Genomic DNA, 72,089 nt, shown 5'->3' with positions numbered 1-72,089 from the left:
CTGATTCATGTTATATAATCATTAGTCAAGTTTAACTCATAACCCAACCATGACAGCAACAAGCATATCTACCCTTTATAACCACTTCCTCATCAACGACGACAAGGACAATCATACAAATGCTAGTAAACCCTATCATAGGTTTCCAATTTAGACAAGCATGCAAGAAGGATAAACAACTAACATGTAAAGTCTAAAATAGGACCAAGATATTCAAGGACACTTGTCTTCAGCTGAGGGTTGCTTGAAGTCTTCAAACACTTATTCTTGCAAATTCCCGAACTGAACACCTCCTAATCGACAAACCAGAAAAAGCACACAAGGGAAACCTCTAAGAACAATACATTAAATAGTACTAAATCTAGGTAAAAAAAAAACCCCTATAAAAAGATTCTACACATCACTACGAATGTTTGAGCGCGAAAATCCCCTAAAACGGAGCTACGAGCAAAAAGTTATAAGCTTTTGAAGTTTTAGGGGCTAATCTGCAAATTTTACTTGATTTTCATATAATAAACCGAATAAGTTTTATACTGGAAATTCTTTTTATTGCGCAAGATGACGTCAAAAAGAAAAATATAAATTATTTTTGAATAGGAAAAAGGGTGGTGGACTGGGTCCACGGCTTGTGAACCAAAGGGGGGGCTTCGGTCCACCGGTCCACCGTGGATCGAGGGAGCCAGCGGCTTGAGCACGGTGGCAGGGTGGCCGAAGAGCAGTCGGAATCAGAGCACCAGCGATCGGGAGCTCCGACGAGTGGCGGAGAGGGGGCGACGACGAACTCACCCCAAGCGAAAATGGTGATGGAGAGGGGTCGAGGAGGCCAGGCGATGGAGTGGATGGCAGTGGTAACCGGTGCGGCGTCAGGGACAGACTCCGGCGGCCGAACGACAATGATGCGCCCCGTGTTTGACTCCAGAGGGCCCTGCGGTGCTGAAGATGGGGTTAGTTCGGACGGAGACAACGCATACGCAAAGAAGGGCGGCGGCGACGCAACCTCGCCAGAGTTGAAGAAGATGAGGGCGCCGACGGCAAATTCGTGAGAGAGAGAGAGGGAGTGAGAAGGTGCAAGGTAGCTTAAATAGGAGCGAGGTGAAGCGGAGCAGTTGGGGCTCGAGTTGAAATGGGCAGCGGCCATGGCCATTAAGGCTGGCGGTTTCCCACTTTGATTGAGCGATAGAGAGGGGTAAAGGAGGGGGAAATGGGTGGGGGCACTTGATTGTGCATTAATGCATTGAATCCTACCATTTCAGAAGGGAGAGATGGCGCGGGGAGGCACGGGATTTCCAGTGGTCGACGGAGCGGAATGAGTCAGGCAGAGGAGGAAGAAGATGAGCCGGCTCATGCGGAGTGGCTCAGGCAGCTCTAACCGAGTCCGCTAGCAGAGAGAGAGGTGGGAGGGAGTGGCTCAGGGGCGAGCGGAAGAGGCTGGCTCGGCAAACGGGCCAGGCCCAGGTGGGAGCACGGAAATGAGCGAGCTTCAGCCCAACGGGGAGATGGAGGGAGAGGCGGTCCAGGCCAGGCCAAAAGGAGAGAAGGGAGGGGGAAAGGAGATGTTTGGGACGGACTTGCGAGAGGACAAAGGCTCGAAATGCTTTAGGAATTTAGGAACTTGCTCTTCTTTTTATTTTTTGAACCATTTTCAAAAGAGATTTAAACGAGTACCTTCTAACAAACTTTTGTAAATATTTTCCACTCAGAAAAACCTATTGCAACTACGACAACATGAATGCATCAAACATTAATATTACCTATGGCAATTTAAATTTAGAAAGAAATTTCCATCTAAATTGAACAAAACCTACAACTCCTATTTAATTCTAGCAAAATTTTAAACTATTGCGAAAATTGAAAATTTAAAGTGTTACAAACCTACCCCCATTAGGCTGAATCTCGCCCTCGAGATTCGGAAGGATTGAAGAAGAGATGAGGAAACTCTGCCTTCAAATCATCTTCTCTTTCCCAAGTTGCTTCCTCTTCTTAATGATGCTTCCACTGCACTTCGCACATACGGACTTGCCTATTTCTAGTAACCCTTGCTGACATCTCAAGAATCTTGATCAGATACTATGGGTAAGAGAGATCTTCTAGCACCTCCAATTCCTATACCAATAGCTGCTCTTCGGGAATTCTTAGACACTTTTTTTCAACTGTGACACATGGAAGACATCATGCGCTCCTGAGAGTTGAGGTGGTAACTCAAACTGGTAAGCTACTTTAACCCATAATTCCAGTATCTTGTATGGACCAATTAACCGAGGTGCAAGCTTGCCCTTGACCTTGAACCTGCGTAAACCTCTTATAGATGACCCCTTGAGATACACGAAGTCTCCTACTGCAAAGGTCAATTCTCAGCGTCGATTATCTGCATAGCTCTTTTGTCTTGACTGAGCAGTTTTCAGATTATCCCTAATCTATTGTACTTGTCTTTCTTCTTCTCTCAGAACTTCTGGGACAAAAACTTGGCTTTCTCCGGTTTGATTCTAGAACAACAGAGTTCTAAACTTTGTTACGTATAAGGCTTCAAAAGGAGACATCTTGAGGCTAGCTTGATAACTGTTATTGTTTGAGAACTCCGCATACGGTAAATTCTTGTCCCAATTGTTACCATTCTTTAAAGCATATGCTCTCAATATGTCTTCAAGAAATTGATTTACCCTTTTCGTCTCTCCATCAGTTTGCGGATGATATGCTGAGCTAAAATTCAACCTTATATCCATAGACTCATGCAAGCATTGCTAGAACTGTGAAGTAAATTGGCTACCACGGTCGGATACAATTATCTTGGGTACTCCATGCAGGCACACAATCCTGGACATATACAACTCAGCTAGTTTCAAACTTTGATAGGATTCTTTGACTGGAATGAAGTGAACTACTTTTGTCAACCGATCGACTATAACCCATATGGAATCATATCCTAACCGTGTTCGAGGTAGACCCACTATAAAATTCATGCTAATTTCTTCTCACTTCCATTCAGGTAATTTCAATGGCTGTAGCAGGCCTGCTGGTCTCTGATGCTCGGCTTTGACTTGCTGACAGATATCACACAAAGCCACGAATTCTACTACTGCACGGTTCATTCTGTACCACCAATACTAATCTTTAAGATCTTGGTACATCTTGGTACTCCCTAGTTAATGGAATATGCTGAATCATGAGCTTCCTTTAGAATTGTACCCCGAATAGCCTTCACGTCCGAAACACATATTCTGTGCTTGTACCACACTGTACCTTATTCATCTTCAGTGAAATCTGGGGCTTTGCCATCTTTGATAAGCTGCTTGATTTCCAAGATCTTTTCATCCTCAAGCTTACCCTTCCTTATATCTTGTTTAAGCGTTGAGTCTATTTCCATTAAATATATCTTGGTGTTACACACTATTCCCATATTCAACTTCTCAAATGCCTTGCATAGCCCGGGACTCATCTCTTGGAGAGTCATAGCATTGACCTGCGATTTCCCACTTAAAGCGTCAGCTACTACATTTGTTTTTCCTGAGTGATAGTTGATTCCCAAATTATAATCCTTGATAAGTTCTAACCATCTACGTTGTTTTTGTCTGAGATTAAGATCTGGTTGAGTAAAAATATACTTCAAGTTCTCATGGTCTGAATAGATCTCACACCTTTGACCTACCAGGTAGTGTCTCCAGATCTTGAGCACATGAACTACTGCAGATAGCTTCCTTTTTCTAGCAGTTCTGTCATTGGTTTTACTATTTTGGAGAAACCTTCTATGAACCGACGATAGTAACTTGCTAGATCCAAGAAACTACGGATCTTTGAAACATTCTATGGTGGTTTCCAGTTCAGAACATCTCTTACTTTGGATAGGTCCCTAGATACACGTCCTGCTGATATACTGAGACATAGGAAGGGAACTTCCTTCTACCAGAACTCACACTTGCTCCACTTAGCATACAGCTGGTCCTCCCTAAGTTTCTGCAATACCATCCTTAGGTGTTCCTTGTGCTCTTCCTTGTTTTTGGAGAAAACCATAATGTCATCGATAAATACCACAGCGAACTTGTCCAAAGACTACATGAAGATCTTATTCATCAAATACATGAAGTAGGCATGGGTGTTGGTCAATCCAAAAGACATGACCGTTTACACATATAGTCCATAACGGGTGATGAAAGCTGTCTTATGGATATCTGATGCTCGAATCTTCAACTGATGATATCCTGAGCAAAGATCGATCTTGGAGAACACACCTGCATCTCTAAGCTGATCAAATAAGTCATCGATCCTGGGAAGGGGGTACTTATTCTGGATAGTCACTTCTGGGATCGAAGTGTAGCCTCTGAGTATTGTCTTGGCACATCGTATTACTCCATTACTATTGCTGACTAGCCGCTTCCAAGAACAACATATGGGTTTTTAGATTCCAGAACCAATAGATTGGCTAGAAAGTCTACCCCCCCACCCCCTAAAAACAAAAAGGTTTGAACTAAAACATACACATCATACTCTTGTTTCTTTTTGAAAACTTTATCGTTGACATTGATAAGGTGAAACTTAGAATAGAACTTGATTCTATGAAGGAAAACATAATCTATTCTAGAAACTTTATTACAGAGTTGATCAATGAATACATCACAAGGGATGTTCTTATGCATGCTAAGCTTCTTTAGTCTTGTTTTTGTTGAGCTGATACTCATCACAATTTGGTTGAATTGGTCAAAGTTTGAGATTTCCTGTGGCTAGGTTGAGAACTTCCTCCGAGTATTGAGGTCAAGTTGATCCACAGTAGGATACATTGTTGGACACCTGTAGATTCGATGTAGGGGTCTTCCACAATGAAAACATGCTTTCTCATTGGGAGGAGAACAATACCTTTTAGAGAACTCATTGACAAAGTGTCCTTCATTTCCACAGTATAAGCACACTTTCTTCGCGTCAGGCACAAGAATCCTCAGGGGAGATCGGTTAGCATAATGTCTTTCTTCTCCACAACAAAAACACACATTCCTTGTAGGGGTACTCTGGGGTTTGCTCTCGACCTGGGGGACTTCCTGAGTAACAAAACCAAGTGCTTGTTCTGGCGTGGAATGTAGCCAAGAATTGTTGTTTGCCTGTTAGTCTTCCAAGGCTCTTTTCCTCTTCTTGTTGCTCTGCTTTCTTCTGCACCCAAAGCTTCTTTGGGCTTGACGGGACCCTGTCAATCATGACTATCTTGAGTTGTAGCTTGGAAGTCACGACGTTCTAAATGCTGAATTAAGATCTCCATATGGGGCTGATGGTTGATCGGGGTCCGATTAGGGTACATCTTAGGACAATATCTCAGAATGTGTCCTTCTTCTCTGCAATGGTAACATCCTTTGCCGGAGGCGGAAGTAGCTACGCTTTTCTTGGCTTGAGGAGCGGCAAACAGAGTAGAACAGGGTGTCTGATAATCGGAGTGTTGAACAGGTGCTTGAGGCATGTACTGATTGTTGGGATGGAGTATAGGCCCTTACTGAGGAGCTTGAGTTGACACAAGGAGACGTGCATTGCTTCCCTGTCCTTGGAATGACATCTTCTTCTTCCAGTGGCTTTAGCACGGCGGCAGGGTGGCTGAAGAGCAGCCAAAATCAGAGCTCCGGTGATCGGGGAGCTCCAACGAGTGGCGGAACATGGAGAAGGGGCGACGACAAACTCACACCAAGCGAGAACGGTGCTGGAGAGGGGTCGAGGTGTTTGGGTGACGTAGTGGACGGCGGCGGTAGCCGGTGTGGCGTCAGGTATGGGCTCCAGCAGTCAAATGACGACTACGCGCCCCGGGTTTGACTCTAGACGGCCCTACGATGCCGAAGAGGAGCTTAGTTTGGCCGGAGATGGTGCATATGCAAAGAAGGGTGGCGATGGTGCAACCTCACCGGAGTTGAAGAAGATGAGGGCTCCAACGACAAATTCAAGCAAGAGAGTGGGCATGAGAGGATGGTGGAGGTGTGGAACTTTGTCGAGAAGGTGCAAGGCGGCTTAAATAGGCGTAGGTGAACTGGAGCGGCCGGGGCTCAGGTTGAAACGAGCAGCGGCCATGGCCATTAAGGCCAGCGGTTTCCCGCTTTGATTGAGCGATAGAGAGAGGTAAAGGAGGGGGAAACGGGTGGGGGCGCTTGATTGTGCGTTAATGCATTGGATCCTGCCATTTCGGGAGGGAGAGATGGCGCAGGGAGGCGTGGGATTTCCGGCGGTCGACGGAGGAGAACGAGCCGGGCAGAGGAGGAAGAAAATGAGTCAGCTCGGGCGACTCTAGCTGGGCCCGCTGGCAGAGAGAGAGAGAGAGGTGGGATGGAGCAGCTCAGGTGCGAGAGAAAGAGGTTGGCTTGGCAAACGGGCCAGGCCCAGTCGGGAGTGTGGAAACAATCGGGCTTCGGCCCAACAGGGAGATGGAGGGAGAGGCGGTCCGGGCCAGGCCAAAAGGAGAGAAGGAGAGGGGGAAAGGAGATGTTTGGGCTGGACTTGAGAGAGGACAAAGGCCCGGAATGCATTAGGAATTTAGGAAGTTGCTTTTCTTTTTATTTTTTTGAACCATTTTTCAAGAAGAGGTTTAAACGAGTGCCTTCTAACGAACTTTTGCAAACATTTTCCACTCATAAAAACTTATTGCAAACAACATGAATGCATCAAACATGAATATTACCTATGGCAATTTAAATTTAGAAATTAATTTTCCATCTAAATTGAACAAAACATACAACTCCTATTTAATTCTAGAAAAATTTTAAACTATTGAAAAAATTGAAAATTTAGGGTGTTACATCGATATTGTAGATTTCATTCTCTGTGAGATTGAGGACGTGATTGCAGACGGGATGACCATGGCATGAAAACAATCATACGCTCATTTCATATCACATATGATGGCTCATGCAATCAGGTATGCCGAGTTTCTTCAATCATACGAGCAGTCACCTTCTAGCTTCAAGGTGTACTCTCGTGTTGCTCCTACTGACAGGCGTCGAGGTTAGCGGGCTATGGTTCATGCTCAGGAGCAGATTTCTGCTGGTGAGCAGGAGAGAGCAACAGCTGAGGACCAAGCCCTAGCAGAGGCCGAGGCAGAGATCCCTATGGCCTTCTTTGATCTTGACAATAATAGTTACTCGGATTTTGACGACATCAAGTACTTCCCGCCAGTTACTAGGCCACACGACGCTAAGGCAGGTTGTTCTTCTTAGGCTGCTCCATAGTCTTCAGTGCCTACTCCTTCAACACCTGAGTTGACACCTCCTTTACCACCTCCTGCATAGCCTTATGAGTTTTTACTCCATCTTCAGCAGATGCAACAACAATAGACAATTCAGCAGCATATGCAGCAGCAATTGGCAACACAGGCTGAGTTATAGGCAAAGCTTTAAGCAGACATGTTGCACCAGCAGGAGAAGCAGATGGCGTTTATGCATTCTCTTCAGTAGCAACAGTAGGCCATGTTCTCAATGCTTCAGTCAGACAGGGAGAATAACTCTCAGATGTTCTCTTTCTTGTTCCAGTAGTTAGGTCTGCAGTTGCCACTCGCTCTTTCCGCCCCTTCTCCAGCCCTACTTCAGAGGTTAGTATCTACTGAGGTTTCTTCACCTATGACCATTGGACCTCTCAGCTCCGAGGTGCCTCCATAGCCAACAATTCCTGAGTAGCGTTCTTCAATGGTATTTCCTATAGTCACAGAGCTTGTGCTTGACATGCCAGATCCTACGCTCCAGTTAGTGCAGAGCCAAATTGCTCGAGAGATGATAGCTCATGGTGTTGTTTCTTCTAGCTTTGACCCTCGTCCTGTTGCAGCTTCTTCTAAGGATCCTAGCACGACCTCTTCTGTCGATCCTTCAGCAGATCCTCTTTCAGTTCTCGTCGTCACTGCAACCACCGAGCACATCTCTTCTGCATCTGACTCTGAGGACTCCGGTTCTCAGTTCATGGTGCAACCTTCTTCGGCAGCGTCACCTCCTTTGTTTCCTCCAGCTCTAGATGTTTAGTGGTGTTCTCTTTTTGGTGCTTAGATGCCAAAGGGGGAGACAGTCTAGTGTTAGAGGGAGTTGAGGGAGAGAGATAGAGAGATAGTTTGTTTGAGTGACTCGAGAGCTTTTGTGTTAGGGGGAGTTTAGGTGTTTGGGTATCTAGGTTCAGTTTGTTGGATCTTATGGATTTTGATGTAATAACAAGCTATTTGGTTCTCTCCTTTGATGTATTTCGCTTGTCATCGCATTGTGTTTAATTTCATGCATTCTTAATTCTATTTCTTCTAGCATGATATGTTGTTCGAGTGCTAGGCTTTCTCTTGCTGTATTGTTATATGATGTCAATTGCCTAGTATGATAAGGTGTACTTCAATTCAAATCTTATCATTCTCATATGAGTTGTCATCAATCACCAAAAAAGAGAAAATTATAGCATCTAGGCCGCTAGGTAAGTGGTAAGTGTTTTCAGTGATTAATGACTACCGTATTATTGTGACTAACATATGTGTTTTGAAGGGTATCAAAATTTTAGTTCACAATGATGAGTAGGTTTCTTGGTTCCTAAGGTGATTAAATGGTCGATCAAAGGACATATGCATCAAGATTAAGGATATTTTAGTTTTAAGTGTCATAAGGAGATGAAGGACACGTATAGCAGTTTAGGTCTCTTTTATTAGTCTTTTGACCATGCTATAAAGAGGGGCAAAGAGTAGTAGCTTGATCTAGTGAGTCTAGATTTGGTTTGATGCAAACTTGTGAAATTCTAGCACTAGGTAGCTCACTGAAGCCCTTGGTTGAGATATTGAGAAGTTAGAGCTCAAAAAAATTTGAATTGGACAAGCTCAGAAAAAATAGTCTCACTGAAAGGTCTGGAGATTGAATAGTGCTACCCACTGGAGTTTTCTTCCTGTGCTATAAGTATCTGTCAACAGCTACTGGTCGATCAGTTAACAGTCACTTGCATGCACATGGGAGCTCTGGCCATCATGAGAGCTAAAGGTAGTAAGCCTACCCGTGCAAGTGGCTCGTGGAATTGAGGGTCCAACTCTTTAATTGTGTGGACACTCCGGGCTCGCAACAGAAGCAATTGTAAAAGGTATCCAATACATGTACTGTGTTAGTAGCAAATTATGTTAGCAATTAAAAAACACGTATATTTGTGGTACCTATTGCCCTATGAAAATCATCCACCCTCTATGGTTCTCGTCATACTACTATTGAAGAAGCTCGGGAAGACCAGCATGAGTCATGACAATGATTTCAAGCTACATGGTTTAATAAGTAGGTGAACAACAAATATGAATATATTACAAGCTTCATGGTTCAATAAATAGGTGAATAGCAAAAAACAATATACTACACTCTTCATGGTTCAATAAGTATGTGAATAACAAATTAGAATATGTTAAAAGCTTCATGGTTTAATAAATAGGTGAAAATCAAGTTTCATGGTTCAATAAAATGCAACAACTCTAAAACACTACAATTTGATAGTGCATGACAGTTTATTGTCGGGTCGGGCGTGTCCTCCTGTCATGGTCAGGTTGTTTGCAAAGTTTACACCTGCGTAGGTCGTCAATAGCATCTGCTTCATCCATGTCACCTTGCAGCCTCGTGGATCTAGGCCTTCCAGGATCCGTGCGTCGTGCTCGGGGATAAGGTACCCACGTAGGCCCCTCGATCGCTTTGTAGCGGCTTCCGATGTTGAAGGACCGCATCTTTGGAAATCATGTGCTCCTCAATGCATCTATCATGAAGTACGGTGCTATGTACTGGATCCATCGTTACCTCCCATGTCCCTGCAAACGGCTAAGACATGTAAGCATGGGATATGGTGCAGTTTTGGCTTATTGCATGTGCACTTCGCCTCGTGAGGCCCAAGTTGACATTGCTGCATGGTGTTCCCTATGCTATACCTTGAAGCATACCTACGGTGGCACATGACCTCAAATTCATTGTTGGCCATGTCGTAGATCCTCATCCGATGAAATTGTGCCATGTTCCTCCTTTTGGATAAGATTGCCTCCACCTTAGGTGCGAACCGCATGCTGCAATTCATAGCAACATTACCACGGTCTCAAAAATAGTATGTTGTTCTATAGAATGTGAGCTCAATGATGGCACACAACGGAAGGTCTCGTACTCCCTTTAGGATATTGTTGAACGCCTCTGCTATGTTTGTTGTCATGATGGTGTACCTAACATGGGATACAAAAATTTTAGAAGGCATATTTGCATAAGACAGGGTTCAATATGTAATTTAAATTCTAAGTGCTAACTGGCACCGTGAGTTTCATGGATTAGGGCCCAACGCTCCGCCGGCTTCCCCGCTATCCACTAGCTAAACGTAGCACGTAAATAGCTAACGATAGTTTGTCCCCCAACCATTTGCGTTCGCAGATGGTCCTCCTGTTCTTGTTGATTTGCCATCATCTTGCTAGTGGTCTCACTTAACTCTCTCTATATCTCGTTGAACTTCGCATGTTGGTTCTGCAGACACAAACATTTGAATCTCTTTACAAGAGACTTGTTACGGTACCTTGTGTACAGGTTCGCTCCTAAGTGGCACATGCACCACATTCTCTCCACATCAGACCATGCAATGGTATAGTTTGTGCTATCATGCAGCACGTCCAATGCATACAGAAGGCCCTTGTTGCGGTCAGAGATGATACAAACTCATTCCCTGTTGCCCACTACACATGTCCTCAACAAAGTGAGGAACTATAGCCAGCTATCGTTGTTCTCACTCTCAATCATTGCAAAGGTAAGAGGAATGATCTTATTATTTGCATCCGCCGCCATCGCTGTCATAAGGGTATCATGGTACTTACCGCTCAGAAATGTGGCATCCACGCATAAAACCAGCCTGCAATGTCTGAAAGCTTTGATGCATTGTCCAAAGGACCAGAATAATCTAATGAGGTATCAGTCAATGGTGTTGTATGACCCATCCTCTAGCTTGATCGGCTCATCTACCATCGCCCATTGAGTACCTAGATTTGTCATGGCAATCTTTTGTAGTAGTCTTGAAGCATAGTTGTAAGACTCCTCAAAGCTTCCAAATAGTATCTTCCACACCTTCTACTTCGCTCGCCGCGCAATGTGGTAATTGATCAGTATAACGGTCTTAGTCTGCACCTCCTCCATAATGGATTTCGGCGATAAACAAATGTTCATGCCAACAAGGGTGATGAGGAGTTGGGCTATAAATCTCGCATCAACGGCGTGGCTCACATTCCTAATAGCCTCTTTGCTGCATGTATGTGGGATGTGTCTATTGATCACAAAATAGTTCTCATATTTAGGCTTATATGCTCGTACGAAGTAAGGACAAATAGGGTGTTTGAAACACCTAACCTCATACTTCGTAGGGTTAGACTGGGCGCACTTATAGTCCCTTCTTATCATTACAGCATAGTTGCTAATAAAGTGGACGACATTCTCCCTGTTACGAAATTGTTGCCCGATCGGGATATCCCTATTCTGATATTCCCAGTTAGATAAGGTGTTATACTCAACGACAGCACAATCCAGCAAACCAGCACCACGAAAGTACTGGATCACCGGCACCAGGTCATCATTGTCAGCATTTTCTTCATCCCCGCTACCACCGACTTCATCATCCATGCATTCTGCATCTACATCAGAATGGTCCACTCTAGATCCATCTATACCGAAACTCTCCTCCCTAATATGTCCTCCATCCTCTTCATGCATCACCTGCTGGCCTGATCCTTCCACGGTACTCACTGCATCACCATGCATCAGTCATGGCACTATGTTTATGTACACCCCCATATCAAACTTCTCCTCCAATGCCTTACGTGAGTACAAAGCTCATGCATTGTTTCTTCTCATATCGAACAACGTATGGACAACGACTTAGCTGTTTGGAACAACCCGTAGCCGCACACCTTCCAAGACAATAGTATGAGATTGCTAGTTTACACGCAAAAAACTCATAGCATGTGATTTCAGGTCATCTAGATCATTAGGTACCTCAACCGAACTCTCTATGTGCTGGTGGTTCTGAATTGTTACGAGCCTCTCATGCAAAACTGCAGGATGTTCTCCATAATAAATATGAAAAGTCATATCGTATGTGGTAAATAAAGATACATCTAATAAAGTTACTACTTATATGTTTGCACGATACATATGCTAAATACGTAAGTAATTAACAATGCTAATTAAATTATCATTATTAAATAAAAATAAAATAATTAATATTCAATATTGAATTAAAATATTATTTAAATTAACATGAAAGTTACATTGAGCAAATATTCAATCTCCTTATAAATTGATACTGCACTATTAACCTATTCATAGATTTATTTGTGCTGAGTGAGTTGAGCTGAGATGCCTCTAGTTTTTTTGACTAATCAATTTCGCACTAATTACTATTATACAATCTACTAACCTAAGCAAATAATTACTATTACACAACAACATGCTAATTACTATATACAAATTCACGCTAATTACTATTACACTACCTAAGCAAATAATCAAATTTATATAATCAAACTAAGCAAATAATTGAGCAAATGTAATTACTAGGTTAAACACTCTAATTACTACTATTGCTGCAAGTACTAATTTAAAACATAATTTAAGTACTTATTGTATCTCGCGCTGCTACTCCTCCTTGCCTTGGGTTGATTCCCCTCTCCTCTCCACGTGCTGCGCTGCTACTTCTCCTCTCCTCTCCTCCTTTGCGCTTCTACTCTCCTCTCGCGCTACAGCTACCCTCATTTTATAGTTCAGAATGGAGAGACAAAAAGTGACCGATTTGTGGGACGCTGAAAGCACAGACAACATCATGTGCACATAGCGCCGAAAGCAACCCGGCCGTATTCGACACTGTTGCCTATATTCGGCAGGTGTCGAATACGGCCGGCTAGTCTTTTTTCGGTGTTTTAATCTCGAAATTGGATTTTGGATTTTGAGTGTTGAATATATATGTTAAATTTATAAATACGTCAGTTTATTGTCTATTTTAACAAATACACCGACGTATGTTATCTATTTTTTGCATTTTTTAAGAAACTCCATGCCGAATCCATCCAAATTGATGCGTGGATATTCTGAACTTCTTGTACGGAAGGATGAAAGTCTAAGCCAGATATATGCTGTGTATACGGAACTTTGAGGAAACAATTAGGTGCAAATACCCGAAGATCGGGAAAATCAACAACCGAAAATGCGATCGAGTCTGAAACACCGAGTATATAATACAAGTTCTAATTCGTAAAAGGCACTCGGCAGCGCATTCTTGCAAGCTAACTATAGCCTGAATTTTCCTGTCGCCACGGCGGTCGACCTTGCGTCTAGCCCCTGCTCGAGCTTCGTCCAGAGCTGTGCGATGGTCGCCCCGCACGCCTCGTCGTCCAGATCCCTGTCGAAGTATGTGTCAATGATCTTCTTGACCTCCGCCATGCGGTCATCGAACCCGCACGCCCGGAGGAACATCTCCGTCTACTCATCGAAGTCGTCTTCACGCTCTGCCGCGCCTTCCGTTCCACCTCGCGCATCCGTCGCATCGCCTTGTGCTGCAGGTCGGGGTCCAGGGTGGGGTCGAAGTACGTGTTGATGAACTCCTTGGTGTCGAACTTGAGGTCCACGATGCGGCACGCCACTTGGAACTGGTCGATGCTATCGCGGTACCAGTTTTCGTCTTCATCTCCATCGCTGCTGCTGCCCCCGTCTTCTTCTTCATCATCATTTTCTTCTCCGGCATCCTCTGCTTCCTTGCTGCGACTCTCACTATCCTGCTCACGCTCTCGCTCGTGGACAGCGGTCCGAGCCCGGTCAGCAGTGGCGACGTCCTCGGCAGCGCGCTACCGATGGCAACGGATAAGGTCGATGTAAGTTCAGTCAAAACCCATCCACTACAAAACCTGAAATTTAAAACCCAACCCACACCTAAATTACTATTCGAGTTAAAATATGCTCCGCACACGAACACGACCGGACCGTCGGGTCTTACAACAGAATAATAAGTTAGCAACAGTAGCAATAGCTAGCAGCTCAAAATGCACAGTACTACGAAAACAAACACAAATTCTTTTTTTTTTTTTTGAGAAACACAAATTCTAGTTCATGAGGTGTGTGAGATGTAAAGCTTCCATCTCCCCTCTCTTTACAGCTCTGTCACACACATGCACGAGGGAGAAGCTAGCATCGGGAGAAAGGAGAGAGTATAAATGCAACAAGGAAAGAGCAGGACCACCAAGCCAAAGAAGCTCTCTCACACGCATGGAAGGCTGAGGAGTTGCATCATTGTATGGAGCAATCAGCAAGGCACCGAACGAATCCAATCCAGTCGGTCTTTGAGACTTTGAATGAAAGAACCAGTAGTACTGAACCACACCATACGACTAACGACTCAACTGCAAGAAGCAAGGAGGGATCCGCGCGCGCCTACATCCTCCTATCGACGACCACCGCGGGGCGGGCCAGCGGAGCCGCGTTCCCCGGAGCGGCGGTAGGGACGGAGCCGCGGCGGCCGGCTGCTGCCAGGCGCAGGCTTCCCTTATGGAGGCGCGCCGAGGTGGTGGCCTCTGGGAAGGGCGCAGCACGGTGGTAACAAGAGGAGGATGCGCCCAGGAGGACCATGGCGACGCCTCTCCGCGTGCATGGCGTTGGAGCTGGGCCAGGAGGATGCGTGGCGTCGGGGGAGGCGGAGGCGGCGAGGAGGAAGACTCAGATCTCAGAAGGTGTGCGTGGCGTAGGTTTGGGCCGAGTGCGGAGTGCCTGATAGTTGGGCTGGGCTGAGATGCGTCGCATGTTATTCGGGTGACCCGGGCACCCATGGGCCAAAGTACAAACCTGCGATCGACTATCAGACCTGTCAACAAGACTTAGCACTAAAACCGTACCCAGAACTGTTGATGCGAGCTCATAGATCTAGCTGCCATCCTTACTGCTTGATGATGGATCCATTAGGGATGCCAACGTAATTAATCATGTCAATGAACTAGGAACCGTTTTCCTCCGGTTGAGCTTTTGTCCCACTAAATTGTACTCTTTTTTTCTTTTGACTTTTTTTAAAAAAATTAGATATTTGAAATTTAGGAGATGCGATCAGGCGACGCGTACCTCCAACCAGAGTTAGGGAGAGGGATTTTTGGGGTTCGGGTTTGGGAGGATTTCAGGATTAGAAAAAACTCCGGGATGGCAGACTGGTCAGTTAGAGGAGTCAGATTGTGGGTAGGGCGGTGAGACAATAAGGACGCCACTAGCTATGGGTAGCGAAGGACAGTCGGAAGGCAGTGCCGACGGCGGAGAAGGCTACGACTCGGCAGAACCGGGTTAGCATGGCAATGGACATTGAGCGCAGATCTTGGCAGAAGGAGAGCCATTGGAGATGGTCGAAGGTGGGCAAGGTGGAAGAGTGCGGTGAGGCGAGGCTCAACACACAAAGGAAGAAGATGACCAGAGATAGAAGACGAAGTTCTAGACGTTGGATCGTTATCAGATGGTTGCAGTTTGTCACTGAAGGAATCCCTATTTTCAGACATCTGAAAAATAGATGCACATGCACTCTTCTTTTCTAGTCAATTAGTCAGTTGCTAGATTGTGTGACCACACCCTTGATTTCACAACCGTCTCGGAAGAAAAAAAAAAGGGTGTTCACGTTATTTACAGAGACACTGTGTTCGTGAACCTCCTTTGGGACGTGAGGCGGATCGTCGAGGTGTTCCTTGACCCCAACCTCGACAAGGGGACACGTAGGGCCATGATGAACTTGCATTGTGTCATGTACAAGAATTTCTGTTAAATTTTCACTGCCAAGAGATTCACACAGCGGTTCAACTCCAGCATGCTTGTCACAATAAATGTTGTCAATTGCAAACAGCTCGCAAAGTTGTGATTTGTTTTTGTGTTATTCAACAAACTATTAACGCACCAAACCGGTCTGATGGTAGATTCAAGACATTTACATGCTTCTCGCAACTATGCAACCGGGTAGTGTGCAATACTCTGCTGTGTTACCCCTGGCCTGAATCAAAGATTTTCTATACAACCATCATATATGATGTTACAGAAAAATGGAATAAAAGTTGATATACAATGTTCTTACAAACACCCCCCAGCCCCAAAATTCTTTAAATAATCGCGATGGGCAGCGCCACGTGATCTCCATACATCAGTTTGGGAAGGGCAACCTTACAAAAACTGCAAGGCGCTTCAGTTTCCTCCTACCTAGGTCCAGAGCCATTTGCAGCCTCAACTGCTAGGATTTGGTTTTCAGCTGAAAGCTAAAGATCCTCAAAATCATTTTGATTTTGCCACTGGGCTTGAATGTTCGGGTCCATTCTCTGTGGCGGTTACGCTGGATGACCCTGCCGATGTCACATTGTTGTATGAAGAACCATTCGTTGGTTGGAGTTCCATCTCTCTTTGCCTCTCCGGGGCTGCAGGTCTTTGCCCCTCGTCTGCTAATCTCTTCAAAATGTTCATTATTGTGGGAACAAATTTGGTGGACAGTGAGACGATGGCTGGAAGCTGTATAAAATTGTAAGCATAACGATATCAGTATACATGACCTTTAGGATGCTTCAAAATAGCACAACAGAACTATGAATTGAACACTCACAAATCCATTTTGAAATTCGTTGGCAATGTCTAATTGTACCCAAAAGGCCTTCCCAACAAGGAAAACAACAAATATGACAGCCAGGTACAATGGATTCCTGTCATTCAAGTCAAAAGTAAGTCAGGTCAAAACTGTAGATAACTTAACCAACGTTCATGTATGATTCTGCAAACATAATTGAATACCTCAGCAATGTCATAAACTCGTTGAATCCAAGGATAGCCATAGCAGCAAGTGCCCATGGAGGTGGCAGCCAGTTGTTGTTCCTCTTATTTGCTTCCTGATGAAGGTAAAGGTAAATGTTTAACATCTAAATGTTTTTTCTATACAATTATACATAAGCTGATCAATCAAACTTTCGAATTTTTTCCAAGGATGGTAAACAACGTAAAGGACTTTTAGATGACAGCCACCACACATTGTTTTAGCACATGACGAGCAACTGTAGAAATGGATCTTGTGAGATACCTGAGCAGCTATGGCCTGAGTGACTGTATATTCTGTTTCAGCTTTAAATTGCCTCCACAAAGATTTGCACTGGACAGGAGTAATTAAAGTTTTCTCCTCAGGAACCTGCTCATGAAGGGCATCTCATTAGCAACACCCAAAACATATGCTTTGTGCTTTAAAGAAGATGCTAAGAAGAACTGAGTTCAGCAGAAGAGCATAAATGTGACATATTCCTTACCCTTTCCCATGAGCTGGAGGCGAGGGAATCAAAAGATTGGATGCTTCTATCTGTAGTCCCAGGTCTCACAGTGTCAACAAGAGCAAGGGAGAGAGTGTTTTCTATGCTGTCACTGTCCTCCTCCAACCGAATTGCAGCCAGTTGAGAAAGCAACTTCATGGACTGTAGAAAAATGGGAGAATAATTTTCAGTTACTGAAACAATTAGTCTATGCTGCAACTATAGTAGTAACATTTGACATACAGCTGAACGGGCAGTTTTAGTAATTGCTTTTATGTCCTCCTTTCCTGTCCACACCCTTGGCATTGAGTCAGCATCACGACTGAATAATGTCGAGAACCTGCATATTTTTTCCCATTTAGTCTTTTCACAGAAGATATCTTTCAGTTGTAGATATGAAGCAGAGCTCACCTGTCCTTCATGCGAATCAAGACCCTTCCTGCCTCTTCTTGTGACTTTGATTCAACAACACTCCTCCCATGGTTCTCCAGTTTCGCAATCAGTTGTTTCTCAGTTGCTTCATCGAGTTCAAAAGCTGAAAGAGCAGATTCAAGACCTAAAACTGCAGCTTTTGTCTCACGTTGAAGAAGCTTTCTAATAGCTGGCCAGGTATCTTCACTTGCTGAATCTAGCAGAGCTTCGACAGGTTCTGCCAGAGCTTTGGTAAGTTGTGCCTGAAACAACATGTCTAAGATTAAACAAGGGTTCCATGTTTTGTGCCATGACATAAACAAATGAATTCAAAAAAGGAAGCAACCTCATATTTGGCACAAAGTTCTGATAACTTTGCAGCACAAACTGAAGCCACATGTGCCTCAATGTCACGCTTAAGCTTATCCTTAACTTTTGAGGGGTCCCATTTCGCTAGTTGAATAGCAGCGTCTGTCAAAGAATATGCACATACGTAAAAAGACATGTGTTTAGGTAGAGAAGGAGCGGGTGCAAAACTGAGAAATAACATTATTTACAATAAGAGTTTACTCAAAAGTTTATGTCCTGCAGTAGCTAATAAATATTACAATTGGTATGTCATTAATTTTAAGTAGTACCTCAGGCAATCAATAGTGTCTCATATAATTTGAAAAGCTGAAACACCAACAGACCTGCATTGTTTCATTGTAAGTCTATTTACGGTTTCTTTCATGCCTCAGCTGGCTAGTACATTCACCAGCAGAACCAGAAATGTACCTGGCCATTTGCCAAAAAAATCATACTAAAATGGAGAACAGGAAAAATATGCAGTAACTATTAACTACTGCTGAATGGTTAGTCTCCATGGATGTCTGCATTGGAATACATATCAATGCAGGGAATTAGCTTGTGCGCTTCTAGCCTAAAAAGTGACCCAAAGGATTATACATTTAAACCTAACCGGTTTCCACTCCAAGCCTACATTGACATACCCACCAGATCCCAGAGTTAGCTGAGCGGTGATCAACATAAGTATATTTCGAAAAAAAAAAGATGAGAAAGTAATAGCTAGCATTCCTGAAAACATACCTTCAGATCCTTTATCAAACTTCTCTAAGAAAGTCTGAGTACAATCACGAGCAGCAATAGCAAATCCCTCCTTTGTTAGGGCCCTGTCAAAGGACTCCTTAAATGCTTCAAAAGTTCTAGTCCGTAAATGAGCCAGGACCGATTGGTAGGCAGGATTAACAAGCTACAGGATATGAGAATGCATTGGTGTGAGAATGAAGTCAATCAAAATAATGTGTAGAACAACAAAACAATAAGCACATGAGACTAAATCAGCAATCAGAATTCAGTTGATTGAGATCATCTAAGAAAATCTATAAGAAATAAAAGCTTTCACTTTTCCACTAATTAGTTACAGAAAAATATGGTAATCAGAACTCATGAAGTGAGAATCAATATTTATTCTCACATTAAACTCCAGATTACTAGTGTGGTGCACAAATTGGACTGATTCATGCCCTACATAAATACCTATGTCAACTGTTGATTAATCCCTCGGTATATAAATGTCTGTCATTTTGGCCAAGAATCAGTTGAACCTTTTAAACCTTGACTGCAAGTAATACCAACTATATCACCTAATGAAAGCAACACTAATATGTTCATCATCAAAAAACACTTCCATCATACTATATCTCAATAGTTTTTACCAATAGATTGTGACAGAAAGTAGTAGCCAAAGTTGCTTTTTGGAGACTGTGCCATGTCCAAAACACCATACATTTATATGCAGAGGGAATAAAGGTTAGGAAGCAAGGACATTTGTATACAGGGGAGGAAATAATAGGAAGTGAGAGGTGGGCACAACTATTGTTTGATACAATGGATTAAGTGTGTCTAAGATAAAAACTCAAAAGGGTCAACCTGCAAGAGTTTAGACTCAAGTTGTTGTCTTTTCGAGGCTCTGACACCTTCATCAAAATAAATAGCCTCCATGTCATACCTGTAATTAAAGAAGGAAATCATCACAGGCAAGGAATTTTTTCCAGATACTTCTCGCAATGTATGCCCAGAAATAGACATGATTTGCATCTCCTTTGGATGATAAATAGGTAATACATCTATAACAAAAAGATATGCTCTACAGACTCTTTTTCCCTTTTCCAAAACCAAACTTGATTACCATGAGAAGCTCATTATTTCTAGCAGGAAAAGGAATAGACAGGGTCCCAAACCAGGACGTGCCCATGGACTCTGCTGTTTTGCGAGCCCGGCTCAGTGGCTCCTAGAGTTCTATTGAAAACCTATGAGACATGCTTCTCTTGGATAGACTTGTTAGAAGTGACCTAACTCAACTAGAACAAACTGACCATATTCAGGATCCCACCAACAGCCAGTTCGACTGGTAAATGGCAGTAACCAGCCAGACTTGAGGAATACCATGAAAAGAATAAGAGAAAAGATTACTCATAAATGACCAAAGAACTCACTCTGATAAACATCTATCAAGAAGGCTGCTGAGCTTCTTCCCAAACCCGGGTACATAGTCATGCTGAACGGCCTCCTCAAATTGTTGCCATTCCTTTACATATAAAAGCATTTAGCATCACTCCATTCATGGTTGTACGTAACATATATTAAGCATAATATGTATTATAATCACCTCATCAGCTGTAAAATTGGCAACTTTCTCATTACCAATTTCCTCGCAACGCACCGTAGCCACCATAACCTGAATTTTGATGCATAGGAGATATATCAATACACATGTTGCTGATAGCTCAAATCGATAAATAGTGGAGGGTACTCACTTTATGAGCAGGTAAATCAAGGTCTTTGTTCTCCTTAATGACCTTCCAAAACTGCTGTGAACTAAAAGAAAAACCTGAAGCTGGGACAACACCACGACGGTCCCCAGCAAGTCCACCAGGAGCAATAGAATGCTGAAACCTATCTCTTAAATGGGAAACCTTCAGAAAAATTAATTTACTATTAGACATGATCCTCGGAAGATCAGCAGTAAGTACAAATTTAGTAATTAACATTGTATTTACACCAACCTGCTCTTTGAATAACTCTTCTTTTTCCTCATAACTGGATAGTGCCACAACTTCTACCTGGGTGTGGAATTGATAGTGAGTAAATCCATCATAATACATCAACAAGAAGATAAAGCTATGAATTATGAATTTTACATTGAAAAATTCACTAAGTGGAGTTTCTTTATGCGCATGGGGTTTAGGAACAGCATCCCATATCTGCAGCAAAATGAAAACAGCTCAACGCACTTAAAACACAATGAAACATCAGGCAAAACACAAAATAGACAATCAAGTAAACAAATACCTTCTGAATATCTTCCCTTAGAATAGGTTCAAGATTTTCCAGGGGTGTCTGTTTGAATCCAAAAAGGGAACATTAACAGTTGATCTGCAAAGTATCATAGTTCAAAGTAGCCTAAAGTGCAATAGCAAGCCCTCACCTTTGATTTGTCACGAATAACAAATAACAACTTTGTTTTTCGAGGACTGAACAACCTCATCATGACCTACACAGATGGACGATTCTTGAGGATATATAATCCCTCCCATGCCAGTAAGGTCAAAATATAAATAAAATATGTAAATTAACATTTGAGAATTAATAAAATAACCTGGAAGACGGTCTTCAAAAGAGGCTTGTTTGCAGCCTGTTCTCTGCCAATGTCATGACACCACCTATGGAAGGAAAAAAAAAACAATCGCTCAATTGGACAAGGAAATAATAGGTCCCACATCCATCACTTGGCAAAACAAACTTACATATTGATCAGCACAATGTCCGAAACAGCCAAAGCAAACAATGCACTTTGCTTCTCAAAGGCCGTGTCATCCTGAAATATCATATAGATGAAGGAAAAGCTATACAGGCACAATGTGATAAAAGCTCTACAACACAAAACCTAACAAAAATCATTAACCCTGACGTCCATGAGCAATCAGAAGGTCAGTATAAGCAAATTTCAGCTTCAGCTTGTGAGCTTATAAGCTGAAGCAAGTATGCAACAGGCACCACATTTAGGCTTATTCAATAAGCTAGAGTCCTCCAGGGCATCCATGGCCTAGCTTGGGCATCTCCAACAAGCCAGCATATATTTACCTTCAGGTCCTTTTTGTTGATTTGAGTTCATCGTATTACACACTTTCGGTGGAAGACTCAGAACTACAGAATGCACACACACTCTCTATAAAAAAGTTAACCGAAACAAAGTGACTTTAAGCATGTACTTTCTGTAATACTGCTAACACAAGTTCAAATCAATGCTCTAAAAACAGGGCTGGTAGCCCAGATAAATCGTTACGAGTATTGGAAAAACCAGGTAGTTAACAGGTTTACCCAGCTTATTTTGTCAATTATTCAGGTAGCCATGCCAATTGCTGTTTACAAGGCAGATTATATGTGTCATCGAAACAATAATACAGTTCAGCCGCTCAGCCCATTAGAGCTTAGTAAATGTATTATGACATCTCTTTTGACCATTCCAGCATCCATTGTTGACAATTGTTAGTTTTTAAGGCTATATACATCAAAAGATATGAATATCCATTTTAGATGCTTTTTAAGCTATATGAACAATCCATATATCAATCTGAATCGTAAACCAAATTCAAGGCGATTCTCGCATACTCGCTACACGTGACCAAGCGAGTCCGGCTACCAAGTTTTAGACATTGGTTCAAATCACATCCAAATCTGAATTCAAGGTATCTTCATTTTCATTACCTCTCCTCTCTCTCTTCCATCAGTTCCTTCCAAATCCATTATAAGGGTGCATGGCTCAATGTTTTGGGCCTTCGCCAACCATATACCTTTGGTAGTCTGCGATCTGAAAATTTCAAGAAACGCTAGCGAATTTACGGACAGGAATAGGCTCACCAAAGCCAGGGAAGTTTCTGCTAAGAAAAGGCATGGAAATATAAAAGAATAAGAGCATGCCTTCCTTTAAAAGCATCCATCTCCCTAAAATTGGTGCCAAAAAGATTATTCAAAAGTGTACTCTTCCCTGAAAAAAATATGGAACCAATGGTGCAATCAGATAAAAAAGTGTTTGTAAACAGTATCAGAAATACGCAGAAAGGAGAAACTACATACCACTACTTTGCGGGCCCAATATTGACACAACACCATATGAGAGCCCACATTCACCCAATTTAACTTCCTTCATGAAATTATCCAATCCAGAAACATTGAAGGCCCCATCTCCGTCAATGAGCTGCGTTGAAAAACATACATCCCCCATTTCTGCTTTGCAGGACAGGAATGTATGAAGTATAAAATATCAAATTTTAATCTCAGAAAGGAAAGGCCTAAAACCCAAAGCAAAGTTAAATATGGTTGCAGCACATCGGCTGCCTCTAAGATTTCTTCAAAAACAAAATGTGATAAAAACAAACAAACAAAACTTACAGCAACAAGATTTAGGGTTTTGTCCCAAAAAAAAAACGATATTTCGTGTACTATGTCTTTTAGTGTACTTGCCACACTGCAGCAGAATGCAACTTCTTCAGCTTCCTATTTAAATCCCCCACAATAGATTAAACAAAGGAAGTAATCAGACGATTATTAGTGTAGTATTTTTTAACGGGATTATTAGTGTACTATGTCTGGGAGTTTTTATCAAACCAGGAGGATTAAATGTGGGGGGGGGGGGGGGAGCCAATGTAAATGTTAATGTACCAAGGGGGCAAATTGATGGATGTGTGCTCTAACTCTCCTCGCTTTGGGTCTACATACGGTTCAATACTACAATTAGTCTATTATTACCGTAGTACAGTACAAGCTCACATCCAACCCCCGTGGAGAATGGAGATGATTATGGTAAGCTCAGTGGCGGACTGAAAGCACCAATACTAGCAGGACATACTCCATCACACAGCAAATGAAATTCGCAACAAACTGGACTGGATTGGAGAGGTAAAATAGTTTCGATTTCAGAGCTCACAGACTGCAAAGAGATGATCCAGCAGAGCAAAACGAGCAATTCGTCCAAGCAAGCTAGCTAGGGCATCCTAACCAACAGAAGAAAGGACCAACTCCCCAAGTCCCGACGGATCGGATCTCAGTGGCGTCTAGGGGCGCGCTGACGGTAGAAGGAAGAGAGGCGCAGCTGCGGTGGAAGGAAGGGTACCTGGATCTGGATCGATCGAGGCGTGCTCAGCCGGCGGGGAGAGGCTCTAGCGGATCTCGGAATCCGCCGGCTCGGAGAACAGCGGCGACGAGGCGGCCGCAGCGGCGGTGAACAACGGGAAGGGGATTCGGGAGAGGGGTGTGGGGAGGGGCAAGGGAGATCAGGCAAGAGGACGACGCACCAAACTCATGATTTTTTTAAAAAACATAATGATTATTATTAATTAAAAATTAATTGTTGACAATACCTCTGGGATTTATGAAAATAATAATTACTCGAAGTCCTAATTCAGCGTAAATTCGCTGTTATCATGCTACTATATAAACTTCACTAGTACCAATGAGATTTCGCCCTAAGAGGCAGATCTAGTTAGTTACGAGAACATTTACTAGCTTTAATGTTTTTTTTAATCATTTAGGCTCTAAAATATGATTCTAACCATTGTGAAGTGCTTTTGAAAGATCATCATAATGATAATGGAGCCTTTAGACTATGGTGCCGGCTTAGTAATGATCAACTTGTAAGAAGTGTCGTCGATTGAAAGACGATAATTAAAGTTGGATAATTTAGTCTCTTATTGATATGTGGTACCACCTAAGTCACCGAATATGGAACAGAGTAGCAAATTTGTTGCCACTCACACCGTAAAAGTAGCAAAAAGTTAAATATCCTATTAAAATCAGATTAGCGTCTCATCAAAACTAAGAGGGAAATAACTACCTCCTATATTACTTGAGTACTTGAAAATTCGTCTCCTTATCACCAACTAAATGGATGTTGGCTCTTCCAAGTTTGCTATCGTTGTTTAAAGTGGCAGTAGGTTGTGACGACATAAAGTCCTGTCATGGAAGAGAGCAAGCATTTGAGCCAAGGCATTAGAGAAATTGGGGAGAGATTGAGAAAGGAGAAACATAGAGAGAGGGAGATTGGGGAGGCAAGGGGTAAAAGAGAAAGATTGATATATGCAAGGTAAATTTCTTTCTCTTTATTTCAAGATATTTTTTCTCTCTTTTTTTAATTTTGTATCATCAAATGATAGATCATGTAGTAGTCAAGTAGTGTATTGTAAATATAGATCTCTAATTATGTAGTGGCTAATAGGCTTAATGAGTGTAGATCTAATAAATTGAAGTAGGTTTAGAACGTTTTAGGGTTTGGATTTGTAGAGCGAAAAAATTTGATCATTCTTTGCATCGCTAGTTTGTATAAATACCACACAAGCCTATGATCGTGGCATCTTTCTTTGCAAGAATATGGGTATTATAACAGAAGATTTATCGAAATAGTTCAATTACCATGTGGATACTATATCTATTGAGTCAATTCATTGCTCATTCAAGTAACTATGCTTGTGCCTAAGAGGAGAGAATTACCTAGCTAGTATCAAGTTTGATACACCCTTTATTCTTTTTATATCAACGAGTAGCAGTATAAAATGTTATAGGGTTAATTAGTACTATTGTAAGTTGAAATTGAAATTATGTTAGCGTGAAAAACGGCGCTAAGTTGAGCTGAGGGTCATAGTTTCACTTTTTTCAGTAAAATTTCATCTTGGTTACTAAATAGAGCATTAAGGTGTAGCTGTTGATATTGATCGAGCATGCAATAAATTGTGGATTTTAATTTAGAATGCCATAGTTATTTAACTTGGAACTTAGCAATGCAAAATCGTAGGTACAATTTTGTAGCAATGTAGGTTGAAATGCGAGATTATTTTGAGCGTGCCCATAGAGATAAATGAAAAGCATGGTAGTTGAGGAGGGTTGTATTCCTACTGCTTTTTATTTCCCTTTGTTCATTAGATCGATAGGAATACATTTTTTATGATAGGGTAAAACATGCTATTTAGTAACCCAATGTATTTGGATGTGTCAAGTTTTAAGTTACTTAAGTATGCAAATCCTTAAACAACCTATTACAATTTTATAAATGATTGAAATTTATTTAAGAAAAAATAAGGCTGATGAGCAAATACTAGAATTATTGATATGGCCAAGCATATAGATAATTTGATTTGCCACATTAGAATACATGATCAAAGCTATCCTCACACCCAATCAGCATGTAAGTCCCTTAATTAAAAAAAAAGGTAAGTCCCCTATCTCGAAAGAATAGGTTGACTCACCTATACTGCACGAACGATTTCTAATTCTAAGGATGGTAAAGGACTCTACTCTCCCTTCCTATCTATTCAAGAGATGGAAGGTGAAGTTCTTTTCTTTTCGTCTTCTCATCAAAGGGTTCGATAAGAAAGATAGATTACAAGTGCCTAACCTATTTTATTCTGCCACTTAGGAACAAGTTTCAAATACTTTGTTCGTTATGATGTCTTATTGTAAACATAATTACACTTCCACTAAATTTTACATGCAATGGAATTTAATTTATAAATGTCGTGTTCAATAAGGGATGTTCAGCCTTGTTTATTTCAAGTTATTTCAAGAATAATTGGCATATATCAACCAAAAACAATGGAGCAAATAGTTGTCGTTAGCAAAATGGTGGAATAACACCACGTATCATACTTCTCTTCATTCCACACCTTGTCAAACCTTATATGTTCTCATCTCCTATGATTAGTGTAATACCCTAGCCCATTAGCAGTCTAGTAGTGGTGTTGGCGCTTATGGTCCAAGTGTGTTGTATGGCGATTTAGTATCATCTTAGTAGTTTAGATGGGTGAGGTCCCACATATAAGCCGTGGCATTCCAAACATACCATTTTCAGGTTAACTTTTACACGAAGCATGGATAAAAGTATAAAAGATGTGTTATGCATACGTGGTCCCACCCCATAGGTGGGTTGGGTAAGAAGCGGATTTTGGATGTGTGGTGTTACTTCTCTTCATTCCACACCTTTCCAAGCTTTACATGTTTTCATCTCCAATAATTAGTGAAGTTTCAATACCTTGCCATGGAGAGAGTGGTTGAGGATGCAGGGTTAGTCTAACATGGTATTGCCCCCCTGCATCATCCACAAGTTTATGAAGAACTAGCACATATCAATAAAACAATGGAGTGAATGGTTATCATTAGCAGAATTGTGGTTTAACACCACTTATCATATTTCTTCTCTTCATGACACACCTTTCTAAGCTTTATACGGATTCTCATCTCCATTGAATTCTTGATACATCACCAACAACTGAGGATGTGGTGTTAGTCTAGCCTGTATTTGCTCCCCAGCACGCAAACAACCAAGTAAGTCCCCTATCTTGAAAGGATATGTTGACTCACATATACTGCGCGAATGATTTCACTGTTTATTCATGTCTATGTTTCTTATGGAAGTTAGTAAATAAAAAATAATGACCTTTCCCATAAGATTCTAATTCTAAGTATGGCAAAGGACTCTACTCTCCCTTCCTATCTATTCAAGAGATAGAAGGCAAAGTTCTTTTCTTTTCATCTTTTCATTAAATAGTTTGATAAGAAAGATTGCAAGTGCCTAACCTACCGAGTAGGAGCAAGGCTTAGATAGTTTGTTCATTAGGATGTCTTATTGTACACATAATTGCATTTCCTATAAATTTTGCATGAAATGGACAATTTAATCTATCAATGTCATGTTCAATCAGGGAATGCATGGCCTTGTTTATTTTGAATTATATAATGGGAAGGAGTCATCTTTTAGGGGTCTATGTGGCAGACTTGACCAATTTCCTTTTGTGGTCAGCATCACAAGAAATCTCAAGACAACTAGATTCACAAACATCATTCAATGGTTAACGTAGGTATTCTAAGTGAATTTGCAAGTACAAGAAATTAAGGTGAATGTCTTCTCCTCATGTCTTGTGAGGGCTCATGGAGGGAGTTGGTGGAGATTGCATCGACAGTGCATTGGAGACAATTTCTTGTGAGTATGGGGATGCCTTTATGTTTTGATATTATGCTATGAGCATGGGGATGCTTGAGGTCTTAATCTTGTACTTCTTGTTTAGTCATATTAGAAGAGTATAGACATGTCAACCAACAAAGAGGACGGTGCGAGTCTATTGTCCTAGCGGATGAGGGAGTGGTTGAGGATGCGACCAACATAAATTAGCTCCACTTGCACAAATCATCTCTGCCATCCACAAGTTATGAAAAAATTGGCATATATCAACCAAAACAATAGAGCAAATGGTTATCATTAGCAAAATGATGCTATAACACCATGTATCATACTTCTCTTCATGCCACACCTTGTCAAGCTTTATACGTTCTAGTCTCCCATGATTAGTGTACACCCAAGCAAATTAGGAGCCTAGTAGTTATGAAGCCGCTTATGGCTCAAATGTGTTGTATGATGGTTTAATACCACCTTAGTAGTTTAGGTGCATGAGAGTCAGCATATAAGCATTGACGTTCCAAACATATCACTTTTGGGTTAACCCTTTTACACGAAGCGAGGACAAAAGTGTAAGAGCGATGCTATGCATACGTGGGCATGTCCCATAGGTGGGCTAGGCTAAAAGCGGATTTTAGACACGAGGTGTTACTTCTCTCCATTCCACACCCTGTCAAGCTTTATATGTTCTCATTTCCCATGATTAGTAAAGTCTCAATACCTTGCCAAGGAGAGAGTGGTTGAGAATGAGGGGTTAGTCCAACATGTATTTGCTCCCCCTGCATCACTCACAAGTTTATGAAAGTACCATCACATATGGTATAACACCACATATCATATTTCTTCTCTTCGTGACACACCTTTCTAAGCTTTACATGGATTTTCTCTCCAGTGAATTCTTGATACATCGCCAACAACTAAGGATGTGATGTTACTCTAGCCTGGATGTGCTCCCCCAGCACACAGACAACCAGGTAAGACCCCTATGTCGAAAGGATAGGTTGACTTGCATACACTACACAAATGATTTCATTGTTTGTTCATGTCTATGTTTCTTATGGAAGTTAGTAAATAAAAAATAATGTCCTTTCCCATAAGATTCTAATTCTAAGTATGGCAAAGGATACTCTATCTCCCTTCCTATCTATTCAAGAGATGGAAGGCGAAGTTCTTTTCATTTTCTCACCAAAGAGTTTGAAGGTGAATGTCTTCGCCTCCCGTCTTGTGAGGGCTCATGAAGGGAGTTGGTGGAGATTGCCTCAGCAGTGCAATGGAGATGATTACGTGAGTATGGGGACGCCTTAAGGTTTTGATCTTGTGCTGTGACCATAGGAATGCTTGAGTCCTTGATCTGGTATCGCTTGTTCAGTTGTATTAGGAGAGTATAAACATGTAAACTATTGGATAGGACGGTGGGAGTCTATTGTCCTAGCGGATGAGAAAGTGGTTGTGAGGAACTAGCTACTTAGCCAATAAATACCTGAATTGAATCAACCAAATTATTTGCTGATACTAATTAAGCAATAAAATATTATGTGGAATAATGTGTAAGCATAGTTATTTAGTTAACTAATTATAGCTTACATTAAGAATGTGATTTTATCTATGGCCCACCTGCCATACACACAAGCTTGAAATGCTCTAGAATAACATTGATAGGGATTAGTGTATTAGTTTTAAATAGTTAGTTTCAGCTTGGCCCACATGTAAGCCAAATGTGTGTCTACCCATAGTTTTATTGTAGATAATTTAGCAATTAACTAGCAACAAAGGGGCATCACACATTTTTTTATTGTAGCTTATCTTCCACGTGATGCTTACTCTAACAACAACCATAGTAATGTCAACCTACTCTAGCTTTACAAACACCGGTTAAATAATGTAAGACACTTTCACGTGGGACCAATTGCTATTGAGCCATACCCAAACCTAAGAAATATCATGTGCTATTACAAGCAGCAACGGTGCTGGTAGTTTTTACTGCCTTCAGGCATTGAATCAGATTTCACCCACATGATCAAATATGTTAGCTTTGGTTGTATGTACCTGAGGCACCAATGAGACCAAGAGTGAGGTCAGTTCCCTATTTTCTACTGGCGCACCCAACATCACTGGCTTGGAGCAAGGAAAAAGTATCTTCATGATAACCATAGCATAATATTTTAGCATTCGAGCTAATGTAAAGACCAAGTTTCTTAGACTATAAATAGGGCCTGCTGTCGACTGCTGCTAACCACAGACAAAACTGTAGCCTTCTACATCACACACATATACACCTATTCGCCTCTGCCATATATTAGTTTTAGTCTAGATCATTAGTGGACTATTAGGGTATTATAGCATGTACAATATATATAGGGGAATGCTATTCTACACCTAGAGTGTAGAATATTAATCTACACCCATCCACCTGACTGCCCAACCTAGCATGCACCATCGCAAAATCAAAGCAGCCAATCAAACCCACTTCCCTTCTACACCTGCTGCCCATGCACAATGCGTTTGACCATACCTACCTCCCAGATCTGGTCCCCTGCCAGCCATGACCCTACATCCCAAATCCGCGCCCTCTCAACTGCTCCTAGCCATGCTCGACCGATCTCGCACAAGACCGCTCCTGAGACCACAACGCGCTCGACGGATCCCCCTCCCCCCGCGACATGACTGCTCCTCCCGGTCGATGCGACGGCTATCCTCGTGTTGTCCTTCATGTGCGCACCGAACAAAGCGACGGTGAACATTAGCATCTCTAACGGTTTGTTGTAGCTTTGGTGCCTGGTACCCCAAAATCGTTGGTAATCGTTGCCAGGACACCATCTGCTCAAAAATCATTGGGAATCCTCCTCAATGACAAGCTTCGCCACCGCCAAAGCTACACATATTTGTCAGGAATCATCGCCAGTTCCTTCTACACCTCCGGCACCCCCAGAAATTCTCTTAAACCAACACTGTCATGCAACTTAGGCTACCAAAATCTACCTCCAACCGGGAGTCTCTGCCACCTGATCCCATTGTGAACACCTCCTCTTTCCCTAGCCGCCACAGCGACATCCATGGCCGCTACCATAGCTGCCAGCTACCATGGAGAAGAAGCTTGCTGAATCTACCGAACTCTGGAAAGCACGAAAGCAGTACTACTAACACACTACTCAACCATCAAATTATTGAAATTTGGTATGGCATGGAATTACTGAAAGGGTGAACTACTAAACCATTAAATGAGAAGTACTCACACAATTTGATATGACTTGGTAATGACTACCGAGTGCTTTTAAGGGTGACTTGGAACTACTGATGATTTGGAACTACATGAATGAACTGCTGATAAAACAAATCGTGGACTACTGAAGAAAATTAACATACCGAGGAAAGCAAAAAAATACTGAAGAATAGCAATAAATATTGAAGGAAAAGAAGTATTTACTAAAGAAAAGGAAATTAAAATACTGAGAACTACTAAAGATTTGTAGGCGTCAAAGTCATAGAATTTTTGGACTACCAAAGAACTACTAAAATATTACTAAAGAATTACCGAATCCAAGTTATAGAAAAATTTTGAACTGCCGAAGAAAATAAAAAAAATACTGAACAAAAAAAGGACTACAAAGGACTACTGAGGATTATTGAATGACTACTGAAAAGGAGAGAAAACACTGAAGCAAGGGAAAAGGAAAATACTGAAGGAAACGAATAAATACTAGAAGAAAGGAAATTACTGCATCTAAATCATAGGAAAATATGTTAGTAGCAACTTGTCCGAAACATATGAAAATCAAAATTGTTATGAGTTGGAATTACTGAAGGAATAATGAAGAAAAGAAATGAGGATTACTGAAGGAGGAGGACAACTAAAGCAGGAAAGGACTACCAAAGAATTTGCTATGACTTAAAACTACTGAACAACTAAGGACAACTACCAAGATCTACTGCATCCAAATCATAGTGAAATCAGTCAGTAGTCGATTGCTTCCAAAGCATAGAAAAATTAGTAGTTGATTGCTTCCAAATGAAAGAAAAATCTATCGGTAGTCGGTATTGATGAACTACTAAAACATGCAAAATATATCTATTGAATCTAATCCATAGCAAATTCCAATATTTGGTATAAATTTGACATGTCCAAATCATAGTAAAATGTGACTGTTGGTAATTCAATGTTATAGCAATATTACATGCCAGTAAACTACATCTCATGATACACTATTTTTTATTAATGGTCATGGTTGATTAAGTAGTATGTTTTAGTTGCTTTAGTAACTAGGGGAATTGTTGGTAACATGTGGGGTTTTGTGAGCAAAAGTGTGTGTTCTTCCCCCTTCTTCCATGTATCCCCCATGATTCGTGACCTCCTGTGAGTCTCAACAAAAATGGTCACTACAAGTGCATCAATAGTACATGCTGAACCAAACTTTCTAGTCAACTACAACATCCATACTTTGTGCTAGTCCAACATCAATGAGCTTCACCGGCACATAGAAAAACTGATGGTAGTGGGCACACCAAAGCAATCACGGCCACTCAGAGCTCACTGAGATTGGCCTCACCAGATATCCAACGCGCAGAGCTCGTAGATACTACCGCTCAGCCATTCCTGACATGCCTCCTCATCGAGGAGCACAACACCCGATGGATACAAGGGGGAGTGCAGGGTTAGATGTGTCATGATGGGTAGGGACGCGCAGGAGGTGGGAGGCAGAACGGAGGGGCGCTGGGAGGTACTATGAGCCGAGATCTCCTTCCGTTGCTGATTGATGGAGCTCGTAGATCCATCGCCACTCGCGTTGAGAGTGCCACTGGAGGCACGGGGAGTTGAAGGGATCGTGGTCGTCATGGAGGGTTTGTGGGTGAGATAATGTGTGTCTCAGTGGGGTGCATTGACTGGTTTGGACAGTCGAGCAAGGGAGGAAAGTTGGTTTGGTTGGGTCGGCCGGTATGGTTGATTGGTTGGTTGGCTGGCTCTCGGTGTAGGATAATATTCTACACCTTAGGTGTAGTATAGCACTTACACACACACTAGTTGAGTGCCCATGCATTGCAACTGGAGCTGAAAATTTACACGAAATAAAGTATTTTCTTCCAACAAACATCTCTTGTTCTAGTAAACCACCTGAAGGAACAGTGGCAACTGGATTTGGGAACTTGGAAGTTGTTGAAGTTTTTTGGATTGAAACCGGCGAGAGGATAGGTGTTTCGTGTTGGTGGTATTTGCTTGTTTGCACTGGAGGAGTGGACAAGCGGTTTTGTTCTGGCATAGTATTTCTTGGATAAGAATTAAGACGAGAGGGTCATCTGATGCTGATGTACATTCAACATACCTACCAAAAGAGTTTTGTATTTTTCAGTTTGTTTTACATGATAACCATACTAAGAACTGAATGAAAGGGTTATTGCAAGTTACGGGTAATCAATCATAATGTTCCCAAAGGTGTCAGTCCCAAATGGCACGCCAATGCCATGCTTGATGGGCTTCGTTGTGAAGGTGTGTGCAGATGTATCATATGCCTTAACTGCGCACTAAGGACTGAAATGAAGTTGCAAACCAAAAAGCAATACTTTTGTTTTGTACTTTCTCTTAAAAAAAATGAAAATGCAACAATGGTAAAACTATTTTGGTCTAGGAAAGTATGAAGCAACATGACAAATTTTAAATAGAATGCAAAGATTTGGCATACGCTATCTTTTGTTTAATATTTGAAGGCTAATTAATCAATAATACATTAATATAGCAAGACTCCTCCTTCAATTAAAGAGGCCAGTTAAGCTAGAGACGACACATAAATAGTCATGCACTGTTGCAATCCCCTTTTTTCTAGAAAATTATGTAACTTGGTTTATTAGTCAACAACAAAATTATCTTTTATTTCCTCATGCCATGTATCCTCTTTTAAAGAACTCTAGTCTCACATATACAGAATATAAGAAAATCTATAGATCCCATTCTAAGAGTATGCTTATCTTTTTTCTTAAGAGGGGAAGCAAGAGTCTACCTATTCTTTACAGTTACAATGCTGCCCAACATTTCTGGGAGCTTTTGAGCAGATTTTTGGCAACCCAGTTTCCTTTGTTCCTAGGAGACCTTGCTGCCAAGGGTCATTGTATGATTTGTAATGTAATACTTGTCATGCATTCTTTTCAGCAAATATCAATGCAACAATATTTTTGTATTTCTCAATAATATATTAGCACAGTTCAGAACAAAACTTGTTATCTTAGTTCACTCAGCAGATAATTCAAAATAATAACAAGTGATCTAGATATGGGCCTCAATTTGAAGATCAGAAATTCAAAGTGACAGCAATCTGGCTATTGCTCGCAATCAAAAAAACATATTAAAGGTCTGAAGTATGAATTATTTCTTTCATACATGATGCATAGCCTAATTTATCTTCACTCCTAGTCCATCTGAATGTATATGCTAGCACATGCGATGCGGTATCAAGAGCATAGAATTCCAATCTGAAGGGTATGTTCAGAACATAAAATTTTCATAGGAATTTTGCACAAATTTCACAGCAATTGGTTTAGCTAGATACAAAATAGGAAAGACGAAGGAGCATCACCAAAATTTCACACTTATTGATCTCCAATAAACGAGAGGAGTGGGTCGCAAGGCAGCCCAGAGACGCTGATGCAGTGGCAGGATCCGCCACTGAGGTTGATGAGTAGCTCGACCATGAGGCTGATCTCCTACTAGAAGTAGGGGCCGGCAACCACCTGCCCCCACGAGTTGTACACCCATGGCAGGATGGTGAGCACCTCTTGCCATGGCATGTCGTAGAAGATGAGGCCCAACAAGCTAACAACAGGGGTGCAGAATCGTGGAGGGCCCAACATTGGCGATCCTCAGTGTGAGCCTATTTCACCATCTCACAGAGATCGTCATCTGCCTAATCGCGATGGGCGTCTGGTCACAAGCTGATAGCGATGGTGCGGGATCGTGGAGGACGAGAGGGAGCAAAAGAGTGGGATCTGGGGAGGAGGAGGGGGACAAACAAGGGTTGCAGGCTTGGGGCAGTTGCGTGATGGATTGGAGCAAAGGAGGAGTGGAGAGGGGGAGGGGTAGATGAGGGTTGTGGTGACGCGTGGAATGTGCGGAGGTGGGACATTTGGGGGAGAGCGGGACGTGCCGAGATGGGAGCAGAGAGACCACCTATTAGCGCAGAATTAAGGGGAGGAGGCAGAACGCGGACAGGGAGTGTGACGGAAGGAAAGTTATGAACATTTTAAGTAGTGGATATATATACACTGTATATCTATTATGTAGGTACGTGCAACATAACTGCAGAAGCACAGGCTACGCGTCCGCCTGACCGAACAGCCAATCATACTCTGACGCGCGCTAGCCCCACCAACCGAGCGCGCTCCCACCCACCTACCACCCATTCATGGTCAAAGGCTGGTTAAAGGAATCCCATCATCCCACCTCCTCTCTCATTCTAATTTTTGAAATAATTTTTCTGCTAAACCGTAACTCTGATTGACGAATCGCTTGAAGCATCTTACTTAAAAAATATGCTTACAAAACTAAATCCATCATGGATATGTTTCGATAAACTTTGGAATAATTTCAACCATATAGTGATTGCAACTACCTGTTGTAACTATAGGCATAGAGCGGTTACAACTATATGTATAGCGAGATTGCAATTTACCTGTCCAAGTTGACTGCTTGTAACTAATTGCGATCATGTTGCAATCAGCGATATTGTAACTATATTGTTCATCATATTGTAACTATAGTGTCTACCATGTTGTAACTAGTCCACACTCGATAATGCATGTCGTAACTAGATTTTTCACCATGTTGTAACAAGAATGTTTATCATGTCATAACTAGATTGTCTACCATGTTGTAACTAGAGTGTTCACCATATTGTAACTAGAGTGTCTACCATATTGTAACTAATACTCACTTAACAATGTTGCGATCATACTGCAATCGGTAATATTGTAACTACATTGTTCAGTATGTTATAACTAGAGAGTGTCTACCATGTTGTAACTAGAGTGTTCACCATATTGTAACTAAAGCGTCTACCATGTTATAATTAGTACTCACTCAACAATGTTGCGACCATATTACAATCGGTAATGTTGTAACTATATTATGCAACACATTGTAACTAGAGTATCTACCATGTTGTATCTAGTCCACAATCGATAATGCATATCGTAACTAGATTGTCTACCATGTTATAATAGAGTGTTCACCATATTGTAACTAGAGTGTCTACCATGTTATAATTAGTATCGACTCAACAATGTTGTGATCATATTGCAATCATCAATATTGTAACTATATTATCAGCGTGTTGTAACTAGAGTCTTTACCATGTTTTAACTATATTGTGATCCTAAAATTTCATCAAAGTATAGCCTTCATGGATCTTATTTTATTAAACACATTTTTCCAACAATATGCTTCAAACAGATCGAAAATTAGATATGCGGTTCTAGAGATATTGCATTTTAACAATTGAAATTAACAAAAGATTCCCTATATACATGCATGCTTTCTCTGGTGGGTGGGTTGGATGTGCATATGGCATCAGTGGATTGGCTCCTACAGTTTGTGTACGACTAGGGTGCGCGGGGGAAGGAAGCCTAGCTCGGTCGGTAGGCTAGTGCGCAGTCCAGGTCTGTTCTATGCATATGCTCAGAATAGACTCACTATATTGCTTGTTAATGAGAGAATTCTGGTTTTCTTAGTAAGAAGCCAGTTGCGTTGACACCTCTGCTCTATTGCTATTATGACTTTATTAGAAACCTGCATTAACACCCTCATTATTATTGTGTTTTATTAGCAAGCCATGTTAACACCCCTATTATTATTGCTTTTATCAACAAGCTGTGTTATATATATTTTTTATTTAAGGGACTGTTTGTTATACTTCAGTGTGTTTAATGCTTTGTTACATATTACTATTCATCAATATTACAGTATGAAGTTATGGTTGTGATACTCATTATTTCTAGAGTAGAAATACATATGGTCTAGTTAAGTTAGCCATAAATATTGTCGATCACAAGTTTGGTAATTTTACTATCAGAGTGGTAGTGACGTTGGCAGTTGATATATTTTGAGATTCACCGGGAATGCCTAGTGAAATATTTAGTCATGAAGCCGGGTGGTTATTGAAAGATATAACATATCTCTTATTCACCTATATGGTATTGCATGTGCATTGAAAGTATCAATTGGGACTATCTGTAGGAAAGCTCTGATCTCATTGTGGTGGGTCGTGATGTGATATTAGTGATTTGACAACCTCTGCAGAGTTAATTAAAGAAATGATAAAAAACTGATGTCAGAACGAGATAAGCGTATTTATGCATCAATGTTACTGAATATATTATTTGCAAATACTTTGTTTCTTGCTGAGTATTTTATACTTATCATTGCCTTCGATGTTAAATGCAGAATCCAAAGATTATGATCAAGACGCCGATAACTAAGTAATATGCATAGGAAACTTTTGGGTTACACCAATAGTATAGTGTTTAATAGTTTGTTTACTTTAGAATAAGTTGTGCATGTAAATCATAATAGTTTGATATAAATAAAGTTTCCACTAGTTACTCTTAAACCACTGATGCTATGTGTGAGTTTTATTTTTTCCTTGACATAATTATAGATTTTTAATGTGTAATTATGTGGCGGCTATCACATAGGCCTGTGTTCGGGGTGTGATAGTGGTTGAGGATGCGGTGGTAGCCCAACCTAAATTAGCTCCACTTGCACACAATCATCTTTACCATCCACGAGTTTATGAAACAATTTGCATATAACAACCAAAACAATAGGGCAAATGGTTCTCATTAGTAAAATGGTGGTATAACACTACGTATCATTTCTCTTCATGTCACACTTGCCAAGCTTTATATCTTCTCGTCTCCCATGATTAGTGTAATACCTCATCACGTTAGCAGTCTAGTAGTAGTGTTGACGCTTATGGCCTAGGTGTGTTGTATAGTGATTCAGTATCACCTTGGTAGTTTAGGAGGGTGAGTGCCCATATGTAAGTCTTGGCATTTCAAACATATCACCTCTAGATTAACCATTTTATATGAAGCAAGAATAAAAGTGTAAAAGATGTGCTATCATACGTGGTATGCTCCACAAATGGGCTAGGCTAGAAATGGATTTTAGAGGCGAGATGTTACTTCTCTTCATTCCACACCTTGTAAAGCTTTATATGTTCTCATCCCCTATAATTAGTGGCCTCAATACCTAGCCAAGAAGAGAGTGGTTGAGGATGCAAGGTTAGTCCAATATGTATTTGCTCCTCCTGCATCATCCACAAGTTTATAAAACCTGCACATATCGATAAAATTAGTGGAGTAAATGGTTATGGTTAGCAGAATTATGATATACAACCACATATCATATTTCTCTTCATGCTACACATTTCTAAGCTTTATATGGATTCCCATCTCCAGTGAAGTCTAGATACATATTGTTAGAATTATTAGGGCCGATCCATGTAATAATTCCTAATAAATCTCAAAGGCCCATATTATGGAGAAATGACCCATGTTGAGGTCCACCCTCTATTAGTACCATATTGCTAATGGAGATGGAGGTTTTCCCTATATATATGCAAGGATCCCCATCTCTTTGGGTACACAAAAACATAGACTGCTAATTGAGAGTAGCCCTAAAATTAGGAACGCTCTCATTATGTGAGTCTATATAAGAATTAGGGTTTTTGCCTCTTTCTCTTTCTGTTGTGCTTCCACTGTAGTCTACTCTATCCCGGCATCGACGTGCACCGGCAACCGGGAGAGCAGATCTCCAAAACCCTCGCTCTTGAGATCTTGCACTGGAAGATGGCGAATAAGGTTTTTTGGAAGCATTCCACACGACTGCTCAAGTTCTTCATCATGGCTCGTCTTCCTGGTCGCTGCCCACTGTCATCGTCAACAATTTCGACGTATCGTCAGCAGGATCGATCATACCATCAACACGATGCAACCAGCATCTTCAGTAACCTCCACAGCGCAGGACGAGTACGTAAAAATCATGTTACTTGTATTTATTTTCTGCGATTTTTAATTTCGAGTATAGTAGCTCTAGTCATTTGTCGTGCTTTCGTACACATGTCTAGATTATACTCCGGTAATATAATCATATTAGTTTATCAATTTCTACTCATAAATTATTTATAAATTAAATTAAATATAAAAGTGCCTTATATTCAACACATATGTCAACAACTGAGGGTGTGGTGTTAGTCCAGCTTGGATTGACTCCCCTGCGCACGGACAACCATCTCTGTCATCCACGAATTTACAAACATCGCGATCCATCTCATCAACTATTACCACGTTATCTTACCAAGCATCAGCCCTTCTCCATCAGATTGACCACCCCATGTCTCGGCTGGACTAACTCCCACGGGAATCCTGCTACTTTTTCGTAGACTTGAGCACTGTGACACTACTGCTCACTGCAAACCTAATGATACTGTGAAGGGCGCTCAGAGAATTTCTCGGCGCCCATCCATCATCAAAGCTTCTGTTACATAAATGAATGGAGTGTACCTGAAACACCACAAAAGAAAGAAAGAAAATGATTCCACTTGGTTTTGACACCTTCAGCGTCAGATCATCACCAGGTTGAAAAGATAGTTTTCCGTCGCAAAATATATTAAAAAAGAGAGAGAGATGGTTTTCATGTAGCTCTATATACTTGTGAACAGTATGAGTTGAAAAGGGTTTTCCTTTGATTCGAAACAATCAAATAACCACTGATTACGCTTACATTGTTTATACTATGATCAAAGAACATGTATGACCATTGCACAGGAAAGTTTATCCTTCTGTTGTACAACAATTGATTCCACTTACAGGGGTGCAATTAGAACGGCTGGGCTATGCACTACGTTTTTTTCATTTGCTATATTGGGTTTCAGGAGTAAAGAATATGTGACTGGATGAGAAGAACAACTAGACTGTTGCCAAAGATGGAATCTAATTTAACATTAGCATCGATGACAATGGAATCTAATTTAACATCAGCATCGATGACAAGTTTGCGAGGTACCGGCATTTCATTACAGGTACAGTCATTTGGTTAGAAATGATTCGGCAACTTATTTTGGGGTCAGCACCTCATTTCGGGCTATCCATCTTCTGGTTAGCTCCTCTATTTCTTCAATGTACTATTCTTCCACTCTTGCTGCTCCAGGCCTTTTGCCTCTAGCAACCTTGCTTGCGGGAAAATGCAGCCTTGCATAAAGTGGTCTCGGTGCCCTCAATGTCCTATCAAAGCCCCTTACACACACAAATCCTGCAGATATTTCAAGAGAAAAGGCAAACTATGTGTAAGCGTGTTGTAGCTCATAAAACAAAATTTTGTAGTCGCCAAACATTAAGCTTGCAAAATTGCCGTAAGACCTGTTAATTTTGCAGAAATAATATGGCAATAATATACTATATACATGAATGCAATTGTACATTGTATTGTTTCTCAAACTAAGCATGCAGGTCAGCATTAATTCAACTGAAACTGTGACTTGCAGACAAAGAGTTCGCGGAAAAAAGTAAAAGAACCAAAAAAATATCATTTCTTTTTTTTCCAGATTCTTTGTCGTATACAAATTAAAAAAATGAAGGGTTCAAGAGAAAACACAAATATGCAAAAACATTTTGAGTACTTTATATCAAGAAAGTGAAAACAGCACTAAAAATGGAAAACTAATTTATATCCCGGATTTATTTTGGAGTGCACCAAAATTAATGTAATCTGACTCTTTTTACGAGGGAATAGTTTGGCTGATCAGTTAACATTCACTAATTCAGTTATTACCTTGACAATCAAAAATAAATTCAGGACAGTTGCATTCTCAAGTTTGGAATGGATAACTTTATCTTTCACCCGCTAGCTATTGAGGCACCATACAATTCATGCTAGTTGTGGCCATTAATGTCCCAATGAACTAATATGGCAATGACTGATCAAGTATGTAATCCACAAATTTCAACCGATATGTACAAATAAATTTTGTATTGGATTATCTTTCTCATGTTTATTTTATTTTGTAATATTGAGTTAATGATGGTAATTTGTTCATACTTAGTAATATGGTGCTTATTGCTTAGTATGTGAACCTGTTACCCAAACAGCACGTTACACAACACTATTCTTGACCTCTAGAATAAACACACCTCATGAGAACATGGTATATATTGTTGTTAAGAGCAGGGGCTTAGGGGTGGACTGCTTCGCCTCCCCCCCCCCCCCAACCTGGTCCTTGGCCTTCCCAGCGCCCCTGCCGGTTCCCTTTCCTTGCCTTTCTAGTGCCACTTTCCTTTCTTCCTCCTCGCCGGCGATTCATTCTGCCCAAGTTCGGACTGCGCTCCTCCACGGTTTCTCCCGTCTCTTCGCTGCCCTTATGTCCACTCCGTTGTCACCGTTGGCTCGCCCTTTGCTCCCGACGGGTAGGTCCAAAACCCTTCGTTGGCAAGACTCCAATCCTTCTCTCACCTAGGGCAGCTCACCTTTGTTCGTTGCTGCTTTTCCTTCCTTTCGTGATGTTGTGGCCTCTTTGTCGCCTTGCTCTCCTCTTGTTCCGCCTACCTTGGCTCTGTCCGGTGTCATTGTCCCTTCCTAGCTGGTGCATTCTGAGTTATTCCAACCTTCCTCGTTGAGGCTTCGTCCAGACGCTGACGGCTGGCAAGTGGTGGAGGGTCGGCAGGCTCGATGGCGGCGTCTCCGGCCTTCACGCCGGTTGCGTGGCTCCGTCCCCGCTAATCTACATGGGAAATGCTTCAACTACTTCTCGACATCCCATTGCACTGCTCGATGTCGGTTTAGCTCCCGCTGCTTTCGTTGCCGGGCGTTAGGGCATCGATCCTATGATTGTCCTGATCGGCACCCTAACACGAGGTCTTGGTGTCAACCTTCTCGAAGGGTCCTCGTCGGGTGGTTTTGGTGCATCGCTCGGTGTGGCGTCAGCTGTCTCCACCGATCCTTCCGGTCTCGGCTGCTATGGTTCAATCCTCGGGCAGCGGTGTTTCTGCTGCTGCCCAGGGTTCCTCGGATCACGTTCTTCGGGTGGTGGGAGCTTGCGTCGTCGTAAGCGGCACTCCTCTTTTGGTGCTGGTGCATCAGTACTACCTCGACGCCCTGCCGTAGAGGATCGTCTCTCCCGTGATCCTTCCCCAGTGCCTCCTTCGTCTACTACTCCTGGTTCTTCTTCCGAGGACGTTTATTCTAGAAGGATTTGTGTCGTCGACAGATCGGAGGCTATTGCTTGTGCTGAGGAGGACCTCTGGCGTGCTGTGTTCGTTTCGGTGGTCGGTAATGGGGCCAGCAGTGCCATCTCAAGATGTGGTGGCTGAGATTGCGAATAAGTTCAATTTCGAGGTGGATGCTTTGTCCATTGATCATTCTCAGCTAGAAGATTACTTGCTCTTCCTCCTTGATGAATTATCAGTTGAGAGGGTCCTGAAAGGTGGGCTGCCTGTTCGTACCCCGTTCTTTAGGATGATCTTCAAGAGGTGGTCTAGGCAGGCTCACTCTGTCTGTGGTTCCTTGCGATTCTTGGTCGAGCTTGAGCCTCGTGGCATTCTAGCGCATGCCTCGGACTTGGCGAGGCGGAATAGCTTCTCAACCCTTTCTGCTGGATCCAACGTCTCCTTCCTTTGACGGTGGCAAGATCAGACCTCTCCTCGTTCTGCCTTTTGGCATGGTGCTCACGGCCGGAATCCTTCCCGCCTATTATTGACTTGGCTATTGTTGAGTCTCCTGTTCATATGGTTGAGGATGATCCATTGGTGAAGAGAGTTCGTATTTATCCCGTTGTCATCGTTGTGAAGGATATTATTGTGTTTGAGGGTGGCTCCTCCTTCGAATGATGATGGTGGTGGCAAGGGTCGTCGTCGTCGTCGTGCTTCTGATTCAACGCAGGATTCTTTGTCGCGCAAAGATTCTCTAGTCGACAAGATTGCCGGCGGTGGTGTTGCCGGCCGTGTCTCTGCACTGTCCAGGCTAGGGCCTTCTCCTGCCCGATGGCATGTGGCGGCCATGCAGACGTCTGAGGAATCGAGGCATCAGATGGGGCCACATAATGTCGGCTCGTCTCTGGGGATTTTTGAAGACGCAGCGTCGGCTATTCTAGGAAATTCTCCTCGCATTGATGGTGGTTCAATTGCCTCGTCTCCCCTAAAGATGATCTCGCTGCTCCCCTTACCTCCACGTCGCCTTCAATACACGTTTCGAATGTGGCAGATGGCGTTGGGCTTTCTTTGGTCGGGGTTGAGTCTCCTGATGGGCTTGGGCCGTCCTCTGCACCCAACACGTCTAGCCCGTTGGTGGAGGATTTGATTTCTGTCTAGGCGCTTACTGATGTGTCTGACGTTGTTCTAACGTCTGGTCCTTGCGACGTTGTTTCAGCCTCAGATGATCAAGTCAGTGCTGCTCTGGTCCGTGCTAAACCACTGCTGGTTTATTCAAGGCGTCACCATCCCTCCACTCCGCATGTCTCCCCGGGGGCCTCCTCGTCTCCACTGAGCACTCCTACAGAGTCAGACATACACTCTTTCATCTCCATGGTCTCCAAATCGATGGATTCTCTCCTGCCTCTACCCGTTCTCCAGAAAAGGAGAACGAAAGGAGTTCCCGTCGGCTCGGTTCCTAGGCGCAGCAGGCGAGTGGCGGGCGCGGCTCCCTGTTCTCTGGGGCTTGTGGTCTTTGATGCTCAAAAAAGAGTAATGAAGTGTCTTGGATTGATTCCGAACAATGTGCGTGTCGATCAATTGGCTCAGGACGCGTACTACAAGCTGTTCAAACGGTCCTAAACTGCCTCTCATCTTTCTGCGTTGGCCGCCATCTTCGACTGGACTTCCGATGGGGAGGACTAGGTTCGTTCGGTTGATGGTTTGTTGTCTTTGTATTAAGTCTTCTATCTGTTATTCTTATCTGGTCGTTTGTAGTTTGTTTCCAATGAATCCATCAACCATTTTGTTTTGGAATGCTCGGGGTCTTAATATGGCCGCAAGGCGGAGTTCTTGTCTTAATATGGCCGCAAGGCGGAGTTCTTTCGTGAGGTCGTGCTCTCTTCCAAGGCTGGCATTGTTTGTCTTCAAGAGACTAAGATTGCTTTGATGTCTCGGCATATTTTTCTTGAATCGCTTTCCTCTGATTTTGATCCGTTTGTCTTTGCCGACTGAGGGTACAAGAGGCGGAATTCTGATTGCGTGGAAGAGCACCATTTTTCAAGTTCTTTATACACATGTTGACTCTTTCTCGGTATCGATTCATTGTGTTAGGCACAAGGGTCGCAACTGCTGGTTCACCAGAGTTTATGGCCCTCAAGATGATGCTGCGAAGTTGGCTTTTTTGCAAGAGCTGCGTGACATTCATGCACTATATGTTGGGCCTTGGCTTGTAGCCAGGGATTTCAATCTTATCTATCAAGTGCCCGACAAGAATAATGCAAATCTGAACCGTGCCATGATGGGTCGTTTTCGCCATTTGATTGATGATTTGGAGATTATGGAGATCCCTCTTTTGGACCGCAAGTTTACTTGGTTGAATGAACAAGTCTCTCCTACATTGGTTAGGCTCGATCGGGCTTTCTGCTCCGTGGATTGAGAGGAGATTTTCCCAAATTCTATTCTGCAAAGCTCGACATTAATGGTCTCATATCATTGTCCATTATTGCTTGGGCTGAAAGTTAATACTCGTGGCAAGCGTCGTTTTATCTTCGAATGTTTTTGGCCTAAATTTCAGGGATTCCTAGAGATTGTGCATAATTGTTGGGATGCTCCTTCTATTGATGTTTGTCCGGTTGAAAGGTTTTTCATCAAGTTAAGGTGCCTTAGCAAGGCTTTGCAAAGTTGGAGTCAAAAGAGGATCGGTAACATTAAGATTCAACTCTCCATGGCCAAGGAGATAATTCATTGACTTGAGATTGCTGGGGACTCTCGTCATCTTTCGCTTGAGGAGGATCGACTGCGTCGAAGGCTGAAGCATCTATGCCTTGGTTTCGCTTCTCTTGAGCAAACGGCATTTGCGTTCCCGAATTCTTTATCTTAAGGAGGGTGATGCAAACACCTCTTTCTTCCACCCGCAGGCCAGGTTCTAGAAGAGGAAGAATTTCATTGCTAATTGCAGGTGGATGATCACATTGTTACTGATCAAGAAGAGAAGCAATTGGCGGTCTTCAACTTCTATTCTAATCTTTTGGGGGTTGCCGAGCAAAGGAGTACAACTTTAAATCTCCAAGTTCTTTAGATGCTCTCTTCACTGAGGAAGAAGTTTGGGTGACGATTGAAGAGCTGCCCCAAGATAAAGCTCAAGGGCCGAACGGTTTCACAGGTCGTTTTTTATAAATCTTGTTGGCATATTATTAAGGGTGATGTTTTTGGACGCTTTATTGGTTATGCAGCAAGAGCGCTTCTCCAAGTTCAAGCTTTTGAACACTACTATTCTTTCCCTCTTGCCGAAAAAATCAGATGCTGTGCAGGTCAAGGATTACCAGCCTATAAGCCTTATTCATAGTTTCGCAAAGCTACTAACAAAAAACTTATCCAACCGTCTGGCCCCAAGGCTTTCTTCTATGGTCTCTCCTAATCAAAGTGCATTTGTTTGTGGTCGTTGCATTCAAGATAATTTATTGCTGGTGCAGCAATTAGCAAGATGGTTGCATAAGCAGAATGTCTTGCATATCCTTCTAAAGCTTGGAGATATCCAAGGCGTTTGATTCAGTTTCTTGGCCTTTCTTGTTGGAGGTGCTTTCAAAGTTTGGGTTTTGGTCAGCGATTGTGCAATTTATTATGTTGTTTATTGTCCTCTTCTTCTACTCGGGTGTTGCTTAACAGAGTCCCAGGCGAGACCGTCGTGGTCTTAGGCAAGGCGATCCCCTCTCGCCTATGCTGTTCATTCTGGTTACGGATGTTTTGAACTCTTTGATTAATCGGGCATGCCTGGAGGATCTTTTGCAACCACTTGCAGTTTCAGGACAGCATCACTGGGTTTCTCTATGCCGATGATGTGATTTTTCTTCGTCCTTCTACTAGTGATCTTGCATCGGCCAAACTTTTGTTGGATGTCTTTGGTGAGCCCTCGGGTTTAAGGACTAACATTGTAAAGAGTTTTGTGACTCCTGTTCACTGTCAAGAGATGGATATGTTTGTTATAAGTGATCAGCTTCCTTGTGAGATTAAGAACTTTCTATGCACATAGTTGGGCCTCCCTCTTTCGGTTAGGAAGTCTACAAAAGCTGAGTTATAGCCTTTAGTTGACAAAGTGGCACATCATTTGCCTGGATGGAAAGCTTCTTTGATGAATCGCGCTGGTAGGCTTGTTATGGTTCGGGTGCTCCTCTCCACCACACCCATATATCACATGATCGTGTTAGATCTCCCAAATGGGTTCTCAAAGCTATTGACAAAGAAGGGGCTTTCTATGGAAAGGTCGAGAGAAGGCCAATGTGGGCAATTGCTCGGTTTCTTGGCGCTGGGTGTGTCGTCCAATTCAATTTGGTAGTTTGTGAATTCTTGACTTGGCCTCTCTCGGATGGACACTTCAAATTAGATGGTTGTGGCTGTGCAAGACCGAACCTTCACAGCCTTGGGTTGGTCTAAAGGTCCTGGTCCCTCACATTGCTTTGGCCTTATTTGATACAACTATAGAAACTATTGTCGAAGATGGCACAAACACGTTGTTCTGGACAGATAAATGGCTGCAAGGCACTTCCATTTCAAACTTGGCTCATAACCTTTCCTCCCTTGTGCTTAGACGGGTGATTAGTCGGAGGTCTGTGAGCCAAGCTCTTGATCAACACTGGTGGGTGTTGGATATAGAGGGGGCTCTCTTTGTCAATGCTTTGGTGGAATATCTCTAGTTATGGGAATTGTTGGAATCGGTCATTTTGCAGCAAGGGGTGAGCGATCAGCATATTTAGAGGCTCTCTGAGTCAGGCGTATATTCAATTAAATCGGCATACAACTCCTTCATAGGGTCTTCTACTTTCGCTCATTGGAAGCATATCTGGAAGTCTTGGGCTCCTCAATGGTGCAAATTCTTTCTCTGGCGTGCGATTCTAAACAGGTGTTGAACCACCGATCGGTTGGCTAGGAGGGGATTGCCTCATCCAGTCTCCTGCCCGTTTTATGATAAAGTCACTGAATCCATTCAACACATTTTGGTCCCTTGCATGTTTGCTCAGCAAGTGTGGCTCATCACTATCCAGAATTATGGTTTGTAGGTAGTGGCGCCTCAGCCAATTGATGTGGTTTTCTTGGATTGGTGGCTTGGGAAAGGTTTTAACTCTCTTGTCATTCTTGTGGCTTGGGAGTTGTGGAAGGACCGTGATGACTGTGTTTAATAACGCTTCTCTGAGCGTCAATTCAGTGGTTAGTTCAGTGTTAGCTGAGGATGTTGTTTGGTGTGCCGCCGGTGCACGAGGCCTCCAAGGTTTATTTGCTAGTTAGTTTGTACCCTTGTTTAGTCTTTGATCCTGCTCGTTTCTTCTATTTGTGTGGCACGTTCTTCTAAGTACACTCAGTTTTATTACTGTTTTCTTTCTCTTTAATGAAATGATCCACATCTCTCCTACGTGTTTAAGAAAAAAAATATATTGTTATTAAGTCGCCCCCTAACTGTTGACTAGTCATCGATTAGTCGTCTAGTCGGCCCAAGCCGGCAACTAGAGGCCTATGACTTGACTATATTGCCAAATCGGGCGACTTAATCGACTAATCAACTGGTGGTGACTAATCATTGACTAGCCGCAGCTGGTAGGGTGACTTGCTAGGTAAATACCCACTATCATGAAGAGGAACTGGGGGATAGAAATGAAAGACTTCCCAAGATCAAGGAGGTGCACTGGACACTACTCTGGCTAAATCCAAATCTCCAGCAAACATAGTAGATTAGGACAGGTTCTGCAGCCAAGCAGATCAGAAGTGAGATGCACCTAAGTGGAAGAAACAAATATCAGGGATCTAAACCACTTGTTCAAGTGGAGGGGAAACCAGGTGATTCACACTTTTGGTCCGCTTAATAAAAGTACAGCATATCCTGTTCTGGTATGGCTCCTTTCATATTAAAGATAGGTTGGAAATCAGATTTTGGAAAGACGGTTGGTTGGGCAATTCGCCATTAAGAGATCAATACCCAGAGTTACATGACATAGTTCGAAACAAACAAGACACAATGGCTACCGTTTTATAGGCTTTCCCACCAAGAATCACCTTCAGAAGGAACCTGATTGGCCCAAAACAGATTTTGTAGAATGATCTCCTTTCTAGCCTTACAAACATTAACTTGACTGAAGAACGGGATGAGTTCTGATGGAACATAAATCAATAGGGAAGATTCTCTATCAGCTCACTCAATAGAGCCCTCGTTCATAGCGATCAACCTATCCATTACAAACAGATGTGGAAACTAAGACTTCCATTAAAAACTAAGATCTTCCTTTGGTATTTACACAAATGTGTGCTACTAACAAATGATAACCTAACTAAAAGAAAATGGCATGTCAATCAGAAGTGCTGCTTTTGTCACAAACTGGAGACGATTAAGCATCTCTTATTTGAGTGTCGCTTCGCTCGTTCTATATGATTTATAGTCCAGGTGGCAACAAATCTTTACCAACCATAAAGTGCACCAAACATGTTTGGTACTTGGCTACGCAATCTTAGTAAAATATCGACAGCTAATATTCTAGTGGCAGCGGCCTCTTTTTGTTTGCTATGGTTATATAGGAACGACATTGTCTTTAACAAAAGAAAACATGCTTATCCTTTGTAGGTTATTTTTACTTGTACACATTTGCTCCATATGTGGTCACTGAAGCAACGATAGGGACATCATTACATCTGGATGTGCACACTTGGAGCGTGTGACCAGGGAGCTCTTTACCTAGTTTTGGGTGGCGCTCTAATCTCCGCATTAAAGCTCCACCACCATAATCAATTCTTTGAAGACATGCTCTCTTTTGTTTTAGCTTTGTCCTTGATTTCTTTGTTCCTTTTGTTTCGTTGTATGCATTCTTATGCAGAAGCCGGGAGTGAACTCTTGTGCGTTGTATCACCTTGATGTGATTATGAGAATTAATAAAGCTTCCATTTTCCCCAAAAAAAAAAAAAAGAAAACCTAAGTGGGAGAAGAAAGTGAAGGGGAGGTTCCCAACGAGTATTGGAATCGAAGAGTTGGAAGGTTGTTAACTTGCTGCCCTCTTCCATGGCTGCTTCATCAGGATGAGAGAGGCTGCAGCCAGTAGCTTTTGTTTTCTTTATCAATACACTGAAAAAACAATGGTGTTTGTTGTTATAAGTCTTTAGTTGGGGCCTTGGGGGTGATCAACTTGACGCAAGAGTGTGATCTTATGTGCATTACGATCGGCACCGTACTAATATGCCTGCTGCTTATTCACTACTTGTCGACACTAGTCGACCAAGTCAAATAGTCAGACCAGCAGTGACTCGACTTGACTTGATGACTTAATAACCTTAGTGGTGCTATGATGCCTAACTTTCAACAGTGCTAATGTCATTCTCATAGAAAATAGTGCTGATACCAAGATTCTTGTAAGTAATTGGTATATGTGTAGGAATAAACACTAGGTTTCTTCGTTGCAGCCATACATCATAAAAGGAGATAAAATGGGTACCTCTCCAAAAACATTGTTGTATCTCTTCAGTCGTTAAACCTGTCAGTAAAAACATGTAATTTATAGTTACTGCATGGTGAAAAAAATAGTTGCCCAACAAAGATCACCACATAAACCAAAAAAACCATACTACTGCAAATACTTTCTCGCCTGATTCTATCAACTAGGATATTTGGCTAACTGACTACTGTATTCTGTCAGAGATTGTGGTCAACTGATGGTTTAACCATGAACATGAACCTAGCCTATTGCTGTATTTTGTTCTCCATTTTGAAGTTCTTGCTCATACTCTATGGTGAAATTTAACAGAATCTGATATCCAGCATTAAGGAATAAACTTTGGAAAAATTAAAAACGTTTATGCAAAGTTTATCATCTGTAGGAGCAATACCTCTAAATATTGTAGGAACTGAGGTTCCAAAGTAAACAGTTCGTCTTGGGAGGTTCCATATCCAATTCCGTGGAACATCAATTGGATTTTGGCTTGAGTAGTGGTCAGCAAATACCTGCATCACAACATTTGTACCCACTAATAAATCCAATGGACCAAGAGTCAGTGCTTCTACTGGCAATAGTAAGAAATTATTACTTATGGAAATTTATGTTCACCTCATTAACTTGAAAATATGTCCCATTAAGTGGGAAGCTTCCTCTCATCGCTGTCCGGCATGGTATCTGCTTGAATTTGACCAAACAATGAACACTTTTGGTTTATAAATACATATAATTCAACACCTAAATATTAATGGGACTCAAAGGAAACTTGCCAGAAGTGTTCCTCTGACTTTCTGAGCCTGCATTTCTCGTATACTGTTGCAACTAAAGCATGTTGAACTTCCACATAGTTGACCAGTTTCCTCCGAGTTGCAGAATGTCATGGGTGCATCAGTTGATTGTGCAGTTTCTCCTGTTCATTTTGTAAACATAAGAAGCATGTAAAGAACAAAGGTTCAAGCAAATGATCTTGCCTGGGGTCCATATAGAAAGAAGATATGGGCAGGGATCATCTGGTTCTCTCCGGTCGAGCTGCACAGATACAAACAAACCTAAATTTGCGATAAATATTCAATACAGAAGCAGTGTTTAGTTGATATCTGCTGGGAACTTACTCCTTCCAGAAGAGGGTGCGAGTCGGGTAGTTCATAACTGCAAACAGGTGAAAGTAAACAAGTCAAAAAGACGACCGACAGGTACTGTACATAAATGTAGATACAAGTGTGAACCTCATCAGTGATAGAGATAGTGAAAGGAAGTAATGAAGGAACTTTAGTTATTATTAATGGCATTAATTTTGTCAAGGTCATACACTTGGTGTTCTGTCCTCAGGCGACTGACATTCTTGAGCTTCGGCGTTGGAATGGAAGCAGCTTCAGGAGTGATGGCAACCAATGCCTTCGACATGTCAGCACCTTCAATCTCAATATTGTTTGCTTGCATATAACTCTTCAAATTTTGTGTAAACTCCTCGATATTAAGGTTGATGGTAGGAATTTCATCAGGATCTTCACAAAAGAAATCCTCTATTGCACCCTCTTTTGTCTCTGCACTTTCAGGTTCTGGTTCTGGGCTTGGCGGTTCCTCAATGATTGGCTGATGATTACCAGAAACAACATGCTTAGGATAGCTTGCATTCCACTCAAGTTGGCCCACAGTCCTCAAGTCTATGTATGTTTGGTGACAAAACTCTGCAACTTTTGGATCTTCTGATGTAGCCAAACTCTTTTCTTCAGGTGCAGGAAGAGCAAGCCTAGCACTGCATACACAAAGAGGGTTACCAATTGTCTCTCAATGAAATATTTGCGGCAAACAAAATTTAAATTGACATAAAAAAATACTGCTTTGACTGTACCAAGTATTGGAACTGGTAATTTTTTTTTCTCGAACACGCAAGAGAGCTGCGTATCTTTGTATTAGATAAAGAAGAGAACGGATCCAGTACAATGGTTTTTCCAAAAGGAAGAAACCAAATACACACCCCTCATACTTGCGATACCATGCACGCCACTTACAAGGATAAAGAACGACCACGACCTAAACCACTTCCTGATCTAACCCAGCCACAACGCTTGGAGCCATTTTGCTCCAGCCATGCACCAGAGCTTGATATCATTTGTTATATCCCTCAGTACATTCAGAACACGGAGAGAAGCTCAATCGAAAACACAAGCATTTCACTGTTTACAAATCCCCCAGGCTCCCAAAATTATTAGGGAATTGAAGCCTTTACGATCTGGATTTCCCACCCGACGTAACGCATGCCGGCACCAATCAACAAAGTTCATGTCATGGGTTTTGGAGTGAGATTTTGTAGGCCAATGCGTGAGAGTAGTTGGAACCAGATCTATCAGGCAAAAACACAGCTGGTAAAGAGATGTTGAACCGTTTCATCATCTTGGTCGCAAACTGGACAACGGGCTGGATGCGGTAGTCCATGCGAGCCAAACGATCGACCGTCCAACAACGATTCCTGATTGCCAACCATAGAAAGAATTTGTGTTGGAGTGGAGCCCATGACCGCCATAGACACTTCCATGTCTCAAACCGAATAGCCCAAGTGAAGAATGCTTTGTACGCTGTTTTGGTAGAGTACTGACCTGAACTTGAGTGCATCCATATATGCTGATCTTGTTCTTTCGGGATCAAAGTCACTTCCTCACCACGACCGGCAGACCCCCCCTGAATATCTTGTTCTCATATGTGATCATTGAGTGCTTCAGCCACCGTGCGCCTTTTAAGCGCTCTTTTGGATACATTAGAGACTAAGGCAGGAGCTATCTCAAGTAAAGAGTGACCGCGTATCCATCGATCTGTCCAGAAAAGTGTGTTGAGGCATTACCAACTTGAGTAATGATTGAAATTGCAAACATGGCTGGGATGTTAGGATGAGGATGAATCAGCAATCCAGCCCATGGGTGATTCGGTTGCGATTTTTTCAGCCACAACCATTGCATTCTCAGCGCCCATCCAAGCGTCTCTAAATTGTCTGATACTTTTTCGAGACCTCCGAGTTCCAATGGCCTGCATACTTTTTCCCATGCAACAAGACAGCTTCCACCGTTGACTTGTTCTCTTCCTTTCCATAGGAATGCTCGACGCCTCTTGTTTATTGCTTTGATAGCCCATTTGGGGATGTCCATGGCTATGAGAACATGAATGGGGATGGTAATAATGACCACCCGGATTAAGATGAGTCTCCTAGCCCTGTTCATTAGCCCGGCCTTCCATCTAGGAAGTTTATCCGCTACCTTCTCAATTATAGGCAGCAAGTCTTCTTTGCAAAGTTTTCTATCTGAGACTTCTGAGACCAATAACCCTAAATATGTGCAAGGAAAATCAGTTCTGGCACATGACAGGGAAGTATCAATGGCCTCAATGTCTGGGTCTTGGCATCTGATGGGAATAGCCGAGCTCTTTTCAAGGTTGGTGCGCAAACCTGACGCATGCCCAAAAATAGTGAGAATATCCCTGATGAACTGTAGTTCCGCAAGAGAGGGCCAAAGAAAAAGTACGACATCATCTGCATATAGAGAAATCCGATGCTCTAGAGCATGAGCAGCTAGCGATTGAAGGAGACCCGCCTTATATGCCTTGCTGATCAGAGAATTCAGCACATCCATTGTTATGATGAATAATATGGGAGAGAGTGGGTCTCCCTGCCTTAGACCCCGACGATGTTTGATCACTTCTCCAGGATTACCATTAAGTAGGATCCAAGTAGTTGAAGTGGATAATAAGTTGCAGAGAAGATTGCACCAAGAACACCCAAAACCAAGATGAGAGAGAACCTCCAAAAGAAAGGGCCAAGATAAGGAGTCGAAGGCCTTAGTGATGTCCAGTTTCAACAGCACTCTAGGCTTTTTTTGTTGGTGTAAGAGCTTTACCGTTTGCTGCACCAAGATGTAATTATCATGAATGCATCGACAACGGATGAAAGCACTCTGATTAGTAGAAACTAAAGATGATAGTTTTGGAGCAAGACGGTTGACCATGAGTTTAGCAACCGGTTTTGCAAAACTGTGTACGAGGCTTATAGGCCGAAAATCTTTGGCTTGTATAGCATCAACCTTCTTGGGAAGTAGTGTCAAAAAACCTGAGTTTAGTAGCCCAAGTTTGCGCCCACCCCCCTGTTGTAGGATCAACAAAGCAGCTAAGAAATCATACTTGATTACACTCCAGCATGTGCGATAGAACCTGCCTGCATAACTATCAAGCCCGGAGGCTTTATCTGGTGGTAATTCTTTGATCACCAACCAGACCTTATCCTCGGTGAACGGCTCTTCAAGAGTGGAGAGATCCAATGCCTCCCGATGGAAGGATGCTAGATTGAGTGTAGAGGTCCTCGGTTTAGCCGTGCCAAGCAACCCATCAAAGAACTTATGCATCACTTCCTGTTTATCCTCTTGAACTGTCACAATATGATCGCCATCTTGGAGCTTTGCTATGAATTTTTTTTTTCTTACGGAAACTTGCTTGTAGGTGAAAGAAAGATGTATCAACGTCACCTTTCAACCAACCTATACGAGACTGTAGTCGCGCAATTGTTCTTTCAAGTGACAATAGCCTGGGGTAATGACGCTTCAGTTCTCATCTTGACCAATTCTCATCATAGGATAGACCTGAGAGTCTTAGGCGATCTTGAGGTGGTGAAGAAGTTCCCTGGCCAACATCAGCTGAGACTTGATATCCCTAACCTGATGTTCTTCCAATGGTTGCAATGCGCGGCTGATCCTTTTGAGTTTAATGGAGAAGCGCTCAACAGGGCGGGATGCACTCACTGGAGCTTCCCATGATGCAACAACCGTATCATGGAATTCTTCAATCTTTGGCCAAAAGCTTTCAAAATGAAATCTGCGCATGCTGTGGGTGCCGCATTTCAACCCCAATAAGAGAGGACAATGATCGGACATCTCTGTAGCATGGCTTTGTAACATATAGTCTGGGTAAAACAACTACCAATCTGATGTACACAACAACTCCCAATCCGGGTAAAGCAACTCTTCACAAGAGTTGGAGCCTCCCTTTCGTTTGACCATGTGTAGCGGCGACCAATGAGAGGAATTTCTTTAAGTTCCAGGTCATTCATCAATCTCCAAAATCGCCCCATCATGGCCCCATTGAGATTGGCATTATTCTTATCTTCAGATTGGTATATCATGTTGAAATCACCGGCAATAGCTAAAGGACCGGTGTAGAATGAGCGTATATCCCTCAACTCTTCCAAGAATCTGATCTTTTCCACATCTAATTCGGGACCGTATACACCGGTAAACCACCATGCCGAGTCCTCTGATGTTTTGAGCTGTACCGACACAGAGTGCCTGTCCACCCGTGAGGCCAGTTCTTGGAACTCATTGCCTTTCCATGCGACGACGACCCTCCCCTTGATTCAGCCGCAAGGAGGAACATAAATTTGTTAAAATCAGAACCCATCATTAAAAGAATGTCCTGGTCTGAGATATATGCCAATTCTGTTTCTTGTAAACAAACAAGATTTGGACAACAAGAAACCACCACTTCACGGAGCACATCACACCTCGCTTTGGCATTCAACTCGCGGCCGTTCCACACCAAAAGTATTAGAAGAATTCATAGGGAAGAAACCAGAAGAGACGACCAAAAGAAGCCCGGGCCGGGAATCAAAGCTCGACGAGGGGCTCCGTTGTCCTGACTTGTGCGTCATCCGGCGCGGTCCACCCAAAAATCGCCACTAGTGCTGCGATATGAGCGTGACGCAGTGGCTTATCAAACGCACGAGCGTATCTATCTTGAGCCTCTTGATTGAGCCTTTCTTGATCTCCGAGGAGTCCTAGTGTTCGCATCACCTTTGATGAGACGCGTTGGTCTGGGGAGGCAACAGTAGCACTTGCTCAATTGGCGATCCTCCCATTGCACCTTGGGACAAAGTTCGATGGCAGAGTTTTCAAGCGTTGTTTGTTGAATGATGGGACTGGGAGTAGTGCCTTGCATTGCTGTGTGATTTTGCATATGAAGGCGGTAGGAGTGTGCTCAGCAGAGGTGCCAACACCATCTCCAAGAGATGCCTTGGCTCATCCACGATTCCTCCTGGAGTATACAACATTGCAAGTCTTCGGCTTGTAGGGATCATCAACTTTTGGAGTTGCCTGTGCAACGGGTGCAACCCCGAACACGTGCAACACATGGGCGAGGGACCTGATGCTCAGAAACAGGAAAGTCCGGTGGTGCTGGTTTGCCACTGGGGGTCGAGTTGTTGTACTCGGGAGCATCTTCGCGTACAAGATTTGGGCTAGAGGATGATCGGCTCAACTTCGGAGCACTCGGCGCGGGAGCCGCAGAAATGCAAAGCCCACCTGCAAGGTCTACCGACCCAATAGCCACTACATCCACGCCCGGTTCATCCAGTGGCCTTGCAGGAGTCCTCACCACTGATGTAGGCCCTGCAGAGGATGACTTGTAGCCCAGCTCGCACACCTCTTCCGAAACCAGGGAGGATTTAAAATCCTCTGTTAATGAAGGAACATTGCAGTGGACCCCAGAACGATCGTTGGGTGTCATCATCAAAACCTCATTGGTTTCTGACTCAAGGGTCCCCTCATTATGGGAGAGCTCAGCGACTGCAACCAAGGTGTGATCAATGCGTGCGATTTGACCCGAGGCGGCATCTCAATTGGACGGGGAACCCCATGATGGTAGACAGACTGAGTCGTCAACATTGGGGCGTGGACTCCTCGACTGCTTAGCTGCCACATGTTCTGCGTCTTGATTAGTGGGCCCGAGCCGATCTTTGACTGGGATGCGCGGGAGACCACCACCGTAGCCGCCGGCATCGTCAGGGAGATCATGAGGATCACCCTGGTGAGACGGAGAGGAACCTGTATGCCAGTGACGTCTTCTGATGTCGCCTTCATCATCATTTGAGTTTTGAGGAGACTCTGGTGGAGGACGATCATCAAAGCCATGAATTGTCGTTAGCACGATGTCGACGATGTATGCAAGAGTCCTCTTCATTGGAAGTTCTTCTGACACCTCCATCTCACCTAGTTCCATGATGAGTAGGTCTTTGCTTGGCAGGATAAGGTTAGGATGGTATGCCCAACCTGACAGCCGAAACACTGATAGGTCCGAGCGATCGACGGTGGCCAAATGAAGTAGCTGCACCCAACAATAGGCACCAAGTAGCTGCTCTGCCGTGGTGAGCTCCCAAGCATGCAATGGAACACCGCTAAGCTCAAGCTCTATATGGGACGACAGGGATAAGCCGACTGCATGTGCTTATCGAGTCCATCTCTTGACCCGCATACTGAAGGAGGGAGTGGATATTGGCCGACCACCATTGATGAACAGTTCTGCGATTGACTCGTCCGACGATGAAGTCTTCAGGTCTGGTAGGGTGGATGGTCAGGGAGTCGACGTTGAGATTGAACTTATTAGCAATAGCCGACGCCACATCTCTCAGGGTGATCGGCAGACTAGTGCCGATGACAGTGATGAACACTGCACGTCTCATGTCAACCACAGCTTGAGCAATGCTCTCTGATCAATCAAGAATGCAGAACTCTCTAGGCGGATGGTTGACTACATTCCCAGCAGTCTGGTATCCGCCGACTGAACGATGGGTCACACGGCCTAGCAACGCCATCATTAGATGGTGGTGGCGGAGGCTGGGGCACCGAGGCACTGGTGCCAGAGGAGGAGCAACGTCGTCGCGGGCGGCCACCTTGAACACCAAGACCACCGCACTAGACTGGGCCACCGGCCAGTGTTACACCGCCAGCAGCAGGCAGAGGACCATCAGACGGGGTTGGGTTGGACCAAGAGCCTTATCGGGGATGTGGGCCGTTAGCTGTGAGAGCCGTCGCCAATCGAACCGAGCCTTCTTCACCGCCAGCAACAGAGCACCGTTGGCCACAGGTGCCTGAATAGCGCAACCGATCGCACTGGTAGGCACGATGTCCAGGCACCAAGCATCGAAAACAGCGAGTACAGTGCTGGCACCTCGCCACGCAATGGTTCGTCAAGAAACGGTTGAAGCATTTTCCTCTAAGGTCGGCAGGAACCGCCCGCGGATGACGAGGAGGACGCAGTCGTCGCCGTTCCGAACGTCGATCTTGCACGCGTGTTCATCCCTCCGCATCTAAGCCGCGATGTGGAGCAATAGCGCGGTGCACCACAGAACGAATGATCGGGCGCAGCTCGGGCGGTTGCAACTCGAGCCATCCTAGAGGCGGGCAAGCCACCACCGTGACTGGGCGGGAGGCTCCCAAGGCGGCCATCACCGCTGACAAAGGAGCCACTCTAGTCACCACGTCGCAGAACGACGGTGGGGGTCCCTGTCTCAAACCGTCGGAAACAGGTGAGGTAGGCGAACCGTCGCGCCAACGGAGCTCTTGTGTGCGGCCTCCAGGATGGAACAGCCGCGCGAGGGGTGACAAGAGGGTTACTTGGGGAGAGGAGGGTTGCTGGGAGGTGGCCGCCGGGCCTGGAGTAGGCATCGGTGTTGTTGCGGAACTAGTAATTTCAAGCAGAGAAAATGCAACAAGCTAACAACTTTGAAGTTTTTTATTGAAGTCCATTAACATTGATCAAAGCTCAAATTAGAGCGAACTGAGGCTCGCTTGAAACGTCACAATTACTGTTTGATAGCTACAAGACGTTCTGGTCATAAATAATCAATCAAGATTGCACATCCTATTCATACTCTAGATCGATGATGAGATGACTATAAATATTAGCACACTGTACAAAGAGAATGAATAAACAGGGCGAATAACTTTCACTGAAAAAAGTCCATTCTCTTTTATCAAAGCACAAATCAGAGTGAATTAAATTTCGTCTACAACAATGCAATCACTTTCTTGGTAGCTAAAAGATTATTTGGTATGCACACTCTTCAAGATTCCTCGTATGCTATTCATTATGTGATAATTATGCATATCAATGCATTGCAATAAATTATGAACAGTATCCCATAGACATATCATGTAAGGTTTAAAACAACATAACTCAGCATGTCGAATAGCTGAAGTAACAAGGATTTTGCATTTCCAGAAATTACCTTGCAAATGCACTAGCAAAGTGCTTACATTCAGCTCTCATTGGACATGAATTGCAATTAGGCTTACTTTTTGTGCAGAAAACCTAATAGTGGAAAGCGAAATGTTAAGTCAGTTTACAGTAAATTATGCCCATGTTGGATCATTAGATTTGATGTTTTATGTTTTTCACCTTTCCAAAAGTAATCATTTGGTAGTGAAGCTCATACCTGCAAATTGAAAGGTATCATCAAATGTGGCCAGCTAAGTATATTGATTTTATGAAGTATTGATTAAATTAATCTTACAAAGTCCGTTGATCAAGCTTGCATAGTCGAGGCCAAAGATATTTTTGTATGTGCTCCAGCATGGGATACCTTCAGCGGTGAAGAAGATCAAACTTATATGTACTCTGGCTGATAATATATTCATAAAAGCCGATTACAGGGAATAATGATGCATACATTTCCAATAGGTGCAACTGAAGAGACTCTGGCAGGGGTTGAAGTGGCACCCATCCAAGCCTCACGCATATCCGACCAACATTTGTGTCCACCTAGGGAATCAACATACACAGCTTCAGAATAAGGTTATACTTGAAAAATCTTTAGGAGGTTAAGGGACAAAGTACATACTGGAAAAGCCATATGATGTAGCGTTAAGAGACGAACGCACTCAACACTTTTGAGTCCAAGCCCTCTAATGCTCAGAAGGTAGTCCCTGGAATAATTAAAAGAAATGTGTTTGACAGGTTAAAAAATGGAAATATTACCTTGTTAATAAGGAGTATTTAGCTATTGCTATGACTATAAAGGCTGATGGGCATGAACTTTTCACTGCCCATGTTCTAGTTCATACTGTACCATCAGTGACATGACCAGATAGAGATTGCATGGAAGACAAATATGGGGAAGTTTACACAAAAGATACTGAATAAATGTCCTTTTTATGGTTTTAAACAATACTACTTGTTAGACACTTAAACTCTTCAAGTTTGTTCAAAAGGAAAAAAAAACAGTTGCATCATAAATGCATAATCAATAATACAAAGTGTCTTATAAGATCAGCAACTAGGTAGTTCTGATAATTTTCTCACAATGTATTCCATTACACTTACTTTGCTTTGTCCGGTTGAACGTATCTTAGCCATTCAAGATCAATGCTTCCATGGTCTGTCACCAATCGGTTCAGGAATTCCTGCACAGAAGATGGTCAAAATATTATATCTGTTCAAGTTGATATCGTATCACAAATAAGTATGCAAGTTGAAATGTGGTTATGCTTGAACGACTAGAATTATTTGGATATCATTTTGTTTAAAAAGCTTCCTTCTACCAGACTTACTTTTATCCGTTCTGCTAGCATATTATTCATTCCTCTCTCTCTGATAGTTTCGGATATTTCCCGCACTTCTGCTTGCCTTACTGCCTCCCAGTCAACAGTATCCCTTGCATTATGGCCTCTTTGTTTATTCCCACCATTGGAAAGCACTTCTTTTCGTAAACTATCCCAGTCATAAGCTTTCTGTTTAGGTCGACCCCGTGCCTTCTTAGCTTTTGATCCATCTGTAGGAACTTCCGATAGGCCCTTTAGAGTATCACTGAACTTCTGTGTGGAGTTTGAAGCAACTCCTTGAAAAACCTCTGAATGAGAGTTCTGGTTTTCACACAAGTTTGAAGTACAATGCTTTTCATATGCTGTTGTCTGGACTCTGGCATCATTGTACTGTTGGCTGCATCCTGATTGAAATTGTTCACCTCCCATTTGCTCTGCTGTGGTAGTGTATACCTCTTGAAGATTTGAATTGCCATGTGGTTCCACAAAAGGAGTTTCAGTTTTGTTCCTCGGAAAATGGTTTTCACAAAAAAAGTGCTCCTTGGAAAATGGCACTTTCCCTGAACTAATTAATGGCTGGAACTTTTGTTTAATTACTGGTGAAAAGTCACCTTGTTGTGAAGGCTCAGTAGGGCAAGTGCTCCTCTCATGACTTAGTGACCCATTTATACTGTACAAAAAATGGCTTGACAAATCAGTTAATTTTGTTTTATTTTTCTTGCCCATGGCAGAAGCCGGTGGAAGCTGATAAAGACTAGCCTCAGATTGTGTAACACTGGAAAGATTCACTCCATCAGGGCCTATGCAGAATGATTTATCCACATGGCTGAAACATGAGACACCTATGAAATCAGACTCGCCATTCTGAATGTAGGAGATAGGAGTATGTAATGGCTGATATGATCTGTTTAGATCGAGCAACACGCCCTTGTTCACACCTGAGTCTGGAAGAAGATTTAATCCATGATATTCTGATGATCCAGCATTTCCATCAGGCATGCTTTTTGGATGTTGCATTGGTGGAAACCCTGTATACTCAGTTGAGCTGCCAATCCCATGGGATATATTTCTTATAATATAGCCATCTTCTGTGAAATTTTGCAATGAACTAGAACCTATTGGGTCGGTTCTGTGAAAGGGGTAATCTGGAGAATTTTGGGAAGAAACAGCAGAATTTTGGGAAGAAATAACATCCTCCAATGACCCATCTTCAGCTTCTACCACACTTGAAAAGCCGAATGTTGGGAAAACAGATCCTGGTGGCCCATTTTCATGGGATCCAGTTAGTGACTTCCTATAAGAAACAGGGCATCCTCCTGCTGCATGGTTTACTCCATATCCAGAAGAGCTTCCAATCAATTCGTTACTATTACTTTCTTCATTATCGTCTGTAGTAATTAATGACCTTATGTCACTTATCTCTTCAATGAATAACTTCCCCTGCAACTTGATAGAATCACCAAACAGTCCAGAACAACTATCCTTCCGTTCAGGAGGTGTGTGAGACATCTCAGCCGCAGGTTTTTCAGGGACTTCTGACTTCACAGGAAATTTGGCAGCAACCGCCATGAAAGCAGAACTGAAAATAGAAAAAGGCTAAAGTTGATAAATGAATACGCTAATTGCACAGAGTATTCCTACTTCAATTAGGCTAGAAGTTTAAATTTCACCTCGAAAGATGATCCGAAACATTCTGAGTAAGAAATACACCCACAACTGAGTCCACGACTGATCCTTTCCAAGGAGAGAAACGTCTGTCCCCTGTAAAGAAATTAGATTATAGAAAAATTGAAGTTCTGTTGTGCAAACCAAAAACACATGTCCTCTGTAACCTCACATATACTACACATAGAAGATTCAGATCTTCAGAATTATTAGTCTGCCATGTTACATTGTGAATCACTGTTCGAATGCACTCAGATACTATCCCTTTGGTCACAAATCATTGATGATTTCTACTCTTCAGAGTCTCCAAAATGCAACTGCAACTATCAATTTTCTACAACATATAGAAGCTATACTATTTTAATGACAAACCTAATATATGATTTTTTCATGTGACCAATCTAAATATTTATAAAATATTATAGGTCAAAGACTAAAAGAAGGGCTGACTGCACATACCCCATGGTAACAAGAATTTGTGATAGTGGGAAGTACTGAATACAGAAAACAAAAACGCTAGAAACATAAAATTGAAATGGTTTCCATACCCTGAACTAGATGCATACGAGCGATGAATGAATCAACCCGTCCTCTGAACACTCTTCTTTCGTCATCAAGCCATTTCTCCTTATCCTTGTCTAATCCTTTAACACCATCACCCATATCTGGTCCCATTAATAAGTTCCACATCAAAGCAGTGACTGGATCGATGTTCACTTTGGCCCGAGAACGACTTTTCTTTACCTTCCCCTCAAATGCAATCACTGCACCAAATTCTCCTTCATAAGGAACAAGAGTATTTTTCTGTACCTCTGCCACAATCTCGTCCGGTCTGTTTATGCTTAAGAGCTTAATCATTTGGATTATACTATCTAAAGGATCAACTGATGGTGCTATAGCTTGAGAAATGCATCCTCCATGAGTCTCCTTGGATGTATACTTATCATGGTTAGAGGTTTTCAAAACGTCTGATATCTTTTCCCCATTTCTTTTCGACTCAACAGTTGTCATCCAAGGAGTAATTTCAGCGGAAGGTTCAGAGGCATAAGTAATACTATCAGTTTTTAAAAAGTCAGTACATGCACCTTTTGGCGATGTATGTTTAGCCCGACCAACATTTTTTCCCCCTTTAGTAGCTCTGTCTTTTGGTTTCCCATTTGGTGTTGATTCTTTTCTTGGACGGCCCCTTTTCTTTGGCTTCTCAGTAGATTTTGCTTCTGCAGTTAATCTAGAAGCATCCGTACGAGAGTTCCCATTTCCTGCAGATTGGCTTGTTGGTTGGGAAAGGGACCTAACAACTTTATCACTTGTAGTTCTGATCTGTGCATCAGTAATAGTAGCAATGCAGTAGTTATTCACAGCGTCATCTTGAGTGGAAGTGTTGTGTGTTTCAGACAACAAGACTGGCCCCTTAGTCATAACATTTTCTAAGGATTGAAGTTGATGAATAGCATTACTCTGAATATAGTTTTCTATCAATGGGTTCACTGTACCACTAGGCAATTGTGTACGCTCTGCAGTTAAATATCTAGACCATTTGTCAGGTAAAGCAAAATTGTCACTATGCTGACTAGATCTTACTTCCCAAGATTGAATTTGATGGATTCCATTCCTTGGGATATTGCTTTCTCCCAGTGGGTTCACTGTACTGCCAGGCAATTGCATGTTCTGTGCAGTGAAGCTTCTGAACTGTTTGTCTGGTAAAGCAATAAAATCTTTGTCAATGATGTTTTGCAGAGAAGATTTGTCATGTTCCTGGGCCATGTTTTTTGAAGTCCCAAAGTCAGTCATTTGTTGGGAAGCTTGTGATTTCTCAATGGTCATCAACCTTTGTATGTCAGCCAAGGTACAAATTCTAGGGTTTATAGCTGAAACTTTATTTGTATTCCAACTTTCAGAAAATGTTGATGAGGAAGAAAACTTTCCCATACGTCCATTCAGCCGATTGTTATGATTCTCTGATCTTATCCTTTTGCATGTTTCAGAGGAATAAGATGTTTGAGAACTGGTGAAAGAGGGGTCATCACTACAGAACTGCCTTGCTCTATTTGAGTCATCAAAGTCAATACTAAAAGAAATCTGATGACCACTGATAGCATTATGTTCTCTTTTTTTACCTATCGCAAGAACATCTGATAAGTCTGGAGAATCATGAAAACCAAAAGCAGCTCCAGTTTGGTAGTTATCACTGGTAGCAAACCTCAAGTAATCATTCTTCACAGAAAATTCGTCAAGATCTCCATTCATTGCATCCCTTTCGCTATGCTTGGGAGGTAGAAGTGGACTTTCTGGGAGTCTGTAACATTGGGCCGTTTGGTTGATTATCACACCTTCTCTTATACAAGCTTCAGGATTGAAATTGTCCCCCATTGAGACCCTTTCGGTACACTGAGAAGGTGCAATTAGATTTTCCGGCATCCTGTAACCATGAAGCATCTGATCATGTCTGAGTGATTTTTCTGTACAAGATTGAGATGCGCATATGTATTGATCAAAATTGGCTGAGTGGTGCTGCATATGATTTACCGAGCTGTTGAGATGAGAGACACTTCTAACTGGCATGCCAGCATGAAAATCCAGTAACTGATTTGTTTGCACTTTTTCTCTTGAACCAAACTGAAAAAATTGACAAGAGCTGTCCATTGGATTAGAACAATTGCTTGGCATCTGATTTACAATAGAACTGTTCAGATCAAAAACAACTCTTTTAGGCATGCTGCCTATCCGTAATTCTTGCAAATCAGCCATTGGATCAACTGAAGAAATAGAGCTGCTGGTACCACCCCAATGGCATGATACCTGGACATTACTTCTTTCAACTCCAGATATTGATGACTGGCTATCCCCAGGACCAGTAGGTATCTCGGACACCTGGGTTTGAGATACCAGATCCACATTTCCATGTTGATCCTTGCCATCTAAGTTCAAACATTTTTGGCCTGCTCCTGGCTCAGCTCTAGTTTGTGTATCAGCACCTCCTGATGGAGGTTGTTTCGTTGGTGCATTTAGTCCCTTCCTCCGGACATACTTTCTCTTACCAGTAGGCTGATTCCCTTTTTCCTTCGGAGGATTCGGAGTTTTAGCCTTCTGCGACTTTGCTGATTGTATTTCTTTAATGACCTTTGGTCTGTGTTTTTTCCTCTTAGGTTTTTGAGCCGATCTTCCATTGATGTCAATACCTTCAGCCACTCCAGCATCATCTCGAACAGCTTGTGAAATAGCAGATAACTTTTCACCAAACAATTGTACAGGGGGGGTAACATCTCCTGTCCTCAGCTCAATGGAAGAATCCATCTGAGAGGGAACGGAGGAAGTTGAGAAACACAGATTGGTACCATGAGATTCACACATTCTTTGCCTCATCCCCTCCTACATATTTTGGAGGCATACACTACCAATTAAATCGTTCACCAAATGAGATACGTCATATCATGCTAATATCTTCTCCAGAGGTGCAGGATTAGATTAAGCACAGCCCTATATAGCCTCCCAGTCGTCTTCACCTGTGAAAGTCATGAAGACACAATACAGTCACATAATATCCAAAAGATTATAGTTGACTACAGTATCATGAAAACAGTACAATGAGTAGTTGCACTTGTTACAAACTTAAAACATTAAAGCAAGAGACTCTAAATAATATCAATGGTTCTAAAGTTTTGTTAGATGTCTTGCTAGATGTTTACAGTCTTGGGGTCAAAGACAAATTGGAAATGTTAAACTCCAGCTGCAGCTTGAAAAGGAAGTTCTCCATAAATTAGAAATCGCCCAAGACTCTCGAGCACTCTCGGAGGATGAAGCTTTGGCTGAGGCATAAGCTGAAGGTACACTGCCTTGGTCTTGCTTCCCTCAAGTGCACGATTGCCCGGCTGAGATCCCGTGTGACCACAGGCAGAGCGTAGTGGAGGCCAAACTGGGCTCCAGTCCCCCCCCCCCCCTCTGCCTCAGCAGCCCACTCCAAGTGCTAGCTGTCCAGCCCAAGGCTCAAACCAAGAGTGCAACCCACTACAAATAGCAAATCGCAAGCCCAACAGGCCACAAATACTCAAGAACCATCATCCAACATCTAACCACTATTTCAACTAGCAAAGCAGATGAGCACTACGCATGGAGCCACGAACCACAGTGCGCAACGGCGGTAGGGGCTAAGGAGACTACATGTTATTTTTAATCCCTATTCCTTTGCCCTACTGTTGATTAGCATTAGGCAAATCCCCCCCCCCCCCTATTTTGCTTCATGCTCCACCACTGCGTGTGACCTGGCTCAAGGAGGGTGATGCGGACACATCCTTTTTCCACCTTCAAGCTCAGTATAGGAAACATAAGAATTTTATTGCTAAGCTCCAGTTGGGTGATCAGATTGTTACGTCGCAAGAGGAGACGCAACAAGCTATTTTTTATTTCTATAGCGGGCTACTTGGTTCATCTGATCAGAGGACTACTACTTTGAATCTTGGAAATTTTTACCAATCGGCCCATGATCCCACCTCTCTAGATGTCCCTTTTACCGAGGGCGAAGTGTGGGCAACTGTTCGCAGCCTTCCAATGGACAAAGCTCCCGGTCCGGATGGATACACAGGCCGATTTTATCGCTCTTGCCGAGCCATTATTAAGAATGATTTGCTTGTTGTAATCTCTTCTCTAGTGCAGGGAGACAGTCGCAAGTTGAGGCTCTTAAACTTGGCTTATTTGACCCTGCTTCCTAAGATGCCCGATGCGATATTGAAGTATTTTAGGCCCATAAGCCTGATCCATAGCTTTGCAAAACTTGTCACGAAACTAAAGGCCAACCCGGCTGGCTCCTTTCCTTGGGACGATTGTGTCCCCTAATCAAAGTTCTTTTGTACGGGGGCGGTGCATCCAAGACAATTTCTTGCTTGTGCAACAGGCGGCCAAGTTCTTGCACTGCCAAAAGGAGCCTAAGTTAATGCTCAAGCTGGATATTTCGAAGGCCTTCGACTTGATCTATGGGCCATTCCTCCTAGAGGTCCTCTCTCACATGGAATTTGGTCGACGGTGGCATAATCTGATTTGTGCGCTCCTATACTCTAGGAAGTGTTCCACCATCAAAGAGGTCTTCGACAGGGAGACCTGTTATCTTTGATGCTTTTCATCATCATAATGGACGTCATTAATGCCTTGTCTGTCAAGGCCAACTAGGAGGGTCTTCTAGAGCTGCTTTCTACTCAAAACATCAATCATTGGGTCTCCTTATATGCGAATGATGTGGTTTTATTCCTCAAGCCACGTGAGAGCGAGCTAAACCTTGTGCTAAGCATCCTTGAGCTCTTTGGAGGTGCCTCTAGCCTCAAAGCCAACGTGCAGAAATCTTTGGTTTTGCCTATCCAATGTCAGGAGCACCACATTGATGTGGTGAGGGCAGCTGTGCTGTGTGAGGTTGCATCCTTCCCTACTAAATATTTGGGCCTCCCTCTCTCCCTTAAGAAGCTCACCAAGGCCAACTTGCTGCCCCTATTTGACAAGATTGCTGATAACTTGCCTGGTTGGAAGACTGCTCTCATGACAAAGGCTGGTTGTGCTCTCCCGGTCAGGACGGTGCTCACTTTTATACCTATCTATCATCTCAGTGCACTTGCTCTCCCCAAATAGGCTATCAAGTTAATTGACAAAATTCGGTGTGGATTCTTGTGGAAAGGATGCAAAGAAGCCAAGTGAGGGAATTGTGCCGTCGCCTAGAAGAAGGTATGTCGTCCTCTGGATCAAGGAGGGTTAGGAATTCATGATCTCCATGTTCTCGGGTGGGCATTGCGTATGCACTGGCTATGGCTCAAGAAAACAGAGCCGAACCACCCTTGTTCGGGCCTTGACCTGCAGGTTCATGCCAACTCCAAAGCTTTATTTGACATCTCAATCATCTCCATGGTTGGCGACAGAACTACCACTATTTTTTGGACCGACCGGTGGTTGCATGGCCAGTCCATCCAGGACCTCGCTCCAAACCTCTTGCTGATTCCCAGGCGCACGCGATCCTCGAGGCAGGTGAGTGAGGCTTTGCATGACTTGTGCTAGGTGCGGGATATCAAAGGTGGATTATCGGTTATGGCATTGATGCAATACCTACAGCTTTGGGACGTGCTACAAACTATTCAACTCACTTCATGGACAGTTGATCATGTATTTGGCAAAATTCCACCACGGGTCCGTTCTCTACCAAGTCAGCCTACCTCTCTTTCTTCATTGGTGGTGTCTCGTTTGAGCCATGGAAAAGATTGTGGAAGTCATAGGCTTCACGCCGCTGTAAATTCTTCATTTGGTTGGCAATTCTCAACCGGTGTTGGATGGCTGATCACTTAGCGCGTTATAATCTTCCTCATCCAGCGAGATGCTCATTTTGTGACCAAGATGTTGGGACGGTGCAGCACTTTCTCGTCCCTTGCGTCTTTGGGCCGGAAGTTTGGCACCGGCTACTCAACAAGGTAGGCCTGCAAAGATTGGCACCGGATGCGTCTGTTTTCGCCTTCACAGATTGGTGGTGCAGGGCACATAGAAGGGCAAGGAAGGAGCAAAGGAAGGGCCTCAATTCTCTGATCATCCTTGGTGCCTGGTGGCTGTGGAAACACCGCAATGATTGTGTCTTTAATGGGGTTGGTGGCTGTGGAAACACCGCAATGGTTTTGTCTTTAATGGGGTTGTGCCTGCAGTTGCTAATGGTGCTAGAGAGATTGAAGATGAGATGCGTTTTTGGATCCTGGCCGGTGCAAAGAGATTAGGAGAATTATGGTTGGATTCAAGGTCGTCCCCTTAGTTTGTATGGTTGGCTTTCCGCTAGCTCTGTAATCTCTGATCTTCCTCTTTTTGTTATCTTGTATCGCCCATTGGGCTTTGTACTCGGACAGCTTTCTCCTTCTTAATACAAAAATGCGCAGCTCTCCTGCGTTGTTCGAGAAAAAAAAAAGTTTTCTTAAACTTGCTGTAAAGGTCTAACTGACCAATGTTGACATGATCAGTTCGACAACATTTCAGTGCTTGAGGAGGTATCAATAGGTACCATGACCAATTCCTTGAAAACTTTTTGAGATATGTATAAAATATGGAGGCAACTTCATTGGTGAGCATAGTTTTTATGCCATGCAGGTTATCAAGTAAAACAATTGTACATAGACATTGTGAACTATCGACCCCAGTAGTTAATATAAAGTAAAGCATAAAGTAAAGCAGGATTTCTCCACCAAAATTTAACTCTACATATTAATAGAAAACGAACCATGATTCTCAACTCGAAACCCCAATAAGCAAATCAAAGCCAACCAGAAGCAAGGGGGAATTGATCTTTTTTCTTCTCAAAAAGGCAAAAGTGAAGAACCTAAATAGCCAACCAAAAGTGAGGCACTGCTGAGCTTCTAACCAGATGCAATGTGCCTCAGCCAAAGGCAGGTACTCAAAGGTCCCTTGCTCCCTAGCTCACCAGAGTTGAAGAGAAATGAAGCAAAGGACGGCTTGTGCTGTTGTTCTTCAAAAAAAAAAAATTTGGTATGAATGCAACTTATTTTTTGAATGTAAGCCATTTATCACATTCGCCCACATAGGCTAGCTTTAAGTGATTTTACAACTATGCAGTACATTTATGAGCTATCAAACGGTCAAAGCATAAATCTGTCATTTCTCTAATAATAAGGGATTAATTCTGTGATTTTTACAGCAAATATTGTGTCAATTACGTAACTACTTTATTACATAATACATTGCATGTGAATTGAACAAAGGAGATACTTTTTATTTATTCCGATTTTTGTTTGGTAAAATGAACAATGATATCACATTAAACCAAATGTACATCTTAGAATTTAAAACATACAGCAATGCTGTACTAAATATACGCTTAAATATGGTTAAAGATATGAATTTCTTGTTCCAAACCAAAGGGCCAGTGCAGTCTGCATTAATTTGAACAGTAATGTGGGAATGATAAAATAGGAAACCAAATATTATAATATGTGATCTTCCTTAAAAGATTTATTGAAGCATATCAGGAAAATCAAGGTTGTGAAACAATAAAAACTTGTTGACACAATTGGTGTCAAGATTAAGCATTTTAAGAAAATGTTGTGGTAACTAGACATGCCCACAGCCTCATGCCATGTCACAAACTGACTATCATCTTAGTAATGTAATTGCATCAATGTCTTGCTTCAGAATTAAGCTTTTAAAGTAATCTGTGGCACTCATAGCACACCCAAGACTCCTCTTCTAAAAATAGCATCAACCACAAGCACTAGCGTATTTGCTTTGAAACTAAGCTTTTGCTAAAACCATTACAAATTCACAGTGCCCATAGCATGCTATCAGAACACTAAACTCCTTGAACCTCGGAGCACCGATCGTGTGCATTTGCTTCAAAACTAAGCTTCTATAGAAATCCACGGTATCCCACGAGCCTAAACCACGTGAAAAGTCCTGGCGCCTCAAGCTCACTCCCCGCTAAGTAGTGCCACTCTCGTGCAAGAACACTTTTACTTCAAAATTAAGGTTGTATGGAAACTGATGGTAACCATAGTCATCCACATCACGTCCAAGAGCAACTCTCCTCTCATAGTGCCAATTGTTTACATTATTTCTTTGCTTCAAAACTATGCTTTTACAAGAACATTATACATGGCATGCACTGGGCCCACTCTTCTTTCAAAAGCACCAAAGGCTTTGCAACCTACAGAACCACTTGTGTTCCCAGGTCACACTTTTTATTGAGCAACTCCAACCACTTGCAATAAGGACTTCGCTTTGTAACTGACCTTTCATTGTAACATTTGGCAATCCATAGCACGACCTGGGTGCCTTAGTCCCACTATTCAATCAGCAACACCAACAGCATGTGCATAGCACTTCACATGCATGTTTTGGATACCTGAACCAACTCTTTGCTCAGTCACATGAGCGGCGATAGCCTTAAGCAAACACCTGGCAATTCGTGGCACCACTTGATCTCACTTACAACCTGGATGCTAGTATGTTGTGTTCCACTCTTTGCTCAGCAAAACCAAAAACTTGTGCAAACGGCTTCATCTGCAGCCCCAAACTTTGCTCAGCAATGCCAGTGGGTGGTGGCACGGCCTGCAAACCGAGGTCCAACTCTTCGCTCAGAAATGCCAAACATGGTCCAACTCTTCGCTCAGCAACACCAGCCACACGTGGACAGAGGGCTTAGCTTCAAGATTAAGGTTTATTTTTGTTTCTATTTTTATGGTAGTTAATAGCTTCCGCCTCCAAAAACTGCGATTTTGATGAGACTGGAAGACCACAAATGGTATCACACACAACAAGCATATCATTGCGCCAAAATGAATGACACATAAGCAATAGCACCACGTACCAGGATTAGATTGTTTATGAAAAACCAAGAAATTCAGCGCTTAAGCACCCTGTTTTCCTGAACAACGGCAACAACGCCGCGGATTTTGCTTCATGGATGACTAAGAATACCTCAATACTCCAATCCAAAAAAAAACATAAACATCACAATATTCCTCACGCGATTAAAAGAGTAATTCGTCGGAACAAAGCCTAAACAACAACACTACAGAGCTGCATTCAATCGGAAACCCAAACTGAAGCCTTGGCCCGTCTCCAAAAGCAAAGCATCCCATGTTCTCATACCTCTGAACCAATCCTACTCTACTTAGGAACTTGGCAATCCAAGCCCAAATTACACCCCCAGGCAGACAAAAACCCAACTAAACCGCGATTCACCCACCAAAAACCCCACCCAAACAAACCACAACCCACCCAACGATCGAAAAAAAAATGGGGAAAACGGTAGCGGGCTCCTCCCCCCTCCACAGGCGAAATTACCCGTGCGTCCCCCCGCAACACGACCCACATTTCGGCACGCCGGAAAGCGGAACACGGGAGCAGACCAAGCGCATATCCTCCATAAGCTTACCTCACCTGCGGAGCAGATCGAGCGCGCCCCCCGCCGCGACGCGGTCCCCCCGCGCGCCGAGATCTTCGGAGAAACCGATGGAGCGAAACAGCCTCGAGCCAGCAGTCCCCCCGAGCAGCTCGGCCGGAGCAGGCTGCGGCCGCGCTCCTCCCCGCCTAACCTCTGCTCCTCCGCTTCAACCCGCACCGCCCACCGGAGCCGCGCGGAGAAGGGAAGGAAAGCGAGAGGGAAACCAAAGCGGAGGGGAGGAGGACGTTGGGTCGCTGCGACTTTGTCTGAGAGAGGCACCACAGTCTAGAGAAAAAGAGAGGAGCGCTGGGGACGTGGGGTACTAGTAGCAGTACGCTCGTACGAGTGCGTGCGCCCACTGCCATGTGGGCCCTCCTCTTATTCCACGCCGGGCGCGTGCGATTCACCGCGAGGCGAGAGGCCAGGCACGTGTTTTTTTTTCTCGCACTGTTGGCGGGGCGCGTGCGGGGTAGCGGGCGGCGCCACCTGTCGCCTCGCGCGGCTTTCATTCGCCACCAAACCTGCCTGACTGCCTGTCTGGGCGGTTTCAAAGCCTTCCGCTTCTGCGCCCGCCTAGCCGGGGCAGGTCGTGATGGCGCACCTTGCGGATCGGACGGCGGGGAGGGGGTCGATTGACTTGATTCGGTGGGCCGCGCCGATTTACGGCCGGCCCTGTTTTGTGTGACAGGGAGATGCGAATCTTCTCCCTTTAGTAAAGAAAAAACAGAGGGAGGGGGTGCAAGACAGAAAGAGTACCTAAGCATCCATTTAAAGGGCGTAGCGTCCACCACTAACAGTTAACCGCGGTAAAACGAGACAATCATGTCTTTTCAACCCCAAAAGAGCATTCCCACCTCTATTTAAATAGTGGGGATAGCTCCACCGTCAA

At 42.9% G+C, this 72,089-nt stretch overlaps 2 protein-coding genes across 3 annotated transcripts; both read right to left on the bottom strand.

Moving 5' to 3' along the window:
* Positions 1-15,778: 15,778 nt before the first annotated feature.
* On the bottom strand, positions 15,779-24,005 carry LOC133918934 (protein ROOT HAIR DEFECTIVE 3-like). Its single transcript, XM_062363072.1, has 23 exons — positions 23,826-24,005; positions 22,790-22,939; positions 22,634-22,700; positions 22,421-22,523; positions 21,460-21,530; positions 21,312-21,375; positions 21,141-21,206; positions 21,005-21,052; positions 20,854-20,916; positions 20,719-20,775; positions 20,470-20,628; positions 20,322-20,390; positions 20,149-20,240; positions 19,583-19,661; positions 18,740-18,902; positions 17,997-18,121; positions 17,651-17,913; positions 17,483-17,579; positions 17,240-17,401; positions 17,020-17,124; positions 16,737-16,831; positions 16,552-16,648; positions 15,779-16,460 (listed from the first exon to the last, which is right to left on the bottom strand). The coding sequence occupies exons 2-23, from the start codon at positions 22,935-22,937 to the stop codon at positions 16,230-16,232; spliced, it is 2,424 nt and encodes an 807-aa protein (XP_062219056.1). The 5' UTR covers positions 22,938-22,939; positions 23,826-24,005; the 3' UTR covers positions 15,779-16,229.
* A 15,352-nt stretch (positions 24,006-39,357) lies between these two features.
* On the bottom strand, positions 39,358-71,473 carry LOC133918933 (protein ROS1A-like). Of its 2 annotated transcripts, none has more exons than XM_062363070.1 (18): positions 71,192-71,473; positions 61,842-64,796; positions 61,299-61,389; positions 59,638-61,207; positions 59,411-59,490; positions 58,929-59,013; positions 58,758-58,849; positions 58,602-58,670; positions 58,487-58,523; positions 58,317-58,399; positions 50,589-51,035; positions 50,392-50,428; positions 50,251-50,308; positions 50,050-50,189; positions 49,892-49,957; positions 49,674-49,788; positions 49,283-49,321; positions 39,358-39,945 (listed from the first exon to the last, which is right to left on the bottom strand). In XM_062363070.1, the coding sequence occupies exons 2-18, from the start codon at positions 64,654-64,656 to the stop codon at positions 39,818-39,820; spliced, it is 5,952 nt and encodes a 1,983-aa protein (XP_062219054.1). In that variant the 5' UTR covers positions 64,657-64,796; positions 71,192-71,473; the 3' UTR covers positions 39,358-39,817. The 2 variants fall into 2 exon arrangements, with proteins under 2 accessions (XP_062219054.1, XP_062219055.1); XM_062363071.1 differs by having other exon boundaries at positions 71,197-71,473.
* Between the last annotated feature and the right edge of the window lie 616 nt (positions 71,474-72,089).

This window comes from Phragmites australis, chromosome 5 (assembly GCF_958298935.1).
Source record: "Phragmites australis chromosome 5, lpPhrAust1.1, whole genome shotgun sequence".
Classification (NCBI taxonomy): domain Eukaryota; kingdom Viridiplantae; phylum Streptophyta; class Magnoliopsida; order Poales; family Poaceae; genus Phragmites; species Phragmites australis.
Note: the sequence above shows the minus strand (reverse complement) of the source record. Positions and strands in the feature narration are given on the sequence as shown.

Bases quoted from the DNA above. Each gene is read 5' to 3' on its own strand.
- LOC133918934 (XM_062363072.1), bottom strand. From the start codon at position 22,937: ATGGGGGATGTATGTTTTTCAACGCAGCTCATTGACGGAGATGGGGCC. The intron at 17,914-17,996 runs GTTGCTTCCTTT...ATGTTGTTTCAG, and splicing joins AACTTTGTGCCAAATATGAG to GCACAACTTACCAAAGCTCT. The intron at 16,832-17,019 runs GTATCTCACAAG...TACCTTCATCAG, and splicing joins CTCAGGCCATAGCTGCTCAG to GAAGCAAATAAGAGGAACAA.
- LOC133918933 (XM_062363070.1), bottom strand. From the start codon at position 64,656: ATGAGGCAAAGAATGTGTGAATCTCATGGTACCAATCTGTGTTTCTCA. The intron at 58,400-58,486 runs GTGAAAAACATA...TTCCACTATTAG, and splicing joins AAATGATTACTTTTGGAAAG to GTTTTCTGCACAAAAAGTAA. The intron at 50,190-50,250 runs GCAAGATCATTT...CAAAATGAACAG, and splicing joins TCTTTCTATATGGACCCCAG to GAGAAACTGCACAATCAACT.